Source organism: Xenopus laevis, chromosome 1S, assembly GCF_017654675.1.
Source record: "Xenopus laevis strain J_2021 chromosome 1S, Xenopus_laevis_v10.1, whole genome shotgun sequence".
NCBI classification, from domain to species: domain Eukaryota; kingdom Metazoa; phylum Chordata; class Amphibia; order Anura; family Pipidae; genus Xenopus; species Xenopus laevis.
Window position 1 is genome coordinate 142,798,441 of NC_054372.1, and position 72,089 is coordinate 142,870,529.

The 72,089-nt window shown below is 38.6% G+C and overlaps 2 protein-coding genes across 3 annotated transcripts in view; both read left to right on the top strand.

The window, feature by feature from the left end:
• ppm1f.S (protein phosphatase, Mg2+/Mn2+ dependent 1F S homeolog) overlaps nt 1-762 on the top strand; it is a 16,884-nt gene extending 16,122 nt beyond the window's left edge. For both annotated transcript variants that reach the window (XM_018244115.2, XM_041580304.1), the window contains one exon: nt 95-762. In XM_018244115.2, the coding sequence (XP_018099604.1) occupies nt 95-492 (398 nt within the window). In that variant the 3' untranslated portion in view covers nt 493-762. The remainder of the gene's footprint in view (nt 1-94) is intronic.
• An 18,189-nt stretch (nt 763-18,951) lies between these two features.
• On the top strand, nt 18,952-56,634 carry mapk1.S (mitogen-activated protein kinase 1 S homeolog). The gene is given in 9 exon segments (NM_001090079.1): nt 18,952-19,256; nt 35,633-35,815; nt 35,964-36,153; nt 38,077-38,193; nt 40,922-41,036; nt 45,970-46,101; nt 50,050-50,159; nt 51,998-52,125; nt 53,241-56,634. Coding segments are annotated over 8 exon segments (1,086 nt in total). The 5' UTR covers nt 18,952-19,128; the 3' UTR covers nt 52,109-52,125; nt 53,241-56,634.
• The last annotated feature ends 15,455 nt before the right edge of the window (nt 56,635-72,089 follow it).

The following is a 72,089-nucleotide window of genomic DNA, read 5'->3' on the forward strand; positions in this document are numbered from 1 at the left end:
GCAATGCTTTATTATATAACAGTACAGCCTCTATACTTTAGAACCACATCATTTTGTATTCTCTAATCTTTCTTTCTCCATGTGCTTCTGTCAGGTGACATTGACCAGAAGCCTTTTGTGTCTGGCGAAGGAGACGTTACTTCTCACATACTCAGTGGAAAAGAGGACTTTTTGGTGTTGGCTTGTGATGGATTTTATGACACTGTGTCACCACCAGAGGTCCCTGGGTTGGTTTTGGATTATCTACAGGAGAGTGGGGGAAATTGGCAACATGTTGCAGAGAGGCTGGTGACTGTAGCCAAAGAAGGTGGTTCCAGTGATAACATTACAGTGTTGGTAGTATTTTTACAACACCCACAGAAATTACTGGATGATATCCAGGCACAAGGCAGTGTGGAAGGACAACCTCTGTTCGATTTTGGTGGTGAGATAGTGGAGGTCACATCAGAAACCATGAAAGGGGAATTTTTAAGTCACTTAGGGAAAGCATGACAAGGTTTGCAGAAAGTAATCCCAATGCAATGTTTATAAACTAACCTGAAATACAGTCATATGAAAAATTTTGGGATCCCCTCTCAGCCTGCATAATAATTTACTCCACTTTCAACATAAAAGATAACAGTGGTATGTCTTTCATTTCCCAGCAACATCATAGTACAGTGTCTTCTGAACAAAGATTTTTTGTGAAGCAGTATTCAGTTGTAATGTGGGGTACCCTTGTAATTTTGCTAATTTGAATGCATGTAACTGCTCAATACTGATTACTGGCAACACCAAATTGGTTGGATTATTTTGTTAATCCTTGAACTTCATAGACAGGTGTGTCCAATCATGAAAAAAAGGTATTTAAGGTGGCCAATTGCATATTATGCTTCTTTTTGACTCTTCTCTGAAGAGTGACGGCATGGGATCCTCAAAGCAACTCTCAAAACTTCTGAAAACAAAGATTTTTCAGTATCGGGATTTAGGGTAAGGCTACAAAAAGCTATCTCTGAGATAGCTCTCAGTTTCAACTTCAAGGAATGTAATCAGGAAATGGAAGGCCATAGGCAAAGTTGCTGTAAAGGTAGGCCAAGAAAACAGGAGCAGCATATGCAGAACATTGTGAGAATGGTTACAGACAACCCAAAGATCACCTCCAAAGACCTGCAAGAACATCTTGCTGCAGATGATGTACCTGTACATCGTTCTACAATTCAGCACAATTTGCACAAAAATATCTGTATGGCAGGGTGATGAGAAAGAAGCCCTTTCTGCACTCACACCAAAAACAGTTGCTTGTTGTATGCAAAAGCTTCATTGAAAAGCCAGTCATTTTGGAACAAAGTGCTTTGGACTGATGAGACAAAAATTGAGTTATTTGGTCATAACAAAAAGTGCTTTGCATGGCAGAAGAAGAACACTGCATTCCAAGAAAAACACCTACTACCTACTGTCAAATTTGGTGGAGGTTCCATCATGCTACTGGGCTGTGTGGCTAGTTCAGGGACTGGGGCCCTTGTTAAAGTCGAGGGACGAATGAATTCAACCCAATATCGACAAATTCTTCAGGATAATTTTCAAGCATTCACAAAGTTGAAGTTACCCAGGAGTTGGATATTCCAACAAGACAATGACCCTAAACACACTTGGAAATCTACAAAGGCATTTATGCAGAGGGAGAAGTACAATATTTTGGAATGACCGTCACAGTCCCCCGACTTAAATATCATCGAAAATCTATGTGATGATTTGAAGCAGACTGTCCATGCTCAGCAGCCATCAAATTTAACTGAACTGGAGAGATTTTGTATGGACAAATAGTTAAAAATAGCACCATCCAGATTCCAGACACTCATCAAAGGTTATAGGAGGCGTCTAGAGGCTGTTACATTTGCAAACGGAGGCTCAACTAAGTATTGATGTAATATTTCTGTTGGGGTGCCCACATTTATGCACCCGTCTAATTTTGTTATGATGCATATTGCATATTTTCTGTTAATCCAATAAACTTTGTCACTGCTGTTTCCATAAGGCATGTTATATATTAAGAGTAAGTTGCTCAGCCACTGATAAACAAAACTCCAAAGAATTGAGAGGTTCCCACACTTTTTGATATGACTGTACAACATGCATCAGTAAGCTGTTTCTAATTTTCTTTAGGGCAGGTCAAATGAGAAGGTTTGGTATTGCAAAAGTGCAACCTGTCAGATCTTGCTGTCCTGACTCTACATTATTTTTAACCTCTATTTTTCCACATGGACATTTTACTGGGGGAAAGACAGGCCTTAATTAGCACAGCATGGCAGAATAAGAAGCCAGATAATATTAAGTCTTATTAACCCTGCTGGAACCAATTTCTTCATAAATCACCAGAAGATGTTGTCATTCACATCTTCTGGGTGCATTCTGGAAGACTGACAGAACCCTGCTAATCATTTTAAGAGCATCACTCTCCTGTTACATATCTGTAAGACTCTTCTGGATTCTTAATCTACCTCTATGGCAGTAATAGGAGGCTAGCAATAAGATTTGTATATGTTAAGTCTGCCTCCTTTTCATAGTGGCTTGTCTTAATTGTTTTTCTATTGCAACAGCTATGCAGAGGCTGCTCTCCTAGAACAGATCCAGCCTAATTATTTATAATCTGACTTTTTTTTTTTTTTTGGTCAAAAGTATCTCCCACCATACAACAGTATTAAAACAGCCCCATCATCATCATATGTTATAAGATTTGGGACCCCTGCCTCATCAGAATGTCCAAGCAGAGATTATGTACTCTTAATTGCTGTTGCACAATGTTATTTTAAAGAGAGAACTTTTTTGCATAATTTTTCTATGGGGAAACGTTCAGTGTTACAGTTTTATAATTATGAATAGTTTTATTTAATTTTTTAAATTGACCTCAGGCGGGTTGAATTTATTAGGGGAATTTCTGGTAGCTGGTGTGATGTCAAATTACTGATTTATGAAGCTATATAATGTGTTCAGTATTGTTGTTTGTAAAATAAAAGCATTTTGTATGTTGTATAATCTGTATTTGCCCCACAAGTTGTGTTTCAATAAACTTCTGCATACTCAGGCCACTTGAATGTACTTAAAAATATTTTGTATAGTAGGTCATGCTAATATTTCACACTTCAGAAATGATCACTTACCTTTCCGTTATTCAGTCTCGTCTGGGTTGACCAAATTGTATTGGTTTTCACGCCTCTAAACACACTCAGTTAAGGACAAACTGTTCATTGACCTTAATGAATTTAGTCAAGCATCTTTTTCAATGTATGGACTTCTAATGCCTGGTCGATTTAGCTACAGGCCTTAACAGGGTAAGTATTCGGTCATAGTTACTAATTACCTCACTTCCAAGGATATATCTCGGTTGTGGCCTTCAAAGGGTACATGATAGACTATTTTCTTTCAGAGATTGTGATGCCCCTAGCTAACACTTCTTTTTGAGAGCAAGCGAAAATATTCCCTCCTGGGAGAATATACTACCAATTTCTGTGCTAAATACTGTAGTAAGTTTTAGTGCAGCCTTGGGATATCAACAGTGACTTTGCAGCCAACTGTCAAAAACCCTGAAGTAAAAGACAGCTTAAAGGGCTACTTGTTGGTCAAAAACATTTTCTCTAATCAAAGGTGCAAACTACTAGAGCCTGCACTCCAGTTGGGTGTAACAGTAGTTTTGTTTTTTTAAATTGAGTCCACTAGCACTAAGACATCGGGACAAGAAATGAGCTCCTGGTTCAAATAACCATGTTGGGGCACAAACATGCATATAATGAGCGAATGCCACAACATGCTCATTATGCGCATGATATTAGAAGCTAATTATGCACATGCACTTCCGGTGCGAGTGTCTTAGAGCTGGCGGGGCCAATTTTTTTTTTTTTTTTTTTTTTTTTTAAACTGCTGTTACCCCTAACTGGAAAGGGTGCAATGTGGACTGCAACTCCTGCTGCTTTTTATCTGGCGCACCTGAATGATGAGAAATGGACAGGGGCCACCTATGTTGAATCTATGTTATCTTGAACACTTTCTAAAGCTTGCCATACAAGTTGCCAATAAAGGGGATCTTGAATAAAGTGCTGCCTAAAGCTGGCCATTAGTGATGGGTGAATCTGACGTGCTGCCAAAAATTCACCAGATGCATTGGTGTCTATGCGCAACAATTTTTTTTTTATTTTTTTTTTAACATGCAACAATTATTTTCACCCATTGGATTCTATAGACGTCTTTTTTCACAGCAAAACATGGCGAAGATTTTCCCTTATAACTACTGGCCATGCATGGTGAGCTCACAGATGCTGTGCAAAATTGTGCTGATTCGATTGTGTGGCCATAGGGTTGCCACCTTTTCTAGAAAAAAATACTGTCCTTCCTATAATATTTATCTTTTTTTCCCTATTAATAACATTGGGGTCAGCCATAATTTTTACCGGCCAGGCCAGTAAAATACCGGCCAGGTGGCAACCCTATTTGGCCATAAAGTCAACAATTGGTTCATAATTGCCACTTGACAAACAGTCTGAACAGGCACCACAACAACACACAGATGCAGGCCTTGATCTGACAGCAATATCAAACCTGACAGAGAGAGGTAGACCTCTTTGCTTGTTTGATTGCAATTAAGATCAAATCAAATATGGTTCGCATTTGTTTTTGATTAACCGTGTTCGGTAATAAACGCAATGCACATCTTATTGTTCGGGGAAAAGGTTTAGTTGTCAGTGCAAAACAAAGCAGGTTAGTTTCATCACAGAAAATCTGTTATGTTGCAGTGTTCCAAGATTCATCAAGACTGACATTCAATTGTTAACTCCATGCCTCACAATGGAATCACGCGGCACACCATTCTGCTGTCTGTCACTTTGACTCAAAAGCACTGCATATTTTTCTCCTGTATACCTTTGCATTCCTTTGTATAGCCATGCTTCCTCTGGCTTACAGCCTTGATCGAGCTTTACACTTCATGGTTAACCAAACGTATTGCACTGTAAATATGTTCTGCTATTATTCTTCTGTGCTCACATGAATAGAGGAGCCATCTCTGTAATTAAAAAAATCCACTAAAATGTTAAGCTGTTTCAAAAATATAGTGTTTCTCTTAATTTACGTTTTTAATATATATTTTTTTTCCAAAATTGTTTTTTTATTGAAAGTCCAGCTATGGATTTCACTTTTGTTAAGATACAATTGTGTTATTGGAAATTGTATATAAGTGCATGACTAATAAAATATTGTTTTACATAGAGGTCTTAAATTTTAGTTTTTTTTTAATCGTACATATTACCTGAATATATGCAAAATAAAAGCACATTAGGTAAAATCGAAAAGTTGTTCTGATGGGGTGGCGGTGTTCACACTTCTGTAATTACCACAACACCTACATAAGATAAGTACTGAAAAATTCATTTTCTGTTTTTGAAAAACCTTAACAACAAAATAAACAAGATGGTTGAAATAGAGTCAAACATGCCCATTATTCGTCTTGCGAGATATAGGTCACCCTCAATTACCTATGTTGGTGGACTCTGGGAGGCAGCTGTTGTTTACGTCAGATTGGAGTAAATTTATCAAAGAGTGAAGTTCCGCCACTAGAGTAAAATTCCGCAGCTCTCCATTCATTTCTATGGGATTTTGAAAGGCGTATTTATCAATGGGTGAAAGTTCACCCTTTGATAAATACGCCTATAAAAATCCCATAGAAATGAATGGAGAGTTGCGGAATTTCACTCTAGTGGCGGAACTTCACTATTAACTTTACTCTTTGATAAATATACCCCATTGTGGCTAGGATTAATGGATTTGTGCTTCGCAGGCCTCGCAGGCTTTCTAAGTCATACCACGGGGTGTAGCGGAAGGTAGATACTGCAAATTGTCTAATATCAGAGGGGAGACTTAAAATATATGTGGTCCAGGTGGTTTTTAATATATTTTTCACTGACAAAGTTGGTCTGGTTTAAACAATTTAAATCCCAAAATCTATAGTAAAAAAATATCAAACACTACTGTTTTTAATTTTGTTCATTTGTTATTTTTGAAACATTTTTGTTAAGCTTTTTCTTGTGTTTAAATATTATACTGATATTTTTGGTTAAAACTCACAAATTTGAGTCAGGAATAATCTATACTCGAATTTGAGATTTATCATACCTGAACCCTCAAACAACTTGAAATAGACTAATCGCCACCTAAAACCTGCCGAGTTCACGTAGAAGTCAATAGCAGAGGTCCAGAGACCCATTTGAAGATGCCTTCCTGACATTTGAGTTTTTTTCTGAGAAAAACTTGATTTGAGTTTAGTCTAATTTGATTTGAGTTTTTGGGTCAGTACTATTTGTTCGAGTTGTAGATATTCAAGTTTTTTCTTAAAAAAAGATACTATTTGAGTTTTGAGGTAATTTGAGGTTAAAAAAAACTCTTAACATTCTACCATTGATAAATCAGCACCTTTAAAGGAGAAGGAAAGCTACCAAGGCAGTTTATTGCTAATAGATTAGCCACAACAGTGGCAGCTAGAATGCCATTTTTATTCTTTAGAATGCTTTTCCATACCTGGGTAAACAGCTCTAGACACTGTCTCTGTTTGTTTAGGATAGCAGCTGCCATATTAGCTTGCTGTGACATAACTTCCTGCCTGAGTCTCTCCCTGCTCACTTATAGCAGGGAGAGGAGCAAACTGAGCATGCTCAAACCCTGGAGGTTTAGGCTGAAAACAGGAAGTCTGATAAAGCTTTAAGCTTTCTGATATAGCTTCCTTAGTTTTAACCTTTCCTTCTCCTTTAAAGTTAGTAACTACGTGAATCTAAGGCTTCTGTCATTTGACTACCAGTTGGGTTAGTTGGAATGAATAGATGAGTTACTCTGAGGAGGTATAGTATGGCAGATTATACTGATGTTTAATGTAGTACAAAAATACAGATGTGGACGTGTGCTGCGTTAATTCCCTGTTCTAGGTTTCTTGAACATAAAATCATCTAGTGACTATAAATTGTCTCCACAAGGGTATATGATACTCGGCTTCAAGAGACCGCAATTTAAAGGACAAGGACAGTCTCCAAAACCAAATTTCATAATGATTTAGATTGTGCCCACCCTTCTGCCTTCCCAAACACTATGGTGATGCCTGCAGAACGGCTTTCTAAAATATTTGTCCGTGATTCTTTCCAGTTCTTTCCAAAAAGGTAACCTCCACCTTGGATTTGCTGACATCATAAGCCTCTCTCCCACAAGCCCTTGATGGTCATGCATGCATAGAGGACCTCGAAGATTCACTTACCCTTTCAACTGAGGTCATGTTCTTTAAATCATATAGTGTTAAGAAGACATATCAACAAACTTGAGTTCCTGAGACCAACGTTGGTAAGTCAGGTCCACAATGTACTCAGAATTGAGCAGGGACAAAAAGACTGACCTTTAATACAACTTCCCTTTCGTATTTCCGCCTGTGCATTGAGCAGTTGTATTCCGTTTGCCCTCTGTCAAACTTTTCCTCCAATAACCATTTTATTGCATTTGCAATCAATTGCGAAAGAAAAAAACACACCTATTTATGAAAAAGTATTAATAATCAACTTCTATAAATAAAGAGAAGTTGAAAAGAAATGCTGGCTCTTCTAATCGGAAGGATTAATCCGCACCCTGACTAATATTCAAGTCATGATTTGTACATTGGAACAAAGCATTTATTTTGTGTAGTCACACTGTCACATAGGGTTTCCCTCCTCTACATGGAGCTGTAGGTAGAAAAGGGGGACATCCAGTCTGGTGATTTGTGTCACCCTTCTCTTCATGGACTGCATGACTTCAACTGATTTACATTTGCACGTGTGCATTTTTAGACAATAATCTCAGGTCGAGCCTAGACCATTGTGACTAACATAGTTGGCCTTGTTAAATATATTGCAGCAACTTTGGAAATAAACACTTTACAAAAGAAATGACTTTGGGGCTAATTCACTAACTTCGAGTGAAGGATTCAAAGGTAAAAAAACTTCGAATTTCGAAGGTAAAAAAACTTCGAATTTCGAAGGTAAAAAAACTTCAAATTTCTAAGTTTTTTTTGGGCTACTTCGACCATCGAATGGGCTACTTCGACCTTCGACTACGACTTCGAATCGAAGGATTCATAGTAAAAATCGTTCGACCATTCGATAGTCGAAGTACTGTCTCTTTAAAAAAACTTCGACCCCCTAGTTCGCCATCTAAAAGCTACCGAAGTCAATGTTAGCCTATGGGGAAGGTCCCCATAGGCTTGCCTAACTTTTTTTGATCGAAGGATATTCATTCGATCGTTGGATTAAAATCCTTCGAATCGTTCAATTCGAAGGATTTTATCGTTCGATCGAAGGAATTATCCTTCGATCGTTCGATCGAACTATCTGCGCTAAATCCTTCGACTTCGATATTCGAAGTCGAAGGATTTTAATTCCTAGTCGAATATCGAGGGTTAATTAACCCTCGATATTTGACCCTTAGTGAATCGGCCCCTTCATGTCTATTATATAGACAAATCTATCATCGTAATTTAAAAGGCATGGACTGGGATAAAGACCTGTATTCTAATCTTATTTGGTGTATTCTAAAATTACTTGGCTCTTTAGTGATAGAAATGCAATTAGGATTTTCTAATAATGAAATATAAAATAGTATTAATCAGCGTTAATAGGGTTTCCCTCCTCTACATGGAGCTGTAGGTAGAAAAGGGGGACATCCAGTCTGGTGATTTGTGTCACCCTTCTCTTCATGGACTGCATGACTTCAACTGATTTACATTTGCACGTGTGCATTTTTAGACAATAATCTCAGGTCGAGCCTAGACCATTGTGACTAACATAGTTGGCCTTGTTAAATATATTGCAGCAACTTTGGAAATAAACACTTTACAAAAGAAATGACTTTGGGGCTAATTCACTAACTTCGAGTGAAGGATTCAAAGGTAAAAAAACTTCGAATTTCGAAGGTAAAAAAACTTCGAATTTCGAAGGTAAAAAAACTTCAAATTTCTAAGTTTTTTTTGGGCTACTTCGACCATCGAATGGGCTACTTCGACCTTCGACTACGACTTTGAATCGAAGGATTCATAGTAAAAATCGTTCGACCATTCGATAGTCGAAGTACTGTCTCTTTAAAAAAACTTCGACCCCCTAGTTCGCCATCTAAAAGCTACCGAAGTCAATGTTAGCCTATGGGGAAGGTCCCCATAGGCTTGCCTAACTTTTTTTGATCGAAGGATATTCATTCGATCGTTGGATTAAAATCCTTCGAAACGTTCAATTCGAAGGATTTTATCGTTCGATCGAAGGAATTATCCTTCGATCGTTCGATCGAACTATCTGCGCTAAATCCTTCGACTTCGATATTCGAAGTCGAAGGATTTTAATTCCTAGTCGAATATCGAGGGTTAATTAACCCTCGATATTTGACCCTTAGTGAATCGGCCCCTTCATGTCTATTATATAGACAAATCTATCATCGTAATTTAAAAGGCATGGACTGGGATAAAGACCTGTATTCTAATCTTATTTGGTGTATTCTAAAATTACTTGGCTCTTTAGTGATAGAAATGCAATTAGGATTTTCTAATAATGAAATATAAAATAGTATTAATCAGCGTTAGACTAAAGCATTCGTATGTGTCTGATGCATTCCAATGTAGTTATGGGCATTTAAACTTCTGTGAGGAGGCAGGTTCTGACAGTTAATAGAGAATTCTGAATATGTGTACAGTATATTAGGGATGTGGAAAAGTTGTTCTGGTGCATATTTCACCAGGAACTTTATTGTATAATCATTGTTAATAAAATACCAGCAAGTCACAAAGCTCTTTCCAATAATGCATTAAAAATGAGGGTCTTGAATGATTTAACAAACAGGAGTTAGAAGAATAAAAATAGCTGATTGGGCCTTGTTTGCAAAAGCTGCTTGATTTATAGCCCTTAAGCTATAATATATATGGTACTTTTATATGTTTATACATCATGACCAAGTCGTCAATTGAAACCTAGCTAGCCCTTTATCATACTGTAACTGGACTTAATTTCAATAATTCAAAAAGTTTGCTTTTTACTGTTATCAATCTGATCAATCTACTTGTCTTATTTGGCACATAGTTGCAAAATTGGGGGTGGGGATATTTTGACAATACATTAGAATCAGCATGTTGGTGTGGAAACAGAAAGAACCTCACAATAAGAGATCCAGATGAGGATGGGAAGCTTGGTGTACTAGGAGAGTATATAATCACTAAGGATAGGACACCTACAAAAATCAACAATGCAAGAGTCTTATATAAGAAGGTGGCTGAGAGCAAACAAGGTGTTTGTGCTGTTATGCATATAATTAAGTAATACAGTATTACCATAATTGCAGTGTTCATTTACAGATGGAGAGGATAGGTTCATCAAGCCAGATAGTCCTTATGGCAGAAAGTCAGACTGCAAAGGGATTGATCATTTTATGTACAGTATGTACAACTTTTTAGACTAAATCTTTGGCACATCTTTAATAATAAGCTGCCACTGTTCTCTTTCATGCACAAATGCAACATTCTGACGTTGTTGTGAGATGTAAAAGAAGATCATTGGACCAGAAGGGTCATGCCAGGTGTATTCAAACATAAATGAAGAAAACACAGTGCAGGGTAGTAGGGCATCAGTGACAGGGAGTTTCCAGAATGTAATAATTGAGAGCATTTAATCTGTGCCCACAATATAAAGTTCTGCTTTACTTACTCTGTCTAAAAGCTGTGAATCAAAAATGGCCCAGAATTATGAGAAAGCACATAGGCCCGGTCCCAGGGAGGTCAGATTCTAGGAGCAGTACCACCTAAGCCACATCTGCACCAACAACTGGTCAGAAGATTCTAATAGCTTAAAGACGTTCTTGCCTGCCCACTCTCCGGTACTGCCAGTTGGGTGCAAGCAGCAAGAGTGGGATGTCTTGTGAGGTGCCAGTGGCTGGTGTAGGTGGGACCTTGGTGGTCACCACCATAATATTTTGTAAAGACTGTTCATATGCAAAAAGTTTCCCTTTTTAGCATATTGACCTTCTCCTTTGCAGCTAGATGGTATCAGTATGTAATAAAGAATAAAATAGGAAAAGCCCAGTCTGTGATATGGTGGCCTCATGTTTATAGTGCTTTGTAATGGGTTGGCACTGTGTAATTAAAGAATGATGCTGCTATGGGGACTCATAGGGTTAATGTGGCCCTATGGCTTTAAATCTCTACACTTCCTGATGTCCCTAGTTGCTGGGCAGATGCCTATGTAGTTAGTTGTAATTTACATATACCAGTTATTGGCCAAGAGGCGCTGTGACCACTTCCTGTCACACTTTGGTATAGTGAGTGAGAAGGGGTGGATCCTCGTCTTCGGATTCTGGTTGCTGACCCAGCTGGATGTTTCCAGGGAGCCTGTGTATAACAAGGCCCAGTAAAGCCAAGTTGCCCTAGAGGGACCTGAACCTCTAGTGTGGAAGTCAGGGTGCAGGGACCCCGTGAATGAGGCTAGTGAGTGGCAGGAATATAATGTTATAGTACTCTCTAGGAGAGTAAGACAAGTGAGGGTAGATAGAAAGAGCAGCTTTGTGCTCCATCAAGGAGGTGTAGCAGGGAGCAGCTTCCCAGGCTGTAAGATTTGCCTACAGTGAAGGGACACAGTAGATAGGGTGTCAGGCTTTAGGTTCTCCTGCCTGACCACTTCACTGGGTGAGATCCAGACCACATGTGAGGTATTTCTGCCTGGAGGGAATTTGTACTGCATTGACTACATCCTTAGGGAATGCACCTGCATCTACCTCTGATATACTGTTTGAGCTGTGTGCCTATATATTCTGCAAATGCCTCTTTACTGATGTAGTAACCTGTGGATCATTTGTCTCTGACAAATAAACTACTTGTTCTGTTTGACAGCAAGAACCTTCTGGCGCCCATTTCTTTATTGGTTAAAGCACAGTAGCCTGTGGGAGTTGTAGTTTCACTACACCACACCTTCAATAATTCCCTTTTGCGAAGGCCCTGCCTTAAAAGATAAGTAAACCTTAAAAATAAGTGGATGTAAAATTGACGAGGGTGCTATTCTAAGTACTTTTGCAATGTACATTCATTATTTATTTATTTTTAATTCCAAGATATTAAAGGTTACATGTACTGTTAATATGAATGAATTTTGCTACAACATCGCCACCTGCTGGTCATTTTATGACCACTCTGACTACTGAGTAGTCAAGGAGGTTGTCAGGAGAAAGAAAGATCTGATATTTTTCTGGTTTGGAAAGATCTGAGAGAGATTTAGAATTGTTTTCCTGAGCAGAAAAACATCAGAGCAGCCTTTTTCTTTCTCCTGACAGCTTCCTTGACTACTTGATGGTCAGACTGGTCAGAAAATGGGCAGCAGGTGGCGCTGTTGCAACAGAATTCACTGATGTTAACAGTACATGAATCTTTTAATATCTTGGAATTGAAAAAAAATAAATAATGAATGTACATTGCAAGAGTGCTTAGAATAGCACCCTCATCAATTTTACATTCACTTATTTTTAAGGTGTACTTATCCTTTAAGTGATAGTCCCGTATAACCCATGCTCTAGTATACTAGCTGGATGTTAACCCTGTTGGCCCGAATAGACATGTTACATATTTCTCCAATGTTAATAAATAATCCCTATGTACAGTATTTAACCATTTCAAATCTACCCTGAACCCCTAAAGGGACACTGTAACCTAGATATATTTGCATATGGAACTAGTGTTAAGTGAATGCATAGCAGCATCAAGGCTTTTATATCTGGGATGGAAAAGACCTATCTTTAAGTACCTTGACTGACTCCATCTGACTGAGGGGAATTTGTTTTTCTGAACACTTTCCACTTCCAGTTTACCTAATAGAGTGATGCACAACAGGAAACTGTCCCATCTCTAAGTGGAGAAGAAATAGCCTCATACTTGATTTTGCTGCCCATAATGCTGCTCAACACAGTTTTCACCCTTCCGTGCACTGTACAGAAACATTTGCCCCACCTCTTACAAAGCAAACTGTGAATTGATGTTATCTATGTCCTCTTCCAACTTTTAGCTGCTGAGGACAAAGTGCAACGTGATATTAACAGTACTGTGTGCTGTAGAGAAGAAGGAATACAGACTTTAGTTGAATTCGAAAAATGGCAAATTATTTTTTGTTAACACATTATATAGTGGAGCCACATTGTTATACAATACATACAGATGCTAATATTGCTGGTTTTCAAGGAAAAACGAACACGTTTTAAAGCAGCACTGAATTTGGTGCTGGTTGGTAAGGCTTTCGTTGCTGAACAGTTACTCAGATACTTGCTTTAAAATGTATATGCATAATGTATATCTGATATTAAATATCACACAATACTTGTAAGCGTTTTCTTTCTTTCTAAGGTTTAATTTATAGTGGGGCGAGGGTCAGATAGTTGTAAAATACTTACAGGCACTCAGAACCTCTACCCAAGACTTCGCACTGGTGCTCAGTGCTGGGGGAGGGGTTGAAATCGGCACTCTGGACACTTCAGAAGAACCAAAACAGCAGAGAATTCTGCTGAATTCCAACAGATTGCATACTTCCTGACTGTATGAGTTTATATAGACAACTGTTTTGTTTTAAATGGGGCCCTGTTTCACTCATTTGGCAAAACCATAGTACTGAAGGCCACTGGCCTAATAATGCAAGCCACCTAAAGGCAGAGTAACACAGTATGGTTGGCGACTGCTGTGGTCATTTCACTTTATGGCCCTGCCACTCTGGCATTGATTGTCAACCAGGAGCATGAGCGGGACCAGACTAGCTCTATTGATTGGCCAAGTTTGCTGCACTACTCTGATTTTTCAGACCAGCTATGGGGAAGTTGGGCTGTATTTGGGAGTGTTGATGCTTCATTTTGTATGCGAGCCTAAAGTAAATAGTTCCAAGACAAGCAGAATTCCTCAAATAAATGTATAATTCATTTTAGATTTTTTTAAATTACTATTACTATTTTTATTGACATTTACGTATGTTAAAATCTCATTTCCGTGTATCAATATTGGTAACATACATGCAGATATCATGTTACATCTACTTGTAGGTACACAATGCATTATTCATTCTTAGACATTACGTTTTCCTGTAATAGGGAAATACATTTTCATATTTTTATTTTTCATATCATATGTAACATTTTTAACAAACTAACAAAAGGAATGTTTTGGTCTCTGTGTATGTGGTTCTCAGTAAGTATTTACATTCAACTGCTCAACAATGTATTTTTGTTTTGCTGGTTTTAATATCTGTCTAAAGGTTCCCTAAAGCCCTAAAGGTGGCCATACATTATAAGATCTGCTTGTTAAGCAAGGTCGCCAAACAGGCAGATATTTTCCCCAATATGCCCACCAACGGTGGGTTATATGGGGCTAATCCAAATGAATGGATTAAAATGACCAGAATAGCGACTGCCAGGTGTTGACATAATATATCTGACATAAAAATAAAACCTGTCTGAACAACATCTGGCTGATTTTTGTACAAATATCAGTTAGGTAGCCCTATCGGAGGGTCCCATATGTGGGCAGATAACCCAGGGCTTGGCCAAGCCGACTGGGCACCCTAGGCAACCTGGCCAGGCCAACTTACTCCGCCTGTATGGACCGTGTGTGCAAACGGGAACGCATGCGCGAATGGGAACATGCATGCCATGAGGTCAAGGGAAGGCAGAGGGGAGGGTCGTATTGGGGAGAGCATTGCACAGGGAGGGGATATCGGCAGAGTGGAGGACTGCTGCGAAGTCAAACAGGGAGGGGAAAGTGGCAGGGCAGAGCAGCAGATGGGATCGATTACAAACTGGGGTGGGCAGAAGACAGGTACCTGCACAGCGCCCCTGTAGTGTTGCGCCCTAGGCAGGTGCCTCTTCTGCCTACCCCTAGTTCCGGCCCTGAGATAACCTGCCGATTCAGTCTAAAGGACTAAAATTGTCATCTTAAATCTACACGTGTATAGCCTATAGGTTTCCTATGTACCATTCTGTTGTTTAGATGCAAGTCTGAATCATATGTTTCATGTGGATTGATATCAGTAAGATTTTCCCATGTTTAAAAAAAAAACAAAAAAAAAACCTTTTCGACTTTGTTTTCATATAATGAAACTGCTATCCAATTTATATAGAATGTTAAAGCAAATATTTTCTTGGCATCATTTATAGAGATTGTTTAAAACTGTGACTGCAGTCATGGAAAAATGGAAGCAGTAGTATTGACTGCATGTACAGTACATGTGAGTGAGAATAAAATTCTGTGTATGCAGATTCCCCCAGGAGCCCCCCCCTGACTTGGATGAATTCTGTTCTCATGCTAGTCCTGGTAATTAGTACGTTGACCTTGAGAAAGAGCCATCTGATTATTATTTGAGCAATTCTTTGTTTTTCTGTGGTGTAAAGAGATATCTCTATGCTCTCCCATCGGTAACGTTCTTTTACGCCCAAAGGTTCTTATGTCATAAGCTCCCAAGTCTATAAAACTTTGTGATTCCTTGGCTTTGGCTCTTTGTGAGTTCAGAATCCACAGAGCTCGTGTCAAATAAACTATCTTTTTTTTTATCTCAAGTGGTCTCTGGTAAGTGAAATTCCACAAAACATGCTTCTAAAGATGCTTCTTGTAGTTTCTTAGGGCTATTCCACACGGGGAGATAGCCACGCGTTTGCGGTCGCGGCGACAAAGCGCCGCGCCAGTCGCCGCGACCGGCGCAGGCGACAGTTTTGTATGGGCGCCTATGTAAAAACGCCTGTGCTAACCACACGAGGCGATGCGCTTTTCAACAGTCGCCTGAAAATGCCTCGCCAGGCTTTTTCAGGCGACTGTTGAAAAGCGCATCGCCTCGTGTGGTTAGCACAGGCGTTTTTACATAGGCGCCCATACAAAACTGTCGCCTGCGCCGGTCGCGGCGACTGGCGCTGCGCTTTGTCGCCGCGACCGCAAACGCGTGGCTATCTCCCCGTGTGGAATAGCCCTTATAGTTGAGCTTGGTGCCAATGTGTCTGTCCAGCCTCCTGTTCTCCATCTTGCACAAGTGCATCTATTGACACAGGGGAACCCTGGAGGTTCCTTTGCCATCATGTTAGTGGGAATATCAGGGGGCACTGGAGCCACAGGGAGTTTCCCAGGTATCCCAGCAGGCCAGTCTGCCTCTGGTTTTTAAAGGGGTTGTTCACCTTTGAGATAACTTTTAGTATGATGTAGAGTGATATTCTAAGATAATTTGCAATTGGTTTTCATTTTTTATTATTTGTGTTTTTTGAGTTATTTAGCTTTTTATTCAGCAGCTCTTCAATTTGCATCTTAAAGGAGAACTAAACCACCCACTGGCCCCCCTCCCTGCCTCCCCTCTGTGCAGTCTTACCCCAGAAATCTGTCCCCTCTTGAAATAGTGACCGTGCATGCAGAGTGAGCGCAGCGGAGAACACGGGTGCCATCTTCTTCTCTTAGGCAATTTTCGTGAAGTGCAGGCCCGGATTTGTGGAAAGGCCACCTAGGCACGGGCCTAGGGCGGTAGGATTTTAGGGGGCGGCAAGCTGCCCAACCACACCCACATTGGTTCAAAAACACTGGAAAAGCGCTGGAGATACAACCATTTTTTAAATTTCCCCATTGATGATGAAAATTTGCACGAATAAAGGGGAGGGGACAGGGGGCGCCCTCTATGTAAATCTGGCCCTGGTGAAGTGAGAGGCGTAATGGTGCATGCGCAGTTTGAGCAATCTTCCGGTTTGCGACAACTGTGCATGCGCTGAGACGAGGAGGGAAGGTAGAAGACACAAAGATTGCCAAAGAGAAGATGATGGCGCCCGTGAGCTCCACTGTGCTCACTCTGCATGTACGGTCACTATTTCAAAAGGGGACAAAATTCTGGGGTAAGACTGCTCAGGGGAGAGGCAGGAAGAGGGGTCAATGGAGGGGGGCCAGTGGGGAATTAACATTGCTGGGGGTTTAGTTCTCCTTTAAGTAATCTTGTAACTAGGGTCCAAATTACCCTGGCAACCATGCATTGATTTGAATAAGAGACTGGAATATGAATAGGAGAGGCCTGAATAGAAGGATCAGTAATAAAAAGTAACAATAACAATACATTTGTTTTTTAGAAGGGAGTCAGCGACGCCCATTTGAAAGCTGCAAAGAGTCAGAAGAAAAAGGCAAATATCTATAAAACTATTAAAAAAATAATGAAAACCAATTGAAAAGTTGCTTAGAAGTGGCCGTTCTATAACATAATAAAAGTTACGTTAAAGGTGAACCACCCCTTTAATACAAATAATCTGTTTCTCTCATGGAACTGCAACAAGGCTTTCTGTGGTACCTGGAGGTGGGAGACCTGGACACAATACATTTGCTAAACAAAGATCCAATGTCTGTATACTCTGGCCACCCCTGAAATCTAACAACAATGGCTTTTGTACATAACCAGTAGTGAGATAACAGACTCCTTACAGGCCTACGAGATCGCAATCTTTTCTTGTGTGGAAACAGGACTGTCATTATTATTATTACAGATTTATGGTTTTTTGTTTTATTGTATATAACTTAAAGCCCCACGTTCTGGTATTACTTGCCAATTATAAAAGCACAGCTAACCCTGAAGATTATATAGTGAATAAAGTACCCCCTCTTGTAAAATATAAGGATATTATAAGTTACCGAGGAGTTTCATGACCATATAAAAACACGAGGCCGAAGGCCGAGTGTTTTTATACAGGTCATGGAACTCCGAGGTAACTTATAATATCCTCATATTTTACAACTGGGGGTACTTTATTAATTATAATACACAAATTTTAGTAAGTCATGTGACAGAAATTACATCACTACTCACCGTTTATAACTGATGACATCACTAGTCACCGTTTATAAGGATATAATTTACAGGATATTCATGGCTTTTGTGTATTATACATATATAATACACAAAAGCCATGAATATCTTTTATATCCGTATAAACGGTGAGTTCTGATGTCATCAGTTATAAACAGTGAGTTCTGATGTCATTTCTGTCACATGACTCACTGAAACGTGTGTATTATAATAAATAAAGTACCCCCAGTTGCAAAATATGAGGATATTAGAAGTTAACTCTGAGTTCCATGACCTGTATAAAAACACTCGGCCTTTGGCCTCGTGTTTTTATATGGTCATGAAACTCCTCGGTAACTTATAATATCCTTATATTTTACAAAAGGGGGTACTTTATTCACTATATAATACACAAAAGCCATGAATATCTTGTAAATTATATCCTTATAAACGGTGAGTTCTGATGTCATTAGTAATAAACGGTGATTTCTGATGTCATTTCTGTCACGACTCATTGAAATTTGTGTATTATAATAAATAAAATACCCCCAGTTGTAAAATATGAGGATATTAGAAGTTACCTCGGAGTTCCATGACCTGTATAAAAAAATTTTTTATATGGTCATGAAACTCCTCGGTAACTTACAATATCCTTATATTTTACAAAAGGGGGTACTTTATTCACTATATAAATGACAGTAGGGGGTACATTATCTACTATATAATAATGCAGATCCCATGGCAGCAAAGACCTGTCCAATCAACAGCAGAAAAGCCGCTCCAGCCGCCGATCAATGCGTACAGTCTAGTCAGGAAGCGCCAGCGAAAAGTGTCCAAAGACTTCAGATCTGTAGTTGAGTTCCCCTCCCCCAGCTTCTGGTGGACTACACTTCCCAGCAACCTCCAGGATAATCGACGAGTTTCTAACGCTGGAATAAATCAGTAACCGAGGGGCTGTAAATCAAAACAGAGCGTTTAGCTAAGAAGATAAAAAAAAAAAAAACCAGAGCAGGACGAGTCCACGCCCACTGCAGCAAAGCGAGAGGGGAGTTGCGCCTCTCCAAGGCCCTGCCCGTCGTTCCTCCCCACACACACACACACAGCGGGCGGGAAGGCGTCAGCGTCTAACACAAGCAACGACTGAGCCAGTGCAGCGAGCCTGGGGCGCCGCCTCGTCATCCGCGTTCTCGCTCCCCACCAGAGAGACGGCCACACCCACGGAGGCGCAGACGGAACGAGCCGTGTAATCGCCGCCGCAGCAGCTCCGGAGAAACTCTCCCCACCGCATTTAATAAAGCAAAACATGGCAGCGGCAGGAGCTGCGTCTAACCCCGGCGGGGGTCCGGAGATGGTGCGGGGCCAGGCGTTCGACGTAGGCCCTCGATACATCAATCTGGCTTATATCGGCGAGGGAGCGTACGGCATGGTGTGGTGAGTGCATGGAGGGCACGGGCGTCTCTCTTTCCTATTCCTCCTAATGGCTTTCCCCTCCTTCAGGCCGCAGCATGTTGGGATATATCCGGCCCTCTCCAGCTTGTGCAGCCACCTCCCCACACACTGCCAAGCCTTGAACTGCCAGGGACAGCTTGCTGCCAGCTCTGCCCTTTATAACTCCATAATCAATCATTATATTAGCTTCTATTGCTTTCCATCATTCATTATTGCCTTGCACTTGCATTAAGCAATCCCCTCCTAGCCTTTAATCACACTGCATGCATTGATTTCCACCATATTATTGCTCGCTCTCTCCCCCTAAATGCAGCTGGTTCCCCCCACAGCTGCAGTGTTGTGGTGCCTTCCAGTCTTTCCTCTGGTTTATGAGAACAAATGTCAAGCTAGATCAGTCTGAAAAGGGCTTTAGGGGTAGACTTAAACCCACCATGCAACCTGTAACTGTCTTTTAAATAGCCAATGTATCAGGCGTTGAACTTGCAAGTCTCATATCCACTGACAGAAGAATTGCTGGAGAATAGATTGGAGGCCATGTTATACTTGCATGCAATAATTCTATATGGGCATGTTGTGGGCGTATTTGTAAAGTGTTAGGGGTTTGAGGTTTGTTCTTAGTCCTATGTGAAACCATTCGTATTCAATCGGGAGTCCACTTTTGATGAGACACCTATGACTAAGTGCCGGAGCGTACAAAACGCGTAAGGTGGGCCATGTGGGGTCAGTATGTATCCAATTTTTAATTTGAATCTGAATAAATAATCTATTTTTACTATTGAAAAGCCTTGGGAACATATATCTTTTGATATTAATTGTTTTGCTATGTGAAACATGCCCAAAAGCTGAGGCCAAGAAGTAAAGTTAAAAAGCCAATTTATCATCGCTCATTTGTGCCGTTTTCTTCCTTAAGGCAGGACCTCCTATTTTTGCCGTCTCACCAGAGCTTAGGAAAAATGCTCTGCCGACTGCAAGCAGCGCATAGTTTAGTTTTCTACTAGCTCATTGGATGGCTAGTCTTTTAACGTTTTAAATGTATTTATTGCTACTTGCTTAGTGGCAAGAACTTTTAAAATAGGAATTGTTTCCCCCTTCATCAACCAAGTCTGACTTCTATATCATGTGCAACACAAGCCATACGTGACTTTAATATGAGCCATTCGTTTTCAGTTTAATAGCCCAGTGTTGTTTGGCCATACATAGAGCAATATAGTTGAATTCTCAACCTGCATTCCGAGTAGGAAGAGTTTCAGAATGGCATTGCATAATATCATCAAATCGCAGTTCTTTTCCCTGTTAAAGTCTGGTAACGATGGTGGTACAGTTGTATTTTGTGGGGGAGCATTGCCCTCCTCCACATTGGTTTTGAATTAAGTCGTTCATCTGGGAGCCTAAATGCAGTTTGGACATAATTGTGCAGCCAAATGATGCGCAACATATTTAGACCCGCGGCCCAATAAACACAATGGAAGGAAATATGATGCTTTCTGGTTGCTTTTAGTCCAGCTAACCATGTATATTAGGCCAGCTATGCATCCTTGGTACATGGGTGATTTAAATTTTGTTATAGTAAGTTCACAAAGCTGTATTGTGCATAAAAAGTGTCTAGAAGTTTGAATAACAGATGCAAATGGCTGAAAGGTTTTAAAGCCTACAGGAAAGTACGTCTCATGCCAATTATGTGGCAATCTATAGCTACTTTTATAGTGGTTGATCAATGAATTATTAAAGAGTACAAGAACAAATTTGTCATTGCACTGTAATTGCAGGTAAAGTTGCTGTACCGTGTTAGCCAGTAAAAATGTTACAGGGCAACCCTTTTGAAATAAAAAATAACAAAGGTATAAAGGTGATACCTTTATTGGCTAACTAATATAATCATAGCAAGCTTTCAGAACATTTTAGTTCCTTTTTCAAGCTGATTACAATGAAGCTGTGGTGTTCTCTGCTATATATACAACATTCAGCTCATAGGTCAAATGACCAACAAAAAAATATCAATCTATGTAAGGTGTCGGTCATTTACGAGGGGATCTGCAATTTACAATGTGTCTTTCTTACTGCGGTAATAAAAATATTCCCAAACATTTACTAGCATCCTTGGAAATACTCTGCATTTTGCCATGTAGGTTGCCAGTCAAACCCAAGCTAGAGGTGGGTGGCTAGTAGTCAAGCAGTTTATCTTGTCCTTTGTAAAGGTAGAGCTGTGATTGGCTACCTACAACTTACTGTGTTTCTGGAAAATTACCTTTAGAGTCTTGGCAAAGCTCAAGAAAGTTTGGAATACTAGGAAGAAGTTAGAGCATCATTGATCTCCTCTTCCTTATCTCCATGATGGGCCATGTAGACAAAGATATAATTGGTATGTCTTTGCCCATATTTATCTAATCACTTTTTTTTTTTTTTTTTTTTAAGATTAACAAACTAACAGAAGACAAATCAAGCCCCAATTTTTTTTAATGAAAAGTGATATATTGAAGGATAAGAGAGAGGCTTTAATGTAGTGAGGTGTGTCATATTTAAGGCTCCTCACAGTGACCTCAGTCACTACCACTTTTATTATGGGCAGTGCTTATATTTGATTTAAATGCCACTCCAAAGAGGAATACCAAGTTGGGTACTTTACAAAATGTGTCCTCTACAAACAGCCTTTACTTGTCCCTTAAATAATAGTGAGCTGCACAGAACCACATTAGTGTGCAAAAAATGTGAATTGCTATACTCTGAGATGTTAGTATCTAAAATGTTAAGCAGGAAAGGCTTGACACTGTTCTTAATATGTTAATATGTAAATTTATTTACAGAGGGGAACAATTATGAGATGTCTTGTTCAGTGTTGACTTGAAATTGTATTGTTGTAACAGCATTTATTTAGATTTTGTTTGTCATGTTTATTCTAGCTGTTTTATGTTTCATCATTTTTGTATACACAAAACCAGTCCTAAAATTCTGGAAGCTGTTATAACTAATCATCTTTGCGGCAAAACACTGCAATAAATTTAGCTCATCGCTAGTCATAACCTATGGACAGATTTCTTTTTTTTTTTTTAAAGTCAATTTCTCTGGGCAATAAAAAAGGAAATGTTGATAAATGTACACAGTATCTAGTTAAACCATTTAAATCCTGCACCATTTCTAAAAAGCAAGATTTAATAAAATTTTTGTATTTTTTTTCTACTTTTGAGTACAACTTATGAATATATATTTTAAGGGTACTGGCACACGCATGATGTGACAAAACATTTTAAATTGTTGCTATTGTCCTGATGCTCAGCTGAGTCCCATGATTGCAGACCTGTTAGGAGAGAAACATCAGCCTGTCAATTTATGCCCTTGCCAAGCAGAAATTTCTAATTTTCTGGTTGGGTAATCCTTTGGGAAGGTCCTAAGCATAGGCCAATAAGCTGCTGTCATTACTGGTCCTCTATGATATTTGATGGTGTACTTAGGCCAAAACAGATTTATTTCCAGAATTTGGAACCACACCTATAACCGAGAAATAATTGGCAAGTACAGATACCAACACGTATTTGTACAGCATGCCAACAAAAAAAGAGCATTAAACAAAGGGGTGTGGGGTGAAGGGTACAGGCTTCTATGCAAGTACAGCTGCAGGGGGATTTATTTCTTCTTTTAATAGTAAGTGTTCCATGATTTTAATCTACTACCTTTCTCTCAGTAATCAAAGTGCTGAGTTTGCAGACCAAACTAGAACATGTCTTTCCATTACCGCAGACTTGCATACAGAGTAAAAGACAGACATAAATATGTCTACTCGGGACAGTTAAAAAAAGGTCCTGATCTAAATCTTAAAGAAGCAATATACACCAATGTTTCCACCAATGTTATTTTGACACACATCATTTAAAAGTTTCTTCAACTCATCCACTTTTCTACTTGCACAGACTTTTTTCTTTAAACTGTTTGTAGAAGGGTCTGAGGTGGTTAATGTATCTTTGTTTTTATTTTACCTATGTTCCAATGTAACATATTTCAATGAAATTTATATTTCTTGTTTTATTTCCTTTGCCATCTGTGAAGATGTTACTGGTTAAACTTTTCAGTTTTTAGGTTTATGTCAGAGAAAATAGTAGGCACTCCTTATTTTATGCTGAATATGTTTTTTATGATTTTTCTGTTGGGCTATTACGAGGCAGCTACAAAAAGCTATAAATCTAGGTGTGATATAAGGTTTGCCTAAGCTGCCAGTGTTTCGTGCTGGAAGGTCACAGTCCACATTATTGCCCTCCTATTATACTTTATTCCTTTTACAAGAATGCAGCCAAAAAGGGATGCACATGAATTAATCCATAGCATGGAGATTTCTAATAGACTATATATCTGTCTGAATAGGTATTCCTTGTACAGGTATGGGTTATCCAGAAAGTTCTGAATTACGAAAAGGCTGTCTCCCTTGGACTTCGTTATGATAAAATAATCCAATTTTTTTTTTTTTTTTTTTTTTTTAAAAACCTCTCTCTCTAATAAACTAGTACCTTGTACTTAATTAAGGCCAATGTAGAATTAAACCTTATTGGAAGCAAAACCAGTTTATTGGGAGTTTTTTAACATTTACATGATTTTCTAGTAGATATTTTCTAGGTATGAAGAGCCAAATTATGGAAAGATCCATTATCTGGAAAACTCCAGGTCCCAAGCATTCTGGATAACAGGTCCCATACCTGTACTAAGCCAAACGATTTAGAAATCTCATTTTGCTGCAAGCAGCATAAACTCTACCTTAAAGACCCCCTAGTAATTAGAGCTGTATATCTAGGACTATAAAATGTATTACATCTCCAAAAAATTAAGATGTTATTAGATTATTAGAACACTGTCCGTGTTTTCTCCTGTGTGCACATGCAATTTAATCTTAAACATAAGATCATTATCTCACTAAAGAGCCCTGCAAGATCTGTGGAATTTATTGTCAAGTCTGCACTGGTTTTGCAGCATGCTTTACAATTTATTAAGGAAACAATTTCTCAATCTGTTTGGATTGCTCTGAAATCTTTGTTTTCACTTTCTCTCCAAGAGAAATACATCTCTTGCAAATGTATTTTTCTTTATTTCAACTATAATTGAATTGAATAATTTTTTTGTGTATTTTTTATAAACATGTTTGTGCTATTTAGATACAGACTCTGTGCTTATTGATTTACACTACCACTAACAACATTAGATTATACAAATCTTAAAGGGTTACAGATTACATGATTTATTAGCAAATTTTATTGTCATACAGCAAGTAGTTAAACAAGCCCTATAACTGTAAAAGATCCATGCATCTGACAATACAGCTGTCTATTTGGTCATTCTTGACTGTACTACCTGAACATACTATTAGAAATCTCTTAATGGTATGCATCCATTCTGCCAACAGGATGATTAGTTGGATGATCACCGAAAATCTGCCCATGTGATAGGAAAAGGCATAGCATCTTTTGTCATAATTGTACTTCACAAAAGTAGGATGTAGAAATTTGGAGGTAGGACTAGATCAGGTGGCTCTGACAGTTCTAGGCCGTCAAGATTTGTCTGACCCGTCTTATTTATCCTTAAAGGAGGAGGAACGCTACCGAAGCAGTATATTGCCAATAGATTAGCCACAATAGTGCAAGCTATAACACTATATTTATATATATATTTTCTGTTGAATGCTTTACCATACCCGAGTAAACCGATCTAGAAGCTCTCTGTTTGTTTAGGAAAGCAGCTGCCATAATAGATTGGTGTGACATCACTTCCTGCCTAAGTTTCTCCCTCACTCATAGCTCTTACCTTAGATTACAGCAGGGAAGGGGAGAGGCACGCAAACTGAGCATGCTCAAGCCCTAGCTCTTGAGGTTTATGCTGAAAACAGAAAGTCTGATACCGAAGCCCATGTATATACAATAGGACATAAATGATGTGATTCTTTTGACAGAGGACTCTGAGCAGCATTACTTTGAGAGTTTACTGGTGTATTTATATAGACCTTTCTGATAAAGCTTACTTTATTTTAGCCTTTCCTTCTTCTTTAAAAGGGCATCGTTTTTTTTTGCTACTTTCCATAATAATTTGTCTAATAATATATATTGGGTAATCTAAAGAAATTAAGGTACTGGTATTTTCTTCAATTATTGTTTTTGCCTATCTGCTTGCAATTACAGGATATCCACACCACTTTTCCACAACCTTTATCACCTCTGGTCCCCCTCGTTATATTCTGGGTACAAATGCCTTTATTTATGCCCACTGAGGCATGGACTGGTGCACATGATGTATAATGTCATTGAAGTGCTGTGTATAGGCCCTTTATACTTATACTATATTGGGGCAATGTAGCAAATATAGAACAGATTTTAAGGAAAATTCCCACAATGCCTTGCAAGTACAGCAATTAGAAGACATTGGATCACACAATTATTGTGCAACAGCTTTTAACAGCACACATTTGTATGGTTCTATAAAGATCTCATGCTATGTACTGTTTCTAAAGGTTATATGACAGTCATTGCATTTTGCATGTACTTGCAAATATTTAGTGCTGTTTTGTTTTTGATAGTTGTGCTGCGCCACATGGCAAATCTCCAAGGCAGTTGACAACACATATCTGAAAATCATTAGAACTATTTATGTACAGGAGGACTATATCTAGTTTCTGTGATGAGATTATACTGTCAAAGATATTTTGTCTGCAGAACAGCCAGCTTTTGTTCAGATATCTTTGAAAATCTAAACAGCTGGATCACTTGGGCACTTTGGCAAGCTTTGTGTGTTGGCTATCATTTAGTTTATGCTGTTTGAACCCCCATGTGAACCCCCCTTGCCTTCCATCATAAAATTGGAAGCCACCATACCATGTCAGTGTAAACCCCATATGGTGATCTTATCAATTTACCCCAGTTCTAGGCTGTTGCTTGGTTGCATTTTTGAAAATGTTTTCTGACCAAAGCATTGGTCCCACAGGCTGATTCTCCGCCACTGTAGCATTTATATTGGAAAAACCAACAACCTATTTTTGATGCCATAAGACCTGACGATCATCATTAGGATAGTGATCGTTTGTTTTATGCAACAATTTAAAACTACCCATTCAGATTTAAAATGTAGGGTTAAAGTAAGAAAAATAACAAATCAGACTATATTTTGTCAATTAATTGACAGTAATGATATAAAAGTTATGTCCTGGAAATAGTAGTGACAGTCTCCCTTTTATATCAGGCAATTCATGCAAAGATATAATTGTTACCCAACATAATCTTGTCCAATTGCCAGTCCACATACAGTCCAAAAATCGAAGGAAACTTTTTTTCTTACAACTATATCTGTCGGTTTATGGCCATCTTAACTCCGCTTATCTACTGTAGTAATCCGGACTTGCTGTGTTTTTCTTGAAGATGTTTCATCTGGCTTTCTCAATTCAGAAGGACTGCTTAAAAGGATACTGTCATGGGAAAACATGTTTTGTTTTTTTGTATTTCAAACTGCTGCTCCAGTAGACTTCTGCACTGAAATCCATTTCTCAAAAGACCAAACAGATTTTTTTATATTTAATTTGAAATCTGACATGGGTCTAGACATATTGTTAGTTTCCCAGCTGACCCCAGTCATGTGACTTGTGCTCTGATAAACTTCAGTCAATCTTTACTGCTGCACTGCTGCACTCCCCCCAGGAGCCTATCAGCAGAATAATGGGTATGTAGCGAGATAACCGTTTGCTGGCAGATATATACAACACTCGACAGTAAAAATCCATCTTCCACTGTGACTACTTCAGTTACATTAAGTAGGAAAAACTGTCAGAAAGCAGTTAATGGGGTTGTTCACCTTCCAAATACTTTTTCTTTTCAGTTATTTTGAGATTGTTCTCCAGAAATACTTTTTTTCAATTGCTTTCCATTTTTTTTTTTTTTTATCGTTTTTCTAAAATCTAAATTTTTAAAGTGTTATGTTCCAGTCTCTAGTGTTTCAGTCTGGCAGCTCAGTAATTCAGATGCAGATTCTGAACTGTTATGCTTTTGCAACATTTAGTTGATGCATTTCTCAGGAGTTTTTTTCTGGAGTGTTTGGCAACTATTGTATCAATTCTATCAACTGCCTTTAGGGCAAGGCCAGACGTGGTGTTTTTACGCTGCGTTTTTAAAAAAGCTCCGCCAGGCGTACATATGCATAAACTGCACTACCACTGAAACTAATGGAAAACACACTATGGCAATTCACACAGGGCTCTTGCAAGCCGAAATTCGCCACAGGACACCAGTATTGGCGTTTTTCAGCAGAAACGCCAATACATTAAGAAACTACCAAATCAATAGACTCTATGGGATCTGCACGTTTGAAACCACACTTTGCGTAAATACGCAGCGTATTTAAAATATGGCGTCCAAATTCTCAATGAGAAGAGCATGTTGGGAAAAGAAACCTACGTGCTGAAATACGCATGTTGACGGCCGCGTGTGGTTTCAGTGGCGTATTTATGCCCGGCGTTTCTTTTTTAAACACCACGTCTGGCCTTGCCCTAAATTAAACTCAAGGGATTCTGCTCAGCAGGGACAATGATAACAAATGTATCAACTAAATGTATCCATTTAGAACAGTTTATGTGGTTGGCTACCCCCTCGCAGAGGTGTATTAGAAAGGTGAAAAAACTGATTTACACTTCAATATTAGAAGAACAGTCACACATAGAAAATAGAAAGTAATTGAAAAAAAAATATTTTATTTCTGGTGCTTTATCTGAAACCAACTCAACTGAAAAAAGCATTGGAAGGTGAACAACCCCTTTACATGGTAGAGGGATTTTCTTTGCAGTGTAAACTGTGTAATTTAGAAATAAAAACAACACCATAAAAATCATGACAGAATCCCTTTAAATACCAAGTGGGTTATGGGGGCTCTCAAAGCCCAAGTAAATTAAAAGTAGAGCATAAAGGCGATGATACTGATTTGGCCAAATTCACTAAAGACATAATGCTTAGATGAAGGAGTATTTTACATAAGGGCTGTTTCTGCAAAATATTTGAGGCCTGTATCAGGGATATCGTTTCTTATAAATAAACATGGTTTCTGTGATAGAACAATTTATTACACTTTTTTGTGTGACATTTCAGCAATAGCACTTGAACATTCTCTGATCATTTTGCTGCCTGGACAATTGGTACCACAAACAGTAGGGGACAAAACACTTTAAAGACAGTCTGTACACCTGAATAATGCAGGTCTCTATATAACTGAATCACATAAAATGCATAAAATAGCCAATATGAAAACACTGTAAATGGTTTTTCATTTAGTGTATTTTTTCCAGTACTAAAAACTGACATTGGAAGTACTAAAGGCTGCTTTCTTAGTTTCTTTATTGTGAACACAAACCTAGGGCAAAACAAATACAATGTTAAAAGTCAACAAATAGCTGTTTATTTTACTCCAATGAAAATCGTACAGAATTGCCTCATTTGCCGTTCTTCTTGCAAAGAAATTACCAGCCCTCATTTCTACCATTTGAATCCTGGCAATGCAAATAAAAGGGATCTTGCATATTTTGTTCCATTTATTGACAAGGTTAAACATTAACATTTGACTTTCATCATGCTCTGCCTGGGACTGTCATTTCTTTGTACGGATGTTGGTCTTGTTTCTTGCCGTATTTTCTTTTTGTCAAGCTTTGATTTTGTGTGCATCTTTTATTCATTTATAGCATATATTGGAGGTGTGGGGGGGACACAGAGAATATTAAAAAGGCACCTATAACCTCCCAACAAGTTTTTCCCTCATAAATGGTCAGAATGTAAAATGCTAATTCTTAAAGGGATACTGTCCAAAAAAAATTCTCAAAACGCATCCGTTAATATTAGTGCTCCAGCAGACTGAAAATCCGTTTCTCAAAAGAGCAAACAGTTTTTTTTTTTTTAATTTAATTCTGAAATCTGACATGGGACGACATATTTTCAGTTTTCCAGCAGCCCTCAGTCATGTGACTTGTGCTCTGATAAACTTCAGACACTCTTTACGGCTGTGCTGCAAGTTTGAGTAATATCACCCCCCCCCCCCAGCAACCTAACAGAACAATGGAAAGGTAACCAGATAGCAGCTCCCTAACACAATATAACAACTGCCTGGTAGAGCTAAGAACAGCACTCAATAGTAAAATCCAGGTCCTACTGCAATACATTCCATTACATTGAGTAGGAGAAATAACAGCCTGCCAAAAAGCAGTTCCATCCTAAAGTGCTGACTTTCTCAAAGCACAGGCAAAATAACCCGAGGTGGCTGCATACACACCAATATTACAACTAAAAAAAATACACTTGCTGGTTCAGGAATTACATTTTATATTGTAGAGTGAATTTGCAGGTGTAAACATCATAAAATCATAACAATCCCTTTAAAAACGAATTACAATTAGACCTTGTGTACTGATATCTGGTGTGGTATATACAATATTTCCTGGAACTGAACTTTTGTTTCCATTAATATAGTGCATGTACATTTCAGTGTAAATCTTGCCTCCTAGAACAATCCATCTTATTTTAAAATGATTACTCATAACACTAGCATGAAATATCTGGAGCTCTTTGCCTTTAAGAAAATGTGTATCAGTCCAGCAAACTTTGTATAAAGATATCTGTTATTGTAAGGACTGTAGTATTTGTCTAAACTATAATTATCTCAAATGAATTGCTTGACTTAAAGATCAACTTAACAATTTAACCTAAAAATAAACTATTAAATGGGGGGTTTTAAGCTTTAGTTTTGTTCTGAAACAACACCATTTAGTAGCCCAAAGAAATGTATACTTTTATTCCAACTGTAAACTTCTCACAAGAAATTGTAAATGTGCTGCTGGAAAGTGATGTTTAGAATACACTGGAACACTTAACTAAAACTTTAGGTCTGCACTAAAACTGCTCCGTAGAGCTTCTTTGGATTGCACACTGCTGGTAACACCATAAAGAGAAAATATTTTGTTTCAGTGTTTCTTGTTGGCACCAGGCTTTTTTTTGTATTTTTTTTTTTAAATATGGTTGAGTAGTGAACAGCTTACAGTATCTTTTTTGTGTTAGTCGGATATGGACCTTATGAATACTTCTATAACAGTCCCATTGCTGCACAGTAGCTTATTTCTATAAATTAACAATTATACCAGTGCTGAGGGACAGTTTTTTTTTTTTTAAATGCATGCAAACCCTTTAATTTTTAATAGGGAACCCCCGAATCCGTTGCGAGAGATTCGGCCGTATGCCGAACCAAATCCTAATTTGCATGTGCAAATTAGGGGTGGGAAGGGGAAAAAATTTAGCTTCCTTGTTTTTTGACAAAAAGTCACTACATTTCCCTCCCTGCCACTAATTTGCATATGCAAATGAGGATTTGGTTTCGGCCGGGCAGAAGGATTCAGCTGAATCTGAATCCTGCTGAAAGGCCGAATCCTGGATTCGGTGCATCGCTAATTTTTAATGTTAGTGGCGTCTAGCTCTTGCTAGTAGTGATGTGCGTTTCGAGAAAATCTCGGCCTGTGCCCACCCGTATCCGCCATCTCCCCTCTATTTATGGACCCGTGCCACCTCACCCAACGACACAAATAGGTGGGCGCACACCTATGAAGGCAGAAGAGCTCAGACTAAACACACCCGAAAGCGATGTGCTGAGGTTTGCCCGACCAGTGGTTGTTGGGCCGACCCACTCATCACTACTTACAGTTATTCTGTACATTACCACAATGAATTTTAAATGAAACCACTCAGTCTGCAGTTGAACTGCAGACTTTCAGCTTTAATTCAGTGGGTTGAACAAAAAGATTGCACAAAAATCAGAGAAACTAAAGCCTTTTTTTTTTTAACACTATCACTTCATTTCAGGGGCTCAAGTATTTGGACAAATTAAAAAACTGAAAATAAAATGTTCATTTCTAATACTTGGTTGAAAACCCTTTGCTGGCAATGACAGCCTGAAGTCTTGAACTCATGGACATCACCAGATTCTGGGTTTCCTCCTTTAATGCTCTGCCAGGCCTTTACTGCAGCGGCTTTCAGTTGCTGTTTGTTTGTGGGCCTTTCTGTTGGAAGTTTAGTCTTCAACAAGTGAAATGCGTGCTCAATTGGGTTCAGATCAGGTGACTGAATTGGCCATTCAAGAATATTCTACTTCTTTGCTGGGTTGCTTTGTCTGTATGTTTTGGGTCTGTATTATGAAATGCTTCCCAATCAATTTGGCTGCATTTAGCTGGATATGAGCAGTGTTTCTGAACACCTCTGAATTCATTCGGCCGCTTCTGTCCTGTGTCACATCTTGGATAAACACTAGTGTCCCAGTGCCATTGGCAGCCATGAACGCCCAAGCCATCACACTGCCTCCGCCATGTTTTACAGATGATGTGGTATGATTTGGATCATGAGCTGTTTCACACCTTCTCCATACTTCTTTCTTGCAATCATTCAGGTAGAGGTTAATCTTAGTTTCATGAACCAGTAACACCAAAAAATGTAAGTGTTTTAAGGTAATGAAAATATCATGTAGTGTTGCCCTGCACTGGTAAAACTGATCTGTTTGCTTCAGAAACACTACTATAGTTCATATAAACAAGCTGCTGTGGAGCAATGGCGGAAATTGAAAACTTGTTATATGGCACAGGTTAACTAATGGATAACGGATAACACCATTAGACAGAGCTTATTTGCTATCTGCTGTGTAACCTGAGCCTTTTCTCATTTGAATGGCTGCCCCCTTGCTACACAGCAGCTTATTTATTTTAACAATAGTAGTGTTTCTTAAGCAAACACCACAGTTTTACCAGTGCAGGGCAACACTACATTATATTTTCATTACTTTAAAACACTTATTTTTTGACGTTACTGTTCCTTTAAAGAGCAGATTAGAGAAACTGTAGAATACAGTGCGTTTAGTTCTTACACTGAAAGATAAATGGGGTTCAGATACCAATTATGCCTCTCAACATGACTCTTCAGGAGCATACCTGCAGAAGCCTCAGTAACGCATAGAGCGGGCGGCATAGGTGGAGGGTAGGGGACCAGCTCCCACTCGCTTCCCACGTAGATAGGTAGAAACTTGCTGGGGATCGAATTGGAAGGGAGGGTTTTGGGGTCCTATGCTAGCTGTAATTACTTGGGCTAAGTTTTGACCGCCACACCTGCCACTTTAACAGCTTAAAAACACCACCACTTGTCCACCATATGCCTGTGGTTTTAGTTTAATGTTTTTTAGGGACACTGGTCCCACACATCTTCCTGATGTAAGGAGGAGTAAGTCTGTCTATGTGTTGGTGTGCTGTGTGGGCATGGCCCAGTGCTTGTTTTAGGTTTTAAATTGGTTTCATTAAGTTTTTTTGCGCCTGTCGACTAATCGCCTCGTCTTCTGAGCGACTATCTCCCCTAACTGCCTCAGCGTGTTTTCCCATAGGCTACAATGAAAAGTCGCCTGCACTAATGCACATGTGGCGATGCATTTTCTATAGTCGCCAGAAGTTGCCTCACTGAGTGAAAAGGTTTCCTGCTCTCCTTAGTTAAAATGGAAATTTGGGGAAGTCGGGCTACTTTCCCCATGAAAGAGCACAGGCACCCTGACTTGCTATATAGACTGACCACTACTGAACAGAAACATTGGTCAGTAGTGATGAGCAAAATTTTGCTCCAGGTTTTGCCATGATAGACTCCAATGGGTGAAAAAATAGAAGAAAAAAGGTATTCTTGTACTTGAGTTTTTAATCTTTTGTTAATAAAATTGAGGCAATTCTTTTTTTAAATATGTACCTTACGATGAGGATATGCCTGTGAGGGTTTTTAATGAAGTATTTAATATTTTCTAAAGCACTTTATTAGAAAAAGCTCAATTTTTTTGATTCCTTCAAAGAAGCTCAATTTTTTTGATTCCTTCAAAGAAGTACAGCTTTGTTGCTATGGCAATTTAAGCTGCCATCATGTCAAGAAAATGAGAGAATAGAATTTAGGAAAGTAGCGATATTTATGGAAATAAGCATTTTAAGCATTTTTTTTTTTTTTGCTTTTTAACTTAAGTATGCCACACATTTGATATACTGAAAGTATCTGATTCACAGAAATAGTCACTTTTAAATCAATAAAAAAAATGTTTTGTTAAACCCATAGGTTTAGTGTTTTACCATGTATTTATTTAACTGGCAAATTGTAAATCTGATTAGAAGCCTGCACTGTTTAACCAAGAGGTCACGTACAGGTTTCAATAAAATAGGGCCCTTGTGGGGAAATTACTTAAAGAATGTCAAGTCAAGAGTGAGTTTGTCATTTCATCCATATACGTTTGTACAGTACAGAGTGAAACGAAACAACGTTCTTCTAGGACCATGGTGCTACACACAACATAGATGTACCGGACAACAAGACCGTGCACACTAAAAAAAGCACAAAAACCACAAAAAAAGAGATGGCACCTTGTGATCCGGAGAGGCCGCTGCAATCTACTGTTGCGACGCCATCTTGTCCACCACTAGGCCCACCGTCTCCTCTGAGGTGCCCCACGTCACCAGGCCAGCAGTCTGCCTTGCAGTTCAGGCCCCAGCTCGGTCCCGGGTCAGGATATACCTGATGGTTATTACAGAGCAGTTAACCATAGAAATTTGCCAGTGAAATGCAATAAGATATACATTACAAATGCAAGTAGGAGATTGTAATTGCTGATGCACAAGGTTAAAAAACCAAGATACAATACTCGGGACTTTGTAAACATTTTCTTGTGTTGGGAAATGTTTTATTAGAGTATAGTACACAAAAGCCATGAATATCCTGTAAATTATATAAATTACTCTTATGTCATCAGTTATAAACAGAGCTTAGTGATGTAATTTCTGTCACATGACTCACTAAAATTTGTGTATTATAATAAACTAAAGTACCCCATGTTGGAAAATATGAAGTGACATTGGAGTCCCATGACCTTTATAAAAGCACTGGGCCTTTGGCCTCATGCTTTTTATATGTTCATGGAACTCCTCTGACTTATAATATCCTTATTGTACAGTAGGGGTACTTAATTCACAATATAATAATTACCTTTAAAGGCTTTGATTAATGTGTTAGATTGTTAAACTCTAAAACACATTTTTTTTCAGTTCAGTTGGTTTCATCTAGTGCACCAGAAATAAAGATTAGTTTTCAGTTGCCTGAATTTCTGTTTTTCAACTGTTAATGGAGACATATTATAGATGAAAAGAATGTACCAGTGCCTTTTACTCTTTCAGATATAAAATGTGCTTTAAAAATTTTCTTTTTACTTTATTGAAAATTTCTGCAAAAATTCTACTATTTCTTTACTTTTTGCCTGCTGACTTATCTGGTTGTGGCATATGGCATGGTAGGATAGGAACCAATCCGCAGCTAGGCATTTAAAGCCTGTCTTTGCTTGTGTGACTGCAGGGCTATGATTGGCTGTCCCCATTCTACTGTGCTTCTGGCCCAATGTGAAACAGACACCAAGGGGTATATTTATCAAATAATGAAGTTAGAGATCACCACAGTCCTCTAGAGTGAAATTCTGCCACTCTCCATTCATTTCTATTGGATTTTTAAAAGAGTATTTATCAATAGTTGAAAGTAAAAGTTCACCCTTTGATAAAATCCCAAAGCAATTAATGCTGAATGGCGGAATTTGACTCTAGCAGAATGTGGAGATCTCTAACTTAATTATTTGATAAATATTCCCCCAAGTATTATTTACAATTGCCTACAATTTTTTTTTTTTTTCATTTATCCTATATGTATCCTTTAATGTTCCTGGTGTCAGTCTGGCAGCTCAGTAATCCAGATGCAGGTTCTGAACTTTGCTACATTAGTTGATACATTTCTTCACATTATCTTTGAAATCTTGGGATTTCAAGGACCTTGTGACCCTTTATTGTGTAAATAAATACATTGTGAACATTAAAGCTTAAATAAGATATATTTTAGGGAAAAAAAGTACCGTAGTCCTAAATATCTTTTGTGCAACTAGCATGTGTGGTGCAGGTGAGTTTAGAAGGCATCTTGTTGGGTTTAACTACAGTAATTCAGGAGCAATTGGATTATTTACCATACTCCATACTTGCCTACTTCATTGCATAATTAGCTTTGCCATAAATGGAAGTTTTGTTTAATATTCTTTTTAACCGTATATAGTTACCATGCTTCATATGCACATAATGGATTGTCATTATTAGATTATTGGTGCTCTTTTAGAATTAAATTTTATACATTTATTTTGCATTCAGCAAATAAAAATGCCAAAATTCATTGAAAATAAAAATTTGCACATTATTAGTTTGTTTCATAACTGACACTGTGCATCTGGTCATCTATAACTAGAAACAGTGCTTAATAAATCTGATTAATTGTGGTTGCTTTGTTTTTCAGTTCTGCCCATGACAATGTTAACAAAGTTCGAGTTGCTATCAAGAAAATCAGCCCATTTGAGCATCAGACATACTGCCAGCGAACATTGCGGGAGATCAAAATCTTGCTACGTTTTAAACATGAAAACATCATTGGGATAAACGACATTATTCGCGCTCCAACCATTGAGCAGATGAAAGATGTGTATCCTTGCTATTGAAATTGTACGAGTTTAACAGTCCTATTTTAAAAAGCAGATCTATAGGAAAAATGTATTTTTTTCTTTAACTTGTATAGTTTTTCTTTAGTTTTTCCTCAGTCCGTTATTATTGCCTTAACTTAAACAATCCAGGTACATTGTGCAGGACCTCATGGAGACAGACCTCTATAAGCTCCTGAAGACTCAGCATCTTAGCAATGACCATATCTGCTATTTCTTGTACCAGATTCTGAGAGGATTAAAGTACATCCATTCAGCCAATGTTCTACATCGTGATCTTAAGCCTTCAAATTTGCTGCTTAACACTACCTGTGATCTCAAGGTGAGCAAAATGTCTTCAGCACATATGGGTATTTATAATTGTTAATGTAATTAAAAGAGAACTCCAACAGGAAGCTTGCTTGCTTGCATGAGAAATTCACTTTTTCTCCCTAAACTCTGCCTCAGGACTTTTTAAAGAAACCATAACACCAAAAAATGAAAGTGTCTTAAAGTAATAAAAATATACTTTTTAGGGATGCACTGAATCCACTGTTTTGGATTCAGCTGAATACCGAACCAAATCAGAATCCTAAATTGCATATACAAATTAGGGTGGGAAGGGGGAATTTTTTTTACTTGTTTTGTGATAAAAAGTCACGTGATTTCCCTCCCTGCCCCTAATTTGCATATGCAAATTCGGATTCTGTTAGGCCGGGCAGAAGGATTTGGCCGAATCCGAATCCTGCTGGAAAAGGCCGAATCCCGAACCAATTCCTGGATTTGGCGCATCCCTAATACTTTTGCCATGCACTTGTAAAACTGGTGTGTTTGCTTCAGAAACAATACTATAGTTTATATAAAAATGCTGTTGTGTAGTCACGAGGCAGATTCAAGCACAGGATACACAGTAGATAACTGATAAATTCTGAAGAATCCCATTGTATACTACACAGCTCATCTGTTATCTGTTCTGTATCCTGTGCCTCTTTTTTCAGCTTTGAATGACCCCCATGGCTACACAGCAGCTTGTTTATATAAAGTATAGTTGTGTTTCTAAAGCAAATACACCAGTTATACCAGTGCAGCACAGCAGAACATTATATTTTAATTATTTTGACACTTTCATTTTTTGTTGTTACCATTCCTTTAATGGGCCATTGTGATTGGATTAGTGGAAGAGTTTATGCCGAGAATTTCCCACACCAGTCAGTTAAACTGAAGAAGCTGCTCGGATGAGTAGTGAAACGTCTTCATTGATTACTCAGCATGTCCAGTTGTTTTTAGATTTACCTATACTAGTTATATTGTGACATTTCTATTCTATGTGTACTGTATATTGTGAGTGGGTCCCTAAGCTCAGTAAGTGACAGCAGCACAGAGCATGTGCAGTGAATCAGCAGAAAAGAAGATGGGGAGCTACTGGGGCATCTTTGGGGACACAGATCTTGCTAAAAAGCTGTGGTTGCCTTGGGCTGGTACAAAAGCCCAAAACATAATTTACAGCATTTCTAGCTACTTTTAGTTCTCCTTTAAAGAGGGGCACATGGGACATAACTTAAGTGAGTTTGCAATTGATCCCCATCATGCAGCTCAGATTCAAAAGCAAACAGTTGTGAGTGCCCCCCTCCCCTCAAGTCACTTATTGGCTACTGCTTGGTAACCAATCAGTGGAACCAAGAGAGCTGTAAAGCAGGAAGTAGTTTCTGGCTATTATGTCTGAAATCCAATCACTCCAGCCTTTAAAGATTACATTTTTGGCTACCTAACTTCATTAGAAATATTTTTAATTTTGCACAGCCTATTTACCTAGTTTTTATTGTTACACTAAATAATTCCTTTAACTCTCCAGCGAGATGACTGGCTGAAGTTACATTCTACCAGGATTAATGTAAATCATATTAGTGAAACAAATACATTTCAGGGCCTTTTTATTAAACCTCAATTTTCTAGTTGAGTCTTTAAAGGGGTAAAACTCACATTTTAAGAGGGAAAAAAATGCTCCAGCTTAAACCTGTCAATCATGTAGAAGTCAATGGCAGATGGTCCCTTTAACAATTGGATCATGTTTTGTCCCTTCATGATTCTCGATTTAGTTTTGGGCTGTTTGACGCTGGTTTTCAGATGTTAAAACGATAAATTAGAGTTGTCTATGCGACAGATGAATTGGAGTTTTCCGGGGCTACAATTCGAATTTAAAATAGCATAATGTTATAATTATGTAATATGTATGCAATGTTAATGTTGGGAACTTTGTATCTTCCAGATCTGTGATTTTGGATTGGCTCGTGTTGCAGACCCAGATCATGATCACACTGGCTTTCTCACAGAATATGTAGCCACTCGCTGGTACAGAGCTCCTGAGATCATGCTGAATTCCAAGGTAGAAAATAACAATGTGAATCGATTGTTTTGTTTCATTTTCTTTTAATTAAAAGTATAAATAAGCTTTGGACACATAGGTTGTTAAATCAGAACATTACTATTAATGTACAGTAAACATTATGGAGGTATTTAGATTATAGAGCACTTAAAGTGGTAATTTACCCCTTAAGTGAGAAAGGGCACTACATAATATATAAAAAAATATATATTTTTATTTTTTAGAAATAAAAGTGAAACCACAGTCATCTGTTTGTGGTTACTGAAGATAAGTGAGCCCAACCAGATCAACCACATTTCACCAAATCTTTTGATTTATTTTTTCCTCTAGTTTTTATATTTACCTGTTTTTCGGTACACCTTTTTGGCAACTTAGACCAACAAGAGGATCTCTGTATATATGGCCAACTTTAGACACTAAATTTTAGATGTGCACATGTTGGCAGTTTATGGGCTTCTTTGCAACATATAAGACTTTTTATGATGAGAGTAGGGGAAAAAAGCAGAGATTGTGAAGTTTATTTTTTCCTTTTGTCTGCAACCAGCAAATAAAGGCTTCCTTCTTAATAGACCTAGTTCTATTAATTTAACCCAGTGATCCCCAAGCAGTTGCTCTTGAGCAACATGTTGCTCACCAGCCTATTGGCTGTTGCTCCCAGTGGCCTCAAAGCAGGTGATTATTTTTGAATTCCTGGCTTGGAGGAAAGTTTTCGTTGCATAACAACCAGGTGTACTGCCAAACAGAGTCTCCTGTATGCTGCCAGTTCACATAGGGGATATCATATAGCCAATCACAGCTATTATTTTGTACCCACAGGATCATTTTGCATGTTGTGCTGCTCCCCAACTCTTTTACATTTGAATGGTGCTCATGAGTAAAAAAGGTTGGGGACCCCTGATTTAACCACTGATTGCTGGTTGGTTATGGAGAATATTCATATAAGACACTAAAACATGTGAAAGTAAAGGTTCAGGACTGGATGGTATTCATCCCCAGGATATTAAAAAAGATTAGCTCTATGATTGCCAAACCACTTCTATTATCCAGGATACATTAGTTTCTGGAATAATGCCAATTTGCTACGGTAGGACCATTATTCAAAAAGAGATCTGCCTTTCAGTCTGAAAACTAAAGGCCTGTTAGTTTGACATGATGGGTCTTGAACACATTGCAAATCAATGGACCTTGCCCTACAAATATGAGGAGGTGAACAGATGCCTACATGCTGGGGTAGCAAGAGGATGTGATATGCTTAGATTTCGCCTAAGATCTTGATACAATACCACACAAAAGGTTACTGATTAATTGAAGTATTTTTGGCCTGCAGCATATTTGTACTTGGATATAGAATTGGCTGTAGGATATTTTACAAAGGGTGGTGGTAAATGGAACATTTTTTAATTTGGCCAGTATTTGTGGAGTCATGCAGGGGTCAGTCCTTTGCTTTTTAATTTATTTAATGACCTTGAGGTTTACTTTGTAAGTTACACGCAGGGTGTTGTCACTTTACAGAGAGACACAACTATATTGGAAAATGGGCAGCCAATTGACAAATGAGGTTCATTGTTAATAAATGCAAGGTTATCCACTTTATTACTTTCTACGAAACTACATAAGTGCACATTCTAGACAGATTTTGGGGGGCAACAAAATTTGGGCAGGAATAGAAGAGGGCTTTCACGGTGAGGGCCTTGAGGTTGTGCAATATTCTGCCACTTGATGTTGTGATGGCAGATTCTGTCCAATGCTATTATGATCTTAAAGGAATTGTTCAGTATAAAAATAAAAACTGCGTAAATAGATCGGCTGTGCAAATAAAAAATATTTTCAATATAGTTAGTTAGCCGGAAATGTAATGTATAAAGGCTGGAGTTACTGGATGTCTAACACAATAGCCAGAACACTACTTCCTGCTTTGCAGCTCTCTTGGTTTCCACTGATTGGTTACAAGGCAATAACCAATCAGTGACTTGAGTGGAGGGCACATGGGTAATAAATGTTTGCTTTTAAATCTGGCTGGCATGCTGAGGATCAATTGCAAAATCACTGAACAGTTATGTCCCATGTGCCTCCCCCCCCCCCCCCCTTTCAAGTCACTGACTAATTCATCGTTCGAGAGCTGCAAAGCAGGAAGTAGTGTTCTGGCTATGTTACACATCCAGTCACTCCAGCTTTTATAGATTACATATTTGTCTAACTTTATTAGAAACATTTTTTATTTTGCACAGCCTATCTATATATCCAGTTTTTATTTTCACACTGAACTGTTCTTTAAAGGAATCATGATTTGTATGATGTCTTTTTTTATTACTACATTACAATTTGTACATTGCAAATAATTCATTCCATCATTTTAAATGTTATTCTTGAGCCAAGAAATAGTTTTCACTTGTAATGTTGGTGTGTAGGCAGCAATCTCAAGTCACTGTGCCTGATCCCTGTGCTTTCAAAAAGAGCCAACACTGCACAATACAAGTGCTTTTAGATAATCTATTGTTTCTCCTAATTGTAACTGGAGAGGGTCATGGCTGGACTTGGGTGCTTTACTATTTTGTTTACATGTCTATCGCTAGGTGGGGCATGGGAGCATTTTTAGCAATACAGGTATCTGTTACAGTCTCCGGTGTATGTTTATATCGGACAAAATTGTCACGCACGCACACATACACGTACACACACATACACGTATATGCAGTGACTAACGTACAAACACTTTGCTTGTTTTCAGGGCTATACCAAATCAATTGACATCTGGTCTGTTGGCTGCATTCTTGCTGAGATGCTTTCTAATAGACCCATATTTCCTGGGAAACATTATCTTGACCAGCTTAATCACATACTTGGTAAGGTCAAAATTACCTGCTGCTAAGTAATTACACTTGTATTTATTATTTCTGTATCTTTTCCCCATATGTATTAAAAGGCACTAAGTTTGCCCAGGAGCAGTAACCCATAGCAACCTATACAATGTCTGGTTCTAGACAGCTGACCATACAGCTTATTGCCTCCTAGACAAACTTAGTGTTTACATATGTGGATTAGTGTCTTAAACTATGTTAGTTTGTGTGTGTGTGTGTGTGTGTGTGTGTGTGTGTGTGTGTGTGTGTGTGTGTGTGTGTGTGTGTGTTTATAGGCACAAGCAGGTGGTGGCTTCCTGCTAATTAAATATTAACAAATGCAAACCATAATCTACTGCACGCAGTACTGAAAGAGATACTGTAATCCATGTTTCTTTATTTTTCTTTGCTTATTAGAACATGCACATTATGATCTTTTGACAAAGATCCATTGATCTGGTAACCTTGTTTCTCCTCCGCCCACCCCATGCGCAGATCTTGCTTGTCTCCACTTTTGCTAAGCTTTTACACTTTTCCACTTTTGCTTGACTTCCAGCGTTCTGTAACTGTTACATTATTGTAGAGTGCAGGTGGGTAATTTGTGTCTATTGCAGAAAAGTAACTTCAATGTATGACTTACCCCATCTTTGCTTATGAGTTAACTTTGATAAACTAAGTGACTGGTATAATTGCAGGATCTGTCACCCTTTTAATCTCAATCTTGATATTTAAACCAAGGTTAATGATTACAAATGAGTACAAATATGAATGGCACACTGAAATTGAATTGTTGTAGTCGTTATGATTACAAAATTGTAATCCATGTGCCATTGCTAATACACCTGATAACAGTAGTGTATCAGAATAGGACATGATGCTGAGGCGTACTCTTCAGTTTAAATATTTTTATTGAAATTTTCACAAACCGCAAAAAGATATCAAAATGACCGCTAATATCCTGCACTCCTAAAATCATATTACAAGCGTGCTAGTTCAAAATAAACAAGAAAATTAAAGTGGACCCGTCACCCAGACATAAAAATCTGTATAATACAAGTCCTTTTCAAATTAAATATGAAATCCAATTTCTTTTTTTATTAAAGCATTCATAGCTGTTGTAAACTCATTTAAAAATATCAGCTGTCAATCAAATATTGCCTGCCCCTCCTCTATGCCTAGGCATAGAGGCAGGGCAAGCAATTACATTCACTTTCCATTCAGCACTTCCTAGATGTCACTGCTCTCCCTACATTCCCCCAGTTCTCTTAACCATTAAATTGTGTAGCCAGGGCATGGGAATGGACAGCGGGTCCCCCATTCTGTTGCACAAACAAGATTCTGAGATGATACAAGGCTTGTCTTAATAACAGTGTCCACAAAATGGCTGCTTGCTATAATTATGAGTCCCAGACTGATGGAAACAAGATTCAAATAATTTATACAGTGTAATTAAAGTTAATTTTGCTTGACTAACATGATAAAATAGGATTTGAAATAATTTTTTTGGGTGACGGGTCCCCTTTAAGTGAAAAATGTTCAGATAATCAACAAAATTTAAAATGGCTATCAAGCTGAATAGTAACAGTGAATATATAAACAAATAATAAAATACCAAAATAAATAATCCAGTGGATGATAAAAAAAGAGAAAACGAAAACCATTGTTTTCAGGAAACATTTGATTCCAGATTGGCATATGCCCTAGATACAGAGAAACCTGAGTATTTGATCCCTGTTTCTGGAATCACAAACCCACATTGAGGCGTAGTCTTCAAGTCATTAACTGGCATAATGAACCAACAACTTGTTGCATAACTAGTATAACTCCCAACTTGAGTTAAGGTGATACTAACTATGGTAGTTCTTACTAGCAGACCAGTCTGTGTGGAATGTTGTTCGGCCTTGGAATTCCAAACAGTTATACATTCATTTGTACAGTGAGCATCTTTTCTTGTGGGAGCTCCACACTTTCTATGGGAATAAATGCTGTGATCATTTTATGAATGTTTTGGTTATCATGATTCCTTTCATTCAATTGCTTCTCAGGGCCATTGAAAACATTTAGAGCAGCAGAAGTTCTCATTGCGTTTCACAGTCTTTGCGATCTGGTTCATGACTTGGTCTCAGTGGACAACATTTTTTCAGTTGCACAAATGTTCTGATCTTTTGGCTCAGAGCACATTCAACATGTTTATTTAAAATGGCATATGAATACTATCTCCTAAAGCAGAGGGGCATCCCAGATTGACAGATGCCTTTGGGTCGGAAGCACAATGGGAAGGTGTGTGTGTGTGTGAATTTACAACTTATGTTGACTTCTGCCAAAATTAAGTGCTCATGCAATACTTTCTTCACTGTGGTTGCACTGTTATGTTATGCTTTGGGAAACAAAACAATTTTAAAGGGATTCTGTCATGTGAAAACATGTTTTTTTACAGAACGCATCAGTTAATAGTGCTCCTCCATCAGTCTTGTGCATTGAAATGCATTTTACAATACTAAAGTGTTGTTTTTAAATCTTTAACTGACAGCATACATGGTACTAGACATGTCAGTTTCACAGGTGCCTCCAGTCATGTGACTGGTGCTCTGATAAATTTTAGTCACTCTTTATTGCTGTACTTCAAGTTGGAGTGATATCAACCCCCGGCAACCCATCAGCAGAACTATGGGACCGTAACAGATAACAGACCTCTGACCTGCATTGCAAAAATGCTCCCATGCCCCACCTAGTGCTTGATATGAGAACAACAGTCAAAATCCAAGTCCTGCTAACCCAAGTTGCTACTCCTTCAATTACATAAAATAGGAGAAACAATAACTTGTCTGAAAGCAGTTCCAATGTGCTGGCTTTTTCTGAAAGCACATGACCAGGCAAAATGACCTGAGATCACTGCCTGCACATCAATATTACAAAAAATTATTGGTTCAGGAGAAAATTTTCAATGGTAGAATGAATTACGTACACTGTAAAAACTATGCCATAAGAATCGAGACATAATCCCTTTAAGGTTTTATGCCAATTTTATTTCACAAGCATCCTACTCTTAACCATGACATTAAGATCTTCTTTCATGGAGCAGACCCTCCAGCCAGAGGACCATCTCTTGTTTCTAAAGACCTGCAGCAATCTCCTATGACTTACTAGGTTTTTTGATATAAAGCTTCTCTTTTGGAAGGTAGCCCTTCTAGTGGCTTTTTTTATTAATACTTAAACATTAATATGCAAAGCAGTGCATTTCAAGCATTTATTAGTGCACAACAAACCGAAAAAAACAAATTACATTAAACCTACCACAAGGCAGCATTCTTTTCTTTCTGTAAGCAAACCTCATGTCAGCACTCCCCCCTGTGTTTAATGCCATTGGTCGCTTTATCAGAGGAGATGTTTCCATTAGAATGGTATAAAAGCTCGGTGTCTTCTGCCCTCTTTTTCTTGTGTTCCATAAAGACAAGGCAATTAGAGAAGTTAAGTATGCATAAAGAGAAGACATGGATACTGATTTGAAGCCCAAAGTCATATCATTTTTTTACATCAATGAGGACGCTGCTTTTACCCTTCGTCCCAAAAGACAAGAATGTCACCTATCAGATCACATTCAGGCATTCAGAGTGTAAGTGAGCAGAAGCAAGCAAATTTACAACATCCATTCTCTCTTCTTCGACATATGGGCTCTTTATTAGGCCACGTAACCTCTTCTCCATCTACCACCCACTGGATAAAGGCACTGTTTCTCAAGCCATCAGCTTAGTCATATCTGACCAGAGCCATGCCTCAGTCCACGTTGCAGTTGGCATGTCCTTGGTGGTCAGGCAGGCAAGCCCTTCCATTATTAATGCTTATGGAGTAGGGCAGTGATACCCAACCAGTGGCTTGTGAGCCATAAGTTGCTCTTCGACCCCTTGGATGTTGCTCCCAGTGTCCTCAAATAGGTGCTTCATTTAGAATTTTTGGCTTAAAAGCAACCATTAGTTACATAAAAAACGTGTATACTGCAAGTCCATGCAAGGAGCTGCAAATAGCCAATCACACCCCTTATTTGCAACCCCAAGGAACTTTTTGCAAGCTTATGTTTCTCTCCAACATTATTTGACATTTGAATGTGGCTCATGGGTTTGTAACCCCTAGAGTAAGGGTTACCTCTAGCTGATGAATGATTTTGAGTATAAAAATCACTTTCACAGGCATAGGAATGAAACAGATATGTAAACCTTTCAGATATAATGGTTATTTACACGTCATAACATAAAGTCCTGCTCCATTCTGTTTACTTTTACTTTAATTGACTTGTGGGGTGTTGCAAGATTTGGAAATCTATTGGTGCAGAACTGTACAATGAATTGTAAATCTACTTCTTGTATTCTTGCAGAATACAAGGGGGGTGATTGTCTTCACATTGCTTGCAAAGGTTCAGACAAATCTGTTCAGTTTGCAGGCATTCGCTGTCATTTCATTATACATATGTAACACAGCCAGCTGCACAGCATTTATAGTGGGAGAAGATTGATAATGTCTGTGTTAATAAGTAAAAGATGGTAAAGCCAGACTGAGTAGTATGCTGAAATGTGAATTGTCCTGTCTTTTAGGGCCAGTGTGATCATAGGCACTGGACAATGTGGAGATTTCGGTTTTGTGTCCACACTCTCTTCCACAAACTTTAAATCAACTCCAAGTATTGAATATGTTATAGAAGTGACAAGGAGTTCTATGGCCATTTAAAGGCATGAGGGCGAAGTAACTTTGACTTGACTTGTAATAGGGAGTCCATTATATTTTATTTTACAAGTTTCATGCAGTCGTGACACAAATTGCATTGCTTAGCACTGGTTGTAACTGATACGTTCCTAACCACCTTTTTAATGAAATAAGTTTCATAATAGTGTTTTTTGTATATTATAATTGTTTATTTGAAACTGTGTTCTGTTTCCTTTTTCTTTAGGTATTCTTGGATCTCCATCTCAAGAGGACCTAAACTGTATAATCAATTTAAAAGCTAGGAATTACTTGCTTTCCCTTCCTCACAAAAATAAGGTGCCATGGAACAGACTTTTCCCCAATGCAGATCCCAAAGGTAAAACAATTTTATTTAGTCATTAATTTTTTAGCGAATTGAGGGGTTGGTTCAAGCTTTCTATTTTGCTGGTGATTTACAATTATCTATAAAGTAAACTTGAACATTTCAGTAGAGTTGACTTAAAATAGAAATACCACTTTGTGTCTATATAATTTACCTTCACATCTATCCATCTTTATTTCCCATAAAGGGCATTTTTTTGCAGTGTCTCTAACACTTTCCTTCAAAAGCAACAAGTCCGGGACAAATGACTTGCCTACTAAACACAGTTGATTCTTTCATGTAGCTGCCACTTTCTGAGTAGTCTGTTGTATTTCCAGTAGTTTTTGTTTCTTTAGTTTTGGACTGTATTCTGTGTGATAGATATAACAGAATGGTTACTAATAAATCGTTGTAAGTGCTCCTGGTGATTAGAATGTCTCCCATGTTTTACCACTTTTCATTCAAGGATGAGTAACACTGGGCAAAGGCAAAGTTCTGCTTATTTATTTATTTATTTATTTATTTTTTTTGAGCCACTGCTTGCTACTAGTTCTAGAAGGCAGTCGTTTTTGTTCGAAAAGATCTATAGTTTTTTTGGTTAGGCTTTTGTAGACATATCCTGAATACAGTAGAACCTCCATTTTACATCCCCTGATTTTAAGTTTTCCCTCATTTTATACATTTCCCTGATTTTACATTTTCCTGGATTTTGCACCATTTTTTTCCGGTCCCTTGAAAACGTAAAATGGGGGTTCTACTGTATGTATCTCCAGTTCAGTTAAACACAGTAAACCTTATTATGGTTCCTGAAGAAGGCTCACAGAGGGATCCCCAAACTGAAATGTTGCACAAATATTATTTAAAGGAGAAGGAAAGGATTTACATGAAAATCCCTTTAATATAATTACCATACTTCTGCCTCCCAAACAGCTATAGCAGTTCTTCTGGATGAGCATTATTTATCCAGCTTGCTGTCTTGAAAGTAAGCCCTCTCTTAAATAGATTGCAGTTGCCATTTTCAAGCTGCTGACATCACTTCCGCCCGTGTCTCCTACACTGTAAACTGCAGCTTTAGGGAGAGGGGCTGTGCAGGACTGTCTTGAAAAAACAGAGGAGAGTTCCGATTGGACAATGGGATTAAGTGGGCGGGGCTAACGAGGGCAAGACTTTCAGCACGTACAGGCTGAATATGCTAATGAAGAAAAAAAAAAACGTCAGCAGCAGCTCAGCAGTGAGGTGCGCATGTGTTTGTGTTTGCCCGGGGAAATCTCTGTTGGAGGAGAAAGGAAGCAGCTCTGGATTGAAACGGGTACCTAATAGCAGGACCTGACTTTGCCATTACAAAGTCAAACTAAGCAACATTACATTGAGCTGGGGGAATATGTTAGAGACTATATTAAGGCTGAGATTTTTAGGGAATGTTGTTTAGAGACTTTCCTTCTCCTTTAATTGCCATTGGCAATTAAAGTAGCTATATTCACCAAGAACTAAAATCATGGAGCGTGGGAAGGGAGAGTTCAATAAGGGAAACTTATCTTACATGGGTTTATGGGCTCTGTTGATGGGGGAAGTACCTACATTGGTCATGGATTGATTGGTTTGGCAACTGTTTCCCACCATGGGTCTTGCACTCATATTTGGTGATTGCCCCTCTAGTTTTATATCTAAGCTTAAAGAGGGGGCCAACTGACCAGCTGTAGCAAAGCTATAAGTGATAGAGGGGTGGTACCTTTCCAGTGCATGGCTATTATTTTATTGTGTAAAATAGTAAGATGAAGAAACGGTGTCAGCATGTTTTAAGGGTATGTTGTCTCTAGGATTCCAGAAGGTATGAAGTTGATACACACACCCTGTGGAATTTAAGGTTATTTACTGGGTAGTTGATTTGGGTCTGAAAGTTCTGAACATGTGGGCACTCCCAAATCAGATGGAAAAATATGCCTAACAATTGGTTTAAATACATTTAAATTACAAAAAGGAACAGTAGAAAGGCAGATAATTAAAAAGACCCAGTTGCAATTTGCTTCTGAATGTAAACGGTTTGAAGATAAACTTACACTTGAACAAGTACCTTAAGCTATTTAATAAGCCTGTAACAAAAAATAAATGAAAATAATTGATTTATACCAACATTCCAGTTATTCCTGTCAAGTAATTAAAATGTTGTTTCTTTGTAGCAGATGTTTATTATTGTATGTATGCCAATCTTGATAAGTGGAAAGCTGTTTCACCCACTCCACCCATTCCAGTCTGAGCCATTGTTTCACTTAAACATGAAATAATACATATTCATGACTTAAGCCAGAGTTGTGGAAACCTGGTTTGGAAATGCTGCTTTAGAATGAACTTAAAATTCTAAATAAATAACATTTGCAATAGGGTGGTTTCCTTAAATCAGTGTTGATCCACTGCTTTATTTGTAAAGGAAGGAATATATATCTTGTATACCGTGCCACAAAAGCAAGCACCACTCGAGGTTTAGCTGTGTTCTTTCTCACTAATTTAAAAGGGGCTGTATACCCCCTATACAGAGGGATTGTCTTTGTAGTAATATATTCAGTTCTCTGCCTCACATCAACCAAATACAAAGTAGCTTCAAAATACCTTCTTGCCCTGTTTAGCGCTAGAAATCATGCTAACCAAAATATATTTTTGTAATTGAAATATTCAAAAATAGACAAAAAGTATGTTAAGTGCAAGCCCTATTCAGTGCACTCATGTTGAACAAGGGGGATATATGGCTCCTGTAACATCAGTGTTTGGATATCAAACTGGAGGATACATCGTCTGTCCAATAGCAACTTTGTATGTTATTTTCTGATAACACACCAAACCGATGATGGAACTTGTCCAAAGACCTCAATCCACTGAAAATAAGAACTCACAATGAGAACTCACAACTGATCCAAAACAATTTGCTTTCTTCCTGTTTGAATTGCATAGATTACCCCTGACAATCTATAGCCATGCACAAAATGTGGTTCCATGACACATTTCTCTGTGCAGTTAATACCATGTTCCACCATGCAAAAAGCTTATTGTTATGACCAAATAATTTTTGTCTTATCAGTCCAAAGCACTTTGTTCCAAAATGACTGTGGCTTGTCTAAATGAGCTTTTGCATACAACAAGCGACTCTGTTTGTGGTGTGAGTGCAGAAAGGGCATCTTTCTCATCACCCTGCCATACAGATGTTCTTTGTGCAAATTGTGCTGAATTGTAGAACCATGTACAGATACACCATCTGCAGCAAGATGTTCTTGCAGGTCTTTGGAGGTGATCTTTGGGCTGTCTGTAACCATTCTCACATATGCCGCTCCTGTATTTTTCTTGGCTTGCCAGACCTGGGTTTTACAGCAACTGTGCCTGTGGTCTTCCATTTCCTGATTCCATTCCTTACAGTTGAAACGGACAGTTTAAACCTTTTTATAGCCTTTCCCTATACCATGATACTGAAATTTTGAGAGTTGCTTTGAGGATCCCATGCGGTTACTCTTCAGAGGAGAGTCAAACAGAAGCACAACTTGCAATTGGCCACCTTAAACACCATTTCTCGTGATTGGACACACCTGCCTATTAAGTTCAAATGAGCTAATCCAACCAATTTGGTGTTGAGCAGTTACATGCATTCAAATTAGCAAAATTACAAGAGTACCCACGTTTTTGCACAGCGAGTTTTTCACATTTGATTTAATTTCATACAACTGAACTTTGGGCGACTATTGAAAAAGCACCGCCGCGTGTGCTTTAGCGCAGGCAACTTTTTATTGTAGCCTATGGGAAAACATGCTGAGACAGTTCCGGGAGATTGTTGCTCAGAAGACGAGGCAATTTGTCGCCAGCCGACAAAATCTCCTCGTGTGGACTAACCCTAACTGGCGATTCTATTATACGATTATTATTACTATTATACTATTATTATAATTATTATTATATAAATTATTGAAACTTTTTTTTTTCCAGCTCTAGACTTACTGGACAAGATGCTGACTTTCAACCCCCATAAAAGAATTGAAGTAGAGGCAGCTTTGGCTCATCCTTATCTGGAGCAGTATTATGACCCAAGTGATGAGGTAACAGCTTGATTTGCCCTAAAGGAAAGTTAAATTAGGCCTATTTTTTTATGTTGGATATGTGATTCTGATAAGCATTAGTGATAAGCGAATCTGTCCAGTTTTGCATTGCTGGAAAATTCACAAAATAGCAAAACACACTGTAGTCAAATGCCAATTTTTGTGCCATATCGCAAGACGATTTTTTTTATTGCACAACTTTTGCGCTGTGAAACAAAAATTTTGCTCATCACTAATGATCGTGTATAACTAGCCAGCATCAGAAATAATACACTGTGTCCAAGGTCCTCCATAGTCAAATCAATCGATCTAAATCATTACTACCATTATTTTGGGCCTATGTTTGAAACCTGCTAAACCAATCAAGTCTCTGAAGCAAGGACCCTGTAATAGGAAATCTTTCCTCACATTAACAAAGAATTCTTTGTTAATAACATCAACACAAGCACCATCTTTATGATGCATGATCTGTGATGGGGGGGATGTCTGTTTACCCCCACTAAATTTCAATAAAAAACACCCTGTTAGCTTATATTTTGCCCAATAATATAGTTGTTACTTATGCCTGTCCAAGCAGGACATGATGAATGGACATCTGTTAGATGGTCACATGCATTTATTACTTTCTGATTTGGATATTCTGGCTCATTTATTACGTGTGCTGTATGTCTGCATTATTCATGTGGGGGTGTGAAGCCCTGCACTTGATTGATTGGCTGTGCAATTAATCTTAAATTATAGAATTGCCCCTGCTTCATCAACACTGTATGGGCAGCAGCTTTAGATTTTCTTAGAGAGTGACATCTGAAATTGAACCTTTTTTTTTTTTTACAACTATCATAACATTGTCTTTGCATGCTATTAATAATTTTGCCATAATACTGATGATTTTACATTACATATCTGATCCCCCGTGTTTCTCTGAGGGGGCTGCCATATTTGTGCAGCAGTAGTCTGTTAGCATTAGAAACTCTTAACTGACAGGTTGAGAAGGGATGGTCAGGTTGGCAAAACAGTCAGGTTTAGGCACTTCAAGTAACAAATAATTAAAAAAAGCACACATTTTAATGAAAAAGGGTCAACGTGACCCATAGGATAGAGTCCTGCGTGGAACCAATTTCCACGCAGGACTCTTAAGACCTGGACCCCAACCTGCAGCCCGCGACCCGAACCACAAACCGCATATTTACCCACTTTGATCCGCTACCCGACCCGGACCCGCAACTGCCTTATCGACAACCATCAAACAGGAAGTGACGTTGCTGCAAACCTGAAGTGACATCATCAAAAGTGGGTGGGGACAGAAACAAGTTTTTGTAAAACTTTAAAATAAGTAAAATATAGACAATAGATAAGACATTTAGATGAGACCCGCATCTGAAAATCCTCCCCTCATTCCGCAGGGTGCCCGCTTTTTTTTTTTTGCAGGTACCCGACCCGCTGCAGGACTCTACCATAGGTCATTTTTTGTGTACATTAATATTTTGAAAAGTTGTTTTTTAATCAGTATCACTGTAAGAATCTGTCTGAGGAGATTGAGTGGTACTTTCTTTTCTGCTATCATGAAAAGATGCACACGTTAAAGAATTAAAGAAGGGAATAGTTTTCATGTTATTGAAAACAAAAAAGCTATACGAGGGTGCACTGGATGACATCCCATTCATGCCAGGGGTTAATTGCATTTTAAGTTTGAAGTGTTTTATTACTGGATATTAGGTATGATAGGTAATACCCATTTGCCATAAGATTAATTGTATAGCCACACTACATGTATTTGATGTATGTTTAGTGTTGAATATTTTTCTTCAACAATCTGAAATAATCCATTGTATTTTAAGCCTGTAGCTGAAGCTCCCTTTAAATTTGAAATGGAGCTTGATGATTTGCCCAAGGAGACTCTTAAGGAGCTAATTTTTGAAGAAACCGCTAGATTCCAGCCAGGGTACTGACCACCATCTAACCACAGGTAAACTAATGTTGCCATTTATTTTCTTTCAGTTTTGTTTTGAATGTATGCAATATAAAACTTTCCTAATAATAATCATAATAATGTATAAGGAATAACATACAGAGGGCCCTACGTGAGAACTCTACATGATTGTATGTTAAGACAAATCATGTAGAGCCACCCACCACCCCGGAATATAAATGAGGGGGTTGACATTTCTTGTAGCTTTATCTATTATGTACAATTTTTTAATTGATCTTCATTGTTTATATAGTGGTTTTTTTTTATTATTATTATTAGCCTTGCTATTTCTGTCTCTTTCCATTCTGCAGCTATTAGTGCTCTCCTGGTTTGTGGGGGTCAGTGACCCCTGCAACCAAACAGACTGTGAGACTTCAGTTTTGTTCTTTTTTTTTTTTTCTGGCCTACTACTATCCATCTTTTATTTTGATTCAAAAAATGTTCCCTAGTTGCGGAGGTAGCAGATGAAAGAGAGACAGAAAATGGAAAAAAAAAAATACTCTGTGAAGACCAGTGACATACTTAGAAGTCTGCTGCTATCTATGGAACACAAACATAATTTTATGGTGAACTTCCCCTAAAACGTGTAGATTAGATATTAACATATTCTGCTTATTGCAAGTTGCTCATCAGCTGCAGAAATACAGTTAATTATTCCACAGCTTTTGTGCTAGGCAAAAAAAATGTTTACTGCTACTTGCTCACCAACTGTTTGGGATTGTTCTTTGGCAGTAACAGAAGAAAGTAGACATGTAATAATCAGTGGCATTGTATATGTGTGGGTAGAAACCCCCTCATGTTTTGTGAAAAGATTTGTAATTTCCTTCAGCTGTTGTCGTCGTTTTATATACTTAAGAGCAAGAGTATTTAACATCTTAACAAAAATGTAATCCAATGCTGTTTCTTAGATTTGATCACCTCTCCTCTACAAACTGTAGGCTTTTTTTGTTGTTCTTTCGGGTTTGAATTCTCAACCAGCTGTTTACAAGTTTTACATTTGTGTGTCATATTTTTGTATATATGATCTTATACTGACTATTGCCTGTTATTGGTTATACAATGTCTTTTGTGTTATCTTTTGTAACATTAATTGTGTATGCTTTGCCTTCAAGGGAAAGGATGTGAAGGACTTTGCTGAGACATCGGTGTTGTTCTTGCCAGTTCTTCCTCCTTGGGCGTGTCCTGTGCTCCATCTCAGCTTGTCCAGTCTATAACTTCTTTGAGCCATTATGGAGGGCAGTTCCTGGTAGTTGTGGCTTTTTATGCTTCTGATGAATTCTTTCGATATGGAGAATTGTTCTTGACACTCCTTTGTGAAAGTGGTGCGGCAAACACACACCTGCTGAGACCTTCATTAACCGCTTGTACATTATTATTTTTTTTTTTCTTTTTGTATTGTTTTATAAAGATGCAGTGAATTTCTTTCCATTTTTCTGGGTTTACAGCACTCGGACTTTCACCGGCCCTACACGCTGTATCAAACCACACATTCAAACACTGTGGTATTTGCCATTGTTTTGGGTTTTTTGTTTATTTTTCCCCTCCTTAGTTTTTACTTTTTTTTTTTTTATTTGGGAGAGTTTTTCTCTGGGCACTTTAAATCAATGTAAAGCCCTATTTACTTGCACATATCATTTTAAACAAATGCAGTTGTAAGCATTGAAATTCTAATGGAGCTTATCATATATATATATATATATATATAACGGTTACTAGCTTTCTCTAGCACTTAGCAGAACCGAGCAAACTATTTTAACCCTTTCCATGTTTAAGGTTGAAAAGATAATAATGCCCCCTAATAAAATGTGTGTGTACGTGCTTACAGAACTCAACCTCTCATTCTTTTAAGCTGCTGCAATATATTCAAACAGGGAAAAAAAACTTTGGGCATTTTTGCCATGCACTGGCCTTCTCTGGTCTGGGTTTTTTTCATGCATGGAGAAATAGTAGTATGTTGAATTTTACATGAGTATAAAGCAAGTGAAACCAAAATCTCGTTACTGTTAGCTGAGGAAGTTTAGAATGAGACTGTGCATTATCACTGCAGAGGTGAAATGCATGCTGTCTGTACAAAGTAAGTGTGGTTAATTTCAGCATTGGAATGAGTGCTTTGATTATAATGCTAACCGAAAGAATCTGCATCTGTAGGTAACGGCGGGTTTTCTTGTCGAGAGAGGCTCTTGTTTGTAACCAACATCTCTACTTTATTATTCTCAAACCTATATCTGCTTCATTGAGTCTGGTACCTACAGTTCTGTAGTGTCTGAAAGATATAGTAATCTTTTTCTTGCCCAGCTTGGAGCAACCCGCCAAACTAGCACTAATTTTAAACTATTAACATTTCTTTGCAAGTATTTGTTCTTGGAATTGTATAATGTGGAGTTTACTAGATGTTATGTCGAAGTGCGGTGCCTCCTCCTTCCCCCCCACCCACCTCAAGATTTGCCTTGTTTGAAATGACCGTGCCCTCGCATGACTGTTAAGCTTTTCTGTGCAAAGATGATTGTTTAAGTGCCACATGCCTTTGATGATATAAGAAAATGTGTTACCTCTGAATCATATTCAACTGAAATGTTATTCTGTAACCTACATGAGGAGAAAACGGCTCTATCTTAATCCTCTTCTCTATTCTGTCTTTCCTTGTCCGGCAGAGTTTTAACAATTTGTCTGCACTGCCTGGAAACATGAACAAAAATTGCACTTGTAAATGAAATAAATTGAAATCTTCTCATTAATTTACAGGTTTATTAATTTTTTTTTCTCCATTTGATTTGCTTTGAAAGCTGTTTCTGTGACGTTTGTGATTTCTTGCTATACATTTCTGATTTTTTTTTGAGACTGACTTTTTTTTTTTTAATTATCATTAAACTAGGTGTCCAACTAATTGGCCAATTTATGTTGTCCGCTAAAAACAAAAGCCATTTTTGGTACATGTGCTTTATTATCTGACAACCCTTCTTTTTTTGTGCTTTGCTTGAAAAAGGGATTTGCTTTGCATCTAAACTTTTCCTGATCTGCCATAGACCTGCTGATCATTTCTCACGTATAAGCCACAACTGAATTTTCTCCTATACAAGTACTGCTCAAGTGCAAGTGAATCTGGACTGATGTGGGCATCAAACATGGAGTCACTGTGCTTGTCGGAAGGCTGAAACGTCTTATTAGATCTACTATGTGGTTTGATTAAAAACACAGACACCACCAAAGAGTTAGGACAAGATTTTGTGTAAACTGTTAAAACATAAGCTTCTGGCAAACATTTGGGGTTTCTGACCTATATTCCTGGACTCGCTTCATAAGATAGAAATGAAAATATACTGCTATGCACTAACACTGTTCAAACATGTTTTTCTAGTTCTCCTCAACCCTACTTATCATTTTAATTGGATGAGGGACAGGATAAGCCATATATATATCAGTCTGAAAGGTGATTATGTAACTCATTCCAAGTAAGTGTATATCAGGAAGTGCTTGATTTCATTCAGTTCATACAGCTGATCTCTCTGCTGCATTTATACAGCATTGCAGCACTTCCAAGTCAACAAGCTGGGTGGGACCTGTATTCACCGCTCTCTCACTGCTTTGGCTCTCACTGGCAGTTGATGTATTTATTGTTAATGCTTTGTAGCCAAGCTGACGAGAATGTTCAGGATAGCTGTAATTAAGAAATCGCAAGTACTTGCAAAATGACACATCACTCCCTTTTTCTGCATCTATTATTATTATAAAAAGAAAAATATATTCCACTGCTTTGATTAGAGGTGTTTTCAGGAGCGAATGGATAGCCTTAACCTCTTGCTGCTTTTCCTTTTTTGTGGCATTGTCCCCCACTAACTGCACTTCAAATTCTGCCTTCACATCTGCTCTCTTCTCAAGCAAAATCAACACATTTCTTAGTACTGGTTGCAGTTCCATATTGACTGGACTTTTTGGAACAGAGATATCAACTGTAAATGTATACTGCCTCACGTCTCTCAACGGCTCTACATCTTTGGGATATAACAAAAAAAAATTGCCAATCCCCAGTGCAACCTATTGCCCTTTAAACAGATTCCTTAAAGAGCTTGTACTTGCTTTGTACTGTCGGTGCCTTTTTAGTCATGTATTCAAAAAAAAATGTGTGTAGCTGACTTGGTAGACTGTACCTTTAGTAATCTTCACTGCTTGGTGGAACGATAATTTACTGCTTTAATGGTAGGTGTTAAAGGAAGATGCAGATCCATCTGGCAGTGAATAACTTACAAAAGAAAATATTTTAATACAAGTATCTGTATGTTCCTTTAAAATGTATTGTAACAGCTAAAACATGTATTTTATTGTGAAAGGTATAACCTTTTAAATCAATTAAGGCAACATTGTAAGAGGTTTATAATATTTTTTTTGTTAATTCTATTGATGTATTTAACTTTTTCCTTACTCGGTTGAATGTTCTATATTTCTGGCTTAAACGTGTAAAAAAAAAAAAAATCTTGTAAAACTAAACAAAACTCGGATTAAATCATTAAATTGTATTCCTGTATTCCAAAATAGTATGCATTTATATACATGGATCCATTCACTTATTTTACCATTTTAAACTCTTAATTGTTTTTTATTCCAGTGGCCAATGAATTTTGCAGCACTTAAAGTGACTGACTTTTAACAGCACATTTTGTAAGGTACCATAGGTCACATTTGGATCACATTGTTTTACACATACTTGTTTCATCATAAATGTATTGGGTACTTTTATCTTGCACTGTTGCAGTTGCCTCATTTGCATAGCATACGATACATTAGATCAGTGTTCTGTGGTAACGAGGGCCGATAATGGGCCGATAATGGAAGTCAGTGTTGACCACTCCCCCCTTTTAAACCTTTAAGATCATATCCACATTAATGGTGGTAACACACTAAAAACCAAATGGTTGGTGCTCACTGCATGGATATCCCTTATCATTCATATGTGAAAAATTGAAGTCATGTTAAAACATACCCTTAAATCTATATGCCTCCTCCTCCTCCCCTGTGGATAATACAGCAACCCCCCTACACATGCTTAAACGCCTTAGGGGCCCTAACAACATTTTTTCCAAATGCTAACAAGCCCCTACCAGGCTCACGTCCCACAGGTAGCATAGGGCAAGCAGAGAATGGCACACACAAGCAGCACTGGGCAAGCAGAGAATGGCACACACAGGCAGCACTAGGCAAGCAGAGAATGGCACACACAAGCAGTACTGGGCAAGCAGAGAATGGCACACACAAGCAGCACTGGGCAAGCAGAGAATGGCACACACAACTTGAACAATAGAGGTGTCACAAGTGTGTACAATGCAGGGGGATTACATGTGTGAACAATACAGGGAATAACAGTCTGAATTTGAGGTTTAAACAATGCAGGGGCCAGTTACTCTGTAGTGATACCTTTTAAATTTTGCACATGTTAAGCAGACAGACTTTCAAATTGGGGATCACACAAGGGGGGGTAGTGGGCTGCCAGTTGGGGCAGCCCTGCATTAGATCAATGCTGTAAGTATAGGGTTCTTTTTTCTTGTTTTTGTTTTTTGTTTTTTTTTTAACTGATTTAAAGTAAACTTTTTGTTTTTTTTATTATATATAAAATATCTCTCATATTGCTTTATAGTCCCCTAGAATACGATACCGAAGTCCCAGCATTCAGCCCGCTACGGTTTCTGCATAATCAGTTGAAATCTCCAGCTCATTTCACTTACTTCCTGGTCTAGCATGAAGCCCCTTCCCTTCTGAGACTAGGAGAGTAGTCCAAGAAGAGGAGCTGTACCTGCAGCGATGGTAACAGAAGCAGGAGCCAGTGTGTAAACATGCACTGTAATCACAAGTTTTTCATATTCACTGATTAGAGATGCAATTTGCTGTATTTATTGGCCAATTGGTTGCACTTGCATCTTAATTGATTCAACTGTGGTGTTGAACTTTAACTCTCTGAACAAAATGGAATGGTATATTCAATATTAAAAATACCAAATTATACTTAAAAAAAATGTACAAAAAAGGTCCAACTTGAAGTGCATAGAGCCACTGGCTCCTGTTTCTTTGTTACTGTCCCTGCAGGTGCAGCTGCTCCTCTCCAACTACTCTTAGTAGATCTCGGAAGGGGGCAGGGCTTCTTCTATGGGACTATTTAGAGCTATATGAAAAAAGGTAAAAAGGTTTATTTCTTCTTTACATATTTCTAAATTCTAGATGGCTCTGAATTATAACTGTGTGTATTGAATCATTGTTAGTCCTGAAATGAATAAGTTCATTTAGTAAAATCCTTACTTTTCTCTGAAATATTGGTGTTTATTACGGAGTACAGTTATTTTATTCAATGTTTTATACATAGATACTTGGGCATTTATTTAAAGAAGGGTGCCCAAATTAGTGTGGTGCTTGTGCAGCTGAGAAAAAAGTTTTAATAAACATGAACAGTTTCCTTCATAAAATATGGAAAACACGTAATTAACAATTTCCTTGTCTAAAGCTGGAACTACACGGCGCCCGTCCAATCCAAAACGATAGAGAGGAGGGGCAGGCGTCACATCGGATGTGCCGAATCTAATGTAGGTAATACAAATGTTGCATCTATATATAAATTGATTGCATCCGACACGACTGTCAAATGAAGACGCAACGTGAAGCGCATCGAGTCGTATGCAATGTTTATAGATGCGAAATTTGTATTACTTGTATTAGATTCGTATATCCAACGTGACGCCTGCGCGTCCTCTCATCGCGTCTGATCGGAAGGATGCACGCCGGTTAGTTCCAGCCTAACACACAATCTATCCTTATAATTTATTAAAGGTAACTGTATCAATTTTGCAACAAACTGTTAAACCAAAACTCCACCTCTGTTTTAGCGTTTCAATTAAAACAGTGACTGCACCATCTGTTACTGTAGCACAACTCCCAGAATGCCATGGCAGAGTTTTGGCACGCATTGTATCGGCTTTAACAGTCCAACTGAATCTCACTAGCAAAAGAAAGGAGCAAATAAATCCGGACTCTTGTATAACATTAAAGTGGACCTGTCACCTACACATAAAAAGCTGTATAACAAAAGTCATTTGCAAATTAAAAATGGAACCCAAATTGTTTTTCTTCATTAAAGCATCAATACCTGTTATAAAGGCATTTAAATATCTGAGCTTACCTGTTGGGAAGGGGCTTGATTTTTGGCTCATATATGCTTTATATAGTGCTGACATCATGCATTTTACTGGGTATTTTCAGTATTTCCCCTTCTTCCTTTTATCATATTTCTCTAGCACAGGCCCACAAATCTTGTTGCATTAGGTTTTAAGGGTGTGGACTGAAACTAGAGCAGCATGAATTACATAAGCACTGTAAAGTGTTGTGGAATATGAAGGCACTATATATAAAAGGAAAAACCTGAAAATCCAGGATGAAGGTCAGGTTGAGATTTGGGGGAATATTTACCAAAGAGTGCCATTAGAACAGGCCGCTTGATTGAAAATCCACCACACTCTAAAATTCTATTAGTGGGTATAAAAATTGGTGTTTGATAAATACACTCTTTAAAAAATCCCATAGAAATAGAGTTTTGTAAAGATGTATTGGTGTTAAAGCTCCAAGCCAGTACATGCACAGTAATGGAATATCACACTGCCCTGACTCTTCCTGCAAGCTTCAGCTTTCAGACTACTTTACCCTTGGACTGGGTAAGATCTGTCCTTTAAAAAAAACCTGAAAATGGAAGTTTTTTTTGTTAAACTGTCAATATTGCCAAAATGAAACTGGGACAGCATGGGAAGAATTTCTTAAGTGATCTACATGTTTATTGACCTCTCAATATCCATGGGCTCCCCAGCAACCATGGCGCCTTGTTATACCCTACTCTGTCATACAAATGGTGCTCACTTAAAAGTGCTAACCTGGCGAGAACAAACTGCTCTTACTGTTGGGTCCAGAGAAAATCCCACAATTATTGTTCCTTAAATTTGTAAAGTATAGGGGTTTCTACTAACCTTGTTCCTCTAGTTTCCATACAGAAACCAGCTTGATGTTACAATGCAGTAGTGCATACAGAATAATGAAGGCAACTAATTGATATGTGCTATTAATTGTTGCTAAAATTGGTGCTAAATAGGCAGCTGCAGGTTAAACAGACAATTGATGATTTTGGAAAAACAACCCCACCCTTTTTCCCCACTGAAACAAGCAATGAGTTACATGGGCAGCGATTGATCTGCTTCCTGTTCTTAAAAGGGAAGTAAAGTCTAAAATAGAATAATGCTCTGAATGTGTATTTTGTATACTAAACATGAACATACTGCACCACGAGCCTAAACAAACAAACAATGCTTTCAAAGTTGGCCACAGGCGGTCACCATCTTGTAACTTTGTCAAACATCTTTGCAAGACCAAGACTGTGCACATGCTCATTGTGGTCTGGGCTGCTTAGGGATTGTCCTAAAAATAGTACAAGTCAAATAATATCTGCCATAAGCCGATACAGCAAGACTGATTAATAATCTGAATAGGCAGACTGCACTGGGTCCTGTGTTGTCATGTAATCTAATGTGGATTTTATAGTTTTTTTTTCCTCCAACTCCGCAGAACCAGTGGCTGCAGCAAAATAATCCTCCAAATAGAATTCCAGTTTATTTGTTTAAATCATGGTCTTTGTCTCTGCAGCTGGAGTTGGAAACAGTAAAGGGGATGTAATGGTGAAAATAAAATCCAGTACAAATCTCTAGACAGTTGCTGACTGCTCAACAGGGAACCAAACAAAGCTACTGGAGTTCTGCATGGCTGGGAAGTAAGGCAGGGGCTTCCCCTGCTGTTCATAAGTATGATTGTTTTCCTTCAGAGCAGTTAGGGACCGTCTGAAATTCCTTTCCACAGCAGTAAAATAACATAGTAAGTTAGGTTGAAAAAACACACGTCCATCAAGTTCAACCTTTTAACTTTTTAACCTGCCTAACTGCCAGTTGATCCAGAGGAAGGCAAAAAAAAAACATCTGAAGCCTCTCCAATTTGCCTCAGAGGGGGGAAAATTCCTTCCTGACTCCAAAATGGCAATCGGACCAGTCCCTGGATCAACTTGTACTATGATCTATCTCCCATAACCCTGTATTCCCTCACTTGCTAAAAAGCCATCCAACCCCTTCTTAAAGCTATTTCATGTAATCAGCCAGTACTACCGATTAAGGGAGAGAATTCCACATCTTCACAGCTCTCACTGTAAAAAAAAAACCCTTCCTAATATTTAGGCGGAACCTCTTATAATCGGAATGGGTGACCTCGTGTCACCTGGAAAGACCTACTGGTAAATAAAGCATTAGAGAGATTATTATATGATCCCCTTATATATTTATATATAGTTATCATATCACCCCTTAAAGGAATTTAAATTGTTCATTGTAAAAATAAAAACTGTGTAAATAGGCTGTGCAAAATAAAAAATGTTTCTAATATAGTTAGTTAGCCAAAATTGTAATGTATAAAGGCTGGATTGACTGGATGTGTCAGAACACTACTTCCTGCTTTTCAGCTCTCTTGGTTTACACTGACTGGTTACCAGGCAGTAACCAATCAGAGACTTGAAGGGGGGCCAAATGTTTCATATCTGTTGCTTTTGAATCTGAGCTGAATGCTGAGGATCAATTGCAAACTCACTGAACAGTTATGTCCCATGTGGCCCCCCTTCAAGTCGCTGACTAACTCAGAGTTATAGAGCTGAAAAGCAGGAAGTAGTGTTCTGGCTATTATATTAGACATCCAGTCACTCCAGCCTTTATACATTACATTTTTGGCTAACTAACTGACACAGTTTTTATTTTCACGCTGAACTAGTCCTTTAAGCTCCTCTTCTCCAGCATGAAAATCCCCAATTTGGCCAGTCTTTCCTCATAGCTAAGATTTTCCATACCTTTCACCAGCTTAGTTGCCCTTCTCTGTACCCTCTCTAATACAATAATGTCCTATTTGAGTGATGGAGACTAAAACTGTACGGCATATTCTAGATGGGGCCTTACAAGTGCTCTATACAGTGGAAGAATGACCCCCTCCTCCCGTGACTCTATGCCCCTTTTAATACAGCTCAAGACCTTATTTGCCCTTGATGCTGCTGACTGGCATTGCTTGCTACAGCCAAGTTTATCATCTACAAGGACTCCAAGGTCCTTTTCCATAATGGATTTGCCTAGTGCAGTCCCATTAAGGGTATAAGTGGCTTGGATATTTTTACATCCCAGGTGCATGACTTTACATTTACCAACATTGAATCTCATTTGCCACTTAGCTGCCCAGATTGCCAGTTTGTCAAGATCATGTTGCAAGTGCCACATCCTGGATGGAATTAATTGGGCTGGATAGTTTTGTGTCATCTGCAAACACGGATACATTACTTACAACACCCTCCCCTAAGTCATTAATGAACAAGTTAAATAAAGTAAATGAAGGGAGAATTTCACTACATACAGTCATATTTCTTATAAAAACGGTACACATTTTTTAATTAAATTATGTGGGAGATAGGTTTCTTTTTCATTAAAATGGGATTTTATTTTGTTGCCTTTACATGCCCTTTAAGACCTTCTATAGTATATTTCTATTGAAATATTCAGTCTCTTTTAAGGTCTTCCAAATTGTAAGACATTTTCTTCTTTTGCAAATGTGCTTTGCAAAGAAATGGATTTGGCGTATAAAGGCTTCTATATTTTAGTAATGGTTTCCCTTTAATTTTTTACTTTCTAATATAGCATAGAAGACGTGTTTGTTTCATGCTTTGCAGAACTTCGCCAGCCCACACTACAGTCTGATGTCTTTGTGCATTTATGTTTACAAGATATACCTTATTGTACCACTAATATCCCTGGCAATTGATTGTTTTTATTCCTGCCTGGGTTTGTATGTTTCCCTTCATATAACTTTAAATTAGTTCTGTCCTTTGTCCTGCAAAAGATTCTGGTTATACACGCTGAACTTATGTTTGCAGGAGCCATGATGGAGTAGTTTGCTGTTGAGCTGAGAAAGCACCAGCCTATGTGCAAGAATACGTTGGCTGCACAATGGCTTTGCCGTTTTCTGAATTAAATCAAATGAAGCTTCCACTTTTAACAAATGGTTTGCTGGCATGGCAACACACAGCATAGAAAACTCACACAAGGAAAAAGAAAAGCAGCCATTTAAGTGCTGAGATGATGGTTTTTAACCCTAACATTCCAGGGAGAGCATGCAGAGTACCAGAGAGAAGTGCATTGCAGACATTTCCGGCACTCATTGTGTTAACCATCTTTGTTGCTAGAGGCTCTAGCACAGAACCTGTTGCTGTGGTAGCACTATGTCCTTGGATACAGGGAGCTGCAATAGGGAATTGTGTAAATTTATAGATTTTTTTTTTTCCCCTACACAAAACAAGGTGCCAAGTGCAAGAAGAGGTGGAGAATGAAATGACCTTGCATGGGTTTGTAGGAGAAACCGAGCACTTACTTTTCCTATGTAGAAATCTAAGCATTACAAGCAAGCGATGTTAATGAGCATAAATAATGTATTATCTGGATCTAATTATGCATAAAGAAGAACAAGCAGGTGGTTTGCAACAGATTGGTAAATAAAGCACAGCAACAAAACACTTTTATGAGAACCCAGTAATATAACCATGCAAAGCAGGCTTGTCAGAACTTCAAGATGCCGCATTTGCTGAAATTTACTAAGAAAAATTGTGTGTGTAAATATATATATAGATATATAAATATATTTAAACACACATTTTTTCTTAGTAAATTTCAAATGTATTTTTATATATATATATATATATATATATATATATATATATATATATATATATATATATATATATATAAAAAATACATTTGTTTGTTTACGGGCCATAATTGTGTTTTTCTGATTGAAACTGAAAATGAAGGGAAAGCAAGTTATTGTCTTGTACACAGGCACCTCAATATCTTGTCTTTGGGACATAATGAGCTTCCAAAACTCAAGCACTATGAATTTGGGGATAGAAATAATTTCTTATTATATACTGACTTCTGAGTAAAATTATTTTTCTCCATAGATCGTGGTGTTATAAGCAATTACCGGAAACATGCATGGGTTTAGGTTCGGATAGGCTGCCAAGGCACAAAGAGAAACCCCTAAAGGGTCCTGCACACCCAGGACAGGACCCCAACCTGATCATTTTAGAGTGAGCCGACGCTCATTCGGGCCGGGTCTAGCAGGAGACACACAGTGGGGCAGGTTACAGTTGGGGAGGCAGTTTACAGCCGGGGAGGCGTTTTGACTGCGGCAGTGGCCCTTGTGGTGGAGACCCGGTGGGCCCTGGATTTCCCAGTCCGACACTGCATGGCTTCTAATGCTGTGCCAACATACATGTATCTCTTCATGGCAAATTTGGTGGAAAATTATGCATATACCGGTAAATAAGAGCTTTTTAAGAAATAAACACCCATTTCATGCTTATGCATTCATTAATGTGGTTATAACACAATTTTGCTTTTGTACAAAACCAATATAAAAATGCTCAGGCCTGAAATAAGATCAAAGTCCTGGTGAGCTGCTGTTGGAGTGGAGAAACAAAGATGTATAATTAAAAAGCAATAAATAACTAAAAGTGATAAATCACTGTGCACCACTAACTGTTAGGCACAAACCTTGCTTCCAATAATGGAAACTACAGAACTGTGTGAAAAGTGTGGCTGGATTTGAGGTGTAGCTAAACATTCATCTACTTCTTTGTTTTATAAAGCTATGCCAATGTAGTATGCAGTTTAATATGGAATTGTTTCTCATTAGACCATTTGGAATGTAAAATGCTTTTGTTGTAGGTTATCATATAGTGCTGATCATTCTGGAAACTTACTCTAGACACCATATGAGATGCCAGATTTGAAAAAGTAAAAATAGGCTGAATTTACATATATCAGTAGAACAAACTCTTTTTCATTCCCCGGCAACGTTCTGGGCTATACAGGCCCTTTGTCAAGCCATTGGCTTGACAAAGGGCCTGTGTAGCCCGAAACGTTGTCTATGGCATTTGAGTAAAGTTTTGCAAATTTTTCAAAAATACCGGAGGGCTGCTGCTTTATTTGCTACATGTATACTTTGCCCTGGCAGGGGGTACGGCTTGCACCCAGGGCTGCAAGGTGCCTAATCCGCTTTTGAAGCACACTTTAACTACATTTACTCTTCCTTAAACTATTATTGCATTGTGAATTATAATTGCGCACTTTTAAGAAGTGCTTGAAGCTCACCAATGTGTTCACATAGATCTAGAAGTCTAGCTATTTGTCTTAACTACTTTCAGTCAGGCCCAGGCACGTTTCAAGCATCAACGCCGCCTGAGGCGGCGTTCACAATGCCGCCCCCAAGCTTACCTTAGGATTGCCGACGGGAGGTCCGGTGGGGGGCGCATTTCTAGCGCAAAGTGTGAAATATCGCTCTCTGCACTAGAAAAGCAAAATTCGGCTCTTAAAGTTACAGGAGCAGCTTTTTGCTGCCCCTGGTAACTTCTGGGGGGCTGCCATCTGAGGCAAAATACCCACCTTGCCTCATGGCAGAAACGCCCCTGGTTAGGCCACATCTGTACACATGGCTGCCATCAGGGGGGCACAGAGGATACTACTGTACCGGGCCCGGACCTGAAGGGGGGCCCGCAGAGACGTCCACAGAAAATTTTTCATTCAGGGGGGGAGAACAGATGCTCTGGCTGCGTGCGCTCTCCTAAGGAATAAATGCAGACTCGCCTCTACTTGCTGATTTAAGAGGCTGCAGTGACACCTCCGTCCGTGCTGCAAATACTTGCCGAGTTGCAAACTCCCCCCTCGCTCGATCCTCCCTCCTTAGCCCTCAGCCCCTCCCTCCTCAGCTCAGCCCCTCCCCTCTTAACCCTCCTCCGTGCTCAAGGCTGACATGAAAACCCTAGCTCACAAGCTGAACACAGAGCACAGAGGAGGGCTAAGAGGGGAGGGGCTGAGGAGGAAGGGGGGAGTTTGCAACTTGGCAAGTATTTGCAGCACGGACGGAGGTGTCACTGCAGCCTCTTAAATCAGTAAGTAGAGGCGAGTCTGCATTTCTTCCTTAGGAGAGCGCACGCAGCCGGAGTGTCTGTTCTCCCGTCGATGTACTAAAATGGGATCCCAGGGTCTCCCCCACTCATCCCTCCTCCTTCCTCTCTCTGCCTCACACACACTGAAGGCGCATGCAAGCGCCCCTCCCTTTTTGCCCCTATGTGCAGGGCCAGGGCCCCCCTACGCCCCCCCCACCCCTCCTCACCTATTGCAGGGCCGCCGGGCGCACAAATGCTGACAACGCTGCCCGGCACACCGCACATCACTGTGCATGAAGTCCTGAAGTCACGAGTTCAATACTGAACACCAATTTTTTTTTTTTTAAATCCCCTGCCCACCAATGTATTATTGTAATACTCTATAGGCCCCTGCCACCAATGTTTTTAAAAAAAAATTCTCTGGGGCCCCAATTTTTTTTAACTTGTAAGGAGGGGCCCTGGCGCCAGTGTTTTTTTAAAAAATATTCTCTGGGGCACCAATTTCTTTTTTACTTTTAAGGGGGGCCCAATGTTTTTTTTTAAAAAAAACTTTTATGGGGGCCCTGGCCACAATTTTTTATAACTTATAGAGGGGCCCTGGTCACCAATTATTAATTTTAACTTGTAGGGGGGCCCTGACCACCAATTTTTTTTTTTTTTTTTTTTTTTTAAAAAAAACTTTTTTGGGGGCCCTGGTGCCACAGTTTTTTTAACTTATAAAAAGGGGGCCTGACCATCAAAAGCTTTTTATAACTTGTGTGTGGAGGGGTTACCGTATTTAGTGCTGATGTCTGTGAAGCGGTATCTGGGGTGGGCGGGGCCCAGGGGGCCCTGAAGATTTTGTTGTACACGGCCCCGTGATTTCTAATGGCGGCTCTGTCTGTACATATCCATAATGTACTGTATATTGCACAATAAAGCGACTGAATAGAAAATAGCAGTCTAAATTAGCCATATTCCCTTGCATCTGGAAGAAAATGAAGTCGATATTTCTTTAAAGGGATTCTGTCATGAAAAGTTTAGTGAAATGGAATGTCCATTTGGGCTGGCTGCTAGAATGATTGGCGCAATAGAAAGTCACGCATGCTGTGTGTGAGCCCTTGTTCAGTATGTATCTGTATTGTTGGGGACAATTTACTGGATATCTACCTGTGTATGGCTTCCTTAAATAATATGCAAAAGACACATTAGTAATAAAATAGAACAATGGTGCTGCATAACTGAGTGTAAAATCTACAGCTGTGTTACATAGTTACATAGTTAAATCTGGTTGAAAAAAGACAAAGTCCATCACGTTCAACCCCTCCAAATGAAAACCCAGCATCCACACACACACCCTCCCTACTTTCTCATAAATTCTATATACCCATATCTATACTAACTATATAGTTTGGTATCACAATAGCCTTTGATATTATGTCTATCCACGAAATCATCCAAGCCATTCTTAAAGGCATTAACTGAATCAGCCATCACAACATCACCCGGCAGTGCATTCCACAACCTCACTGTCCTGACTGTGAAGAACCCTCTACGTTGCTTCAAATGAAAGTTCTTTTCTTCTAGTCTAAAGGGGTGGCCTCTGGTATGGTGATCCACTTTATGGGTAAAAAGGTCCCCTGCCATTTGTCTATAATGTCCTCTAATGTACTTGTAAAGTGTAATCATGTCCCCTCGCAAGCGCCTTTTTTCCAGAGAAAACAACCCCAACCTTGACAGTCTACCCTCATAATTTAACTCTTCCATCCCTCTAACCAGTTTAGTTGCACTTAGTCTCTGCACTCTCTCCAGCTCATTTATATCCCTCTTAAGGACTGGAGTCCAAAACTGCACTGCATACTCCAGATGAGGCCTCACCAGGGACCTATAAAGAGGCATAATTATGTTTTCATCCCTTGAGTTAATGCCCTTTTTTATGCAAGACAGAACTTTATTTGCTATAGTAGCCACAGAATGACACTGCCCAGAATTAGACAACTTGTTATCTACAAAAACCCCTAGATCCTTCTCATTTAAGGAACTCCCAACACACTGCCATTTAGTGTATAACTTGCATTTATATTATTTTTGCCAAAGTGCATAACCTTGCATTTATCAACATTGAACCTTATGTGTTGTATTCATCTTAATAAGGAGAAGTTGGCAAATGCTGCAGTCACACCTGTGAATAGCTACAAATCAAATGTATTATTTAATATGGAAATCCTGGAATAATTAACGTTGTATTGCCTGCTTGAGTTTTCCTACAGCTCTTCTATGTCACCAGCATGAATGTGCTTTCAATGACTTCCTACAGGTAAACTCTGCTGCCATCTGGAGGCCAAATTCTAGAAGAAACCCAGCAGGGCTTAAAAAGTTTGCTGAAAAGTACAGTTTCTTCATCCAAATCATGCAATCCATTTGATCTTGCACACTGTAAATATCCTATATCGCTGAAACACATCCATTGAATTGACACAGTGGATGATATTTCTGTTGCTGAGTCTGCTAGTTAGTGACGCTACATAATCGACATGCCTCCTCCCTGCTGATGTTACAGTTCTCTTTAAACTCAGACACTGTTAAGGATTCCGTCCTTACATTAAATGAACACCACATAGACATTGAATACATCACTTGATTTTTTGTTTAATTTACATTGTTTTGCCAAAATATTCTGTTCCAAGTAGCAGGGGAATGACACAGTGGTATAGGCTCCTCTGTCTCACTGTAGCCTCTGGACTCCGTGCTGTGATTGGCATCACTCCATGCCTTGGTATTAGGTTACTTTTTCTAGAAAAAATACCAGCTTTCCTATAACTTTTCCTATGTATTACATAGGTATCTAGCTGGGCCTGCAGCAAAGCAGAGCAAGGTTCTTTTAGTCTTTTAGTGCTGATGTATTAAAATAGTGCAATGATTTCATCTTTATTGGACATCAAACCAAGTTGGTTCTCTCTCCACCAACTTTTTTTTATTCCTTGGGATTGCCAGTTTGTTCGTCGGGAGGATGCCACCTAGCAACAGCTGTTGGGTTAGGCGCCAGCCTCCCGAATATATCGCTGAAAAACTTCTGAATGCTCTAAAAAGAGCGGAAAGAAGTTACAGGAACAGGATCTCTTAACTCTCGCGAGATCTTGTACATGTCAGAATCCCACGCCAATATAAGTGTCAGCTGTCATCTTAAGGCACTGAATCCAGGATTCAGTTCGGGGATTCGGCCTTTTTCAGCAGGATTCAGCAGAATCCTTTTGCCTGGCCACAGTAGCGTCACTAGAGGGGGGCGGGCCCTGGTGCGTGACGCACAGCCGGGCCCCGCCACCCTCCGTACAGCTGCATTTGGCTGCATTTATCAGTGGCGCGTGAACTGCCGGGGGGCCCTGAGGGGGTGCAGGCCCTGGCCCGCTCGCACCCCCTGCTCCCCCCGGTAGTTCCGCCACTGCCTGGCCAAAACGAATCCGAATTTGCATATACGAATGGCTTTTTGTCACAAAACAAGGAAGTCAAAATATTTTCCCCTTTCTGCCCCTAATTTGCATATGCAAAATTAGTGGAAATAGTGGAGTCAGTGCATCCCTAGTTATCTTTACAAGAAAGGTCATTGCACTTAAACAGGGTCCCAAATGGGATGGGAGTTACACAGAGTGGGGGATTTAGGTGGACAGGATTTGGTATACCAGGGCTTGACCAGTCATGAACCTGTCCATTCATGGACCATGTTTTTCTATTGGAAACCCCCATTTTACTTATTGGCCCAGGTAACCAATGGGCTAATAATTGGTGCCCTTGTGGGTTGGGCACTACTAACTAAGTAGTCCAGTGATCAAAACCTTGGATATAGATAGTCTCATATCCATGACAAAGCTACAGTTTTCAAGCATTCTATGGAAATCACAGCATACTAGTTCGTATCTCAAATTAACAGACCCCCCCCCCTTTAAAATAAAACATATTTAAATGAATTGATATGCCTCTTATTTCTATCCAGTACATGTAATAATGTTTCCTATGATGTAAATCCTGTTATTATTGCCATTTTTTTGCTAGCAAATCTGATAAGGGGGCTATTTATGACGCTGTCTAAAAAATGGAGTAAAACATTACCGGTGATATTGCTCATAGCAACCAATCAGATCTTTGCTTTTTTTTTGTTTTCTGTTGAAATCTAATTGGTTGATATGGGCAACACCACCTGTAACACCACTTTTTACACAGCATAATAAATAGGCCCCTTAAGACTTCTCTTTTTGAAAAAGAAGTCAGATATTTATTTATTTATTTATTTTAAATAATTTTTAGAAATGATGCAGTATTTTTAAAAGTATGGAAATACAGAGCATTATGGGCCTGATTCATTAAACAGTCAAGTACCAATCAATGCTTGTTTTATTTTTAACACTTATAGAGGGCTATGTAAGATAAGGCGCAAAGTTTTCTGCACTTCTTATCACCTGTAGCAACCAATCAGACGGTAGCACTTCCTGGTCACCTGTTTAAAAGCAAACAACTTATTGGTTACTACTCCTGGGTAAACTTTGTGCCTTTTATTACATATGGGGGATAGAATTGTAAAACTTGCTTTGAGCAATAAATAATGCTTAAATAAAAAATACCAGGAAAAAAATGTTCATGGTATATAGAACTATAAAATTTACTGTTTACTAGACCTAAGGGCCTAATTATGTTGCTATGGGCTGGGGTGATAATGCAGTTATAATTCTGTTTTTACATTTTGCTACCCACAATGCATCCTGAGTTTATGGGGTTATTTATTAGTCTGATTTATTGTGGTCAAACTTTTAAAGGGAAAAAACAATTTTTTTTCATAGAAAAAACCCTTATATTTTTCAAGCTTTATTAAACCCTGATGGTGTTAAAAGTCAGAATAAAAAAGGACTCCAGCTCAGACCTGCGGAGTTCATGTAGAAGTCAATGGCAGATGTCCTGTTGACATTTTGAAGATATCCTGATTTGTGCTGGGTTTCATTCAATAATCCAAAGATTTCATGTTTTTGAGCATCAAATCCAAAAAAGTTGCTAGTTTTGGGCGTCAAATCAAACAAAAACCTGACTTTTTTAAGATTCTATTGAGTCTTTTCCCGCACAAGACATTTTTGCGAAAAATTATTGATAAATAGGGGGACAAGTCTGTGCAGATTTGGTCGGAGTGGTTTTCAGAAAATAGTGAGAATATTTTGGATTTTGATAAATAACCCCCTATGTATTGATGCATCTAAGGCAGGGCTGTCCAACTGGCGGCTCGCCCTTATGTGGCCCTCCACATCAAAGTCTACCTGCTGTGTCTGTTTACCATATGTAAACTTTAATAGGTATCACTTGAGATTAACTGGCCCCTGCATTGTTTAAACATCAAATTCAGACTGTAATCCCCTGTATTTACACCTGTGATCCCCCTGCATTGTTCACACTTGTGACACCTCTATTGTTCACACCCCTAAAGCCCTGTACTGTTCACTCCCGAGACCTAGACTGAAACTGCCCACATTGTTCAACTGTTCACACTTTATTCAAAATGCTAATGGATCACCAGCACTGTGTCACTGTATGTAGTACATATTAGACTGGTCCTGATTCCTGTCTCCTGCTCTGTTCTACCTTCCCTATGCTCCCTGTGTCACTGTGTGTGTCATACTTTGCCTGCTCTTTGCACCCTGTGTTTGCCATACTCTGCCTGACCTATGATCCATATGGAACGTAAGTCTGGTATTTGTTCTGGGGGTTTGTTAGCATTTGAAAATTATTGTTAGGGGCCCCTAATGTGTTTAATCATATGCTGGGGTACTGTATTATACACAGGAGAGGAGCAGCCATATGGATTTAAGGGTATGTCTTAATATGACTTAACTTATTTCACGTATGAGTGGCACCCTAGGCAAAAGCTTCAATCAGTGCCCCCTGTCCTGCATTACCATTTACCTCCTTACCA